The 72,089-nt window shown below is 45.6% G+C and overlaps 1 non-coding gene across 1 annotated transcript; it reads right to left on the bottom strand.

The window, feature by feature from the left end:
* Positions 1-51,665: 51,665 nt before the first annotated feature.
* Trnaa-cgc (transfer RNA alanine (anticodon CGC)) lies at positions 51,666-51,743 on the bottom strand. The gene has a single exon. It is a non-coding gene; the product is annotated as a tRNA-Ala (tRNA).
* Positions 51,744-72,089: the final 20,346 nt, after the last annotated feature.

Genomic DNA, 72,089 nt, shown 5'->3' with positions numbered 1-72,089 from the left:
ACTATAATGAAAAAAAAAACACTTGTTTCCTGTGCGCATTTCTTGTGCATTTGACACGTTCCACATCATAACGGTTTTTCCGAGCTATTGGTCAATGGAACATTAACTAACTAACCAACAGCCGGTGTTCCCTGTCCATAATGGACCAACAGAGTTTGAATGTAATATTCTCTGTCGTACCGCCCTGCCCGTCACGGAGTACTGGTTGCTCCACGCCACTCTATCGTACAACATATGGAAAGGGAAATTTCAAATCATCTGATGTGCCTCAGAAAATTGTTTTACGTATATGAAGCAATGTTGCATCCGTCTGTGCAGTTAGTTGCGCAGTAAAGCTTTTACTTTTCGCTCAAAAAAATTAAAAACCACTGTAGTGAAGTGACAAAAGTCGTGGGAGACCTCCTGATATCGTGTCGGACCTCCTTTTGCCCAGCACAGCGCAGCAACGCGACATGGAATGGACTCACGTCACTGGACGTCCACTGCAGAAATACCGGGTCATGCTGTTTCTACAGCCGTCCACAGTTGCTAAAGTGTTGTCAGTGTAGAGATTTCTGCACGAACTGCCTCTCTATTAGGCCCCATGAATGTTCTATGGCATTCATCTCGGGTAGCCAAATCAATAACCCGAACTGTTCAGAATGTTCTTCAAACCGATCGCGAACAATCGTGGCCCAGTAGCATAGCGCATTGTCATCTGTAAAAAATTCACCGTTGTTTGGGAACATGGAGTCCACGAATGGCTGCAAATGATCTACAAGTAGCCGAAAATAATCATTTCCCGTTAATAATCGGCTCACTTGGACCAGAGGACCTTTTCCATGCCAAGCAAACTGCCCATATCATTATGGAGCCACCACCAGTTTGCACGGTGTCTTCTTGATAACTTGGGTAGACTTCGTGGAGTCAACGTCACACTCAAAGCCTACCATCAGCTTTTACCAACTGAAATCGGGTCTCATCTGCCAAGGCCACAGTCTTCCAGTCGTCTAGAGTCCAACAGATGCGGTCACGAGCCCAGGAGAGTCGTTCGCGTCGGTCGTCTGGTACCATACCGCATTAACGCCAAATTTCGCCGCGCTGCCCTAGCGAATACGTTCGTCCGATGTACCACATTTATTTCTGCGTTTATTTTAAACAGTGATGCTTGTATGTTAGCACTCTACACAAACGTCGCCGTTCTCTGTCATTGAATGAAGGCTGTCGGCCTCTGCTTTGTCCGTGATTAGAGGTAATGCCTGAAATCTGGTATTTTCGGCACACTCTTGACACTGTGGCTCACGGAATATTGGTTTACCTAACGATTTTCGAAACGAAATGTCATATGCGTCTACTCCGTGTTCAAAGTCGTGCGTCCATAATCACTTCGGAAACGTTTTCGCATGAATCACCTGAGTACAAATGACAGCTCCGCCGCCGGCCGGGGTGGCCGAGCGGTTCTAGGCACTACAGTCTGCAACCGCGCGACCGCTACGGTCGCAGGTTCGAATCCTGCTCGGGCATGGATGTGTGTGATGTCCTTAGGTTAGTTAGGTTTGGCTCTGAGCACTATGGGACTTAACATCTATGGTCATCAGTCCCCTAGAACTTAGAACTACTTAAACCTAACTAACGTAAGGACAGCACACAACACCCAGTCATCACGAGGCAGAGAAAATCCCTGACCCCGCCGGGAATCGAACTCGGGAACTCGGGCGTTGGAAGCGAGAACGCTACCGCACGTTGGTTAGGTTTAATTAGTTCTAAGTTCTAGGGGACTGATGACCTTAGAAGTTAAGTCCCATAGTGCTCAGAGCCATTTGAACCATTTTGAACAGCTCCGCCAATTCACTGTCATTCTTTACGTCTTGTATGCGATACTACCGCCATCTGTATATGTCCATATCGCTATCCCATGTCTTCTATCACCTCTGTGGTGTCACCGCCAGACACCACACTTGCTAGGTGGTAGCCTTTAAATCGGCCGCGGTCCGTTAGTATACGTCGGACCCGCGTGTCGCCACTGTCAGTGATTGCAGACCGAGCGCCACCACACGGCAGGTCTAGAGAGACTTCCTAGCACTCGCCCCAGTTGTACAGCCGACTTTGCTAGCGATGGTTCACTGACAAATTACGCTCTCAATTGCCGAGACGATAGTTGGCATAGCCTTCAGCTACGTCATTTGCTACGACCTAGCAAGGCGCCATTACCAGTCAATATTGATGCTGTAAACATGTACCGTCAAGAGCGATGTTCACCAATTATGGATTAAAGTTAAGTATTCCAGAAGCTAGTCTCCATTACTTGTCCTGTTCCAGACCTCACGCCAGCCTGCGTGAGCTTAAACGCGCGCCTTTCGGCTTCCTGTCATAGTGGATTGGCTGTCTTGCCAGTCCACAACAACCTCAGTTGGGGTTGGGTTGTTTGGGGAAGGAGACAAGACAGAGAGGTCATCGGTCTCAACGGATTAGGAAAGGACGGGAAAGGAAGTCGGCCGTGCCCTTTGAAACGAATCATCCCGGCATTTGGCTGGAGCGATTTAGGGAAATCACGGAGAACCTAAATCAGGATGGCCGGACGCGGGATTGAACCGTCGTCCTCCCGAATGTGACTCCAGTGTATAACCACTGCGCCACCTCGCTCGGTGTCACCGCAGTGTATCTTGGGCTTGGTGTATGTTGTCCACGATATATTACTTATTAGATTTCGAGGAAACTATTCGTTAAAAAAATGTTTTTGCACCTTATAGTCTGACGTCACAGCTTGACAATGAACTGATTTCCTTTCAATGTTGCTCATAGTTATTGTCATACTTCGAAATCGAGTAAAACAGCGTGTATTTCGAGAAGTTTGCAGTAAAAAATGCAAGCACTGGCTAGTTTACATTTGGTGCGTTTTAGGTCATATATTTATGCATCTAAAATGAAGCTAATAAAATCGAAATTGTTTTTAACGCTGGAATAAGAGCCATAACTCTTTCCACTACTAAGCAAATACGTGACATGTTTGGAAGTTGTCCATTATGAGGCTGTCAGGGACGTGCCATATATGAGGCTATTACCAACAGCTGTGTTGGATAACTTCTCATATTTCTCCTGTGGGAACACCAGTATCGCATGACAACCATCGTGTCCCTCTCCCCCCCCCCCCCCCTTTCCAATTCCTCCCGAAATTGAATATGCCCTGCTATTGATTTGCAGATGGTATCTTTCAAGGTGTGCCATGTAATATGCTTTGAGATCCTCGTCTCTGAGAAACAGTTTTTTGTGTTTTGTTGTGCGCCAAGTTTTAATTTCTATACATCATAACAGAAAAAATGGTTCAAATGGCTCTGAGCACTATGGGACTCAACTGCTGTGGTCATAAGTCCCCTAGAACTTAGAACTACCCAGCCATCACGAGGCAGAGAAAATCCCTGACCCCGCCGGGAATCGAACCCGGGAACCCGGGCGTGGGAAGTGAGAACGCTACCGCACGACCACGAGATGCGGGCCTATGCAGCTTTTCTTCTTAAGGTTGTGGCAAGTAGTCCTGCAATCGTCAGATGACCCACTGTGTTCCGAATCTCTGTAGCGTCGTAGCAAATTGGGGATCCCAACTAACACACGACGTTCTATCGGAGGTTGCCGCAGAAAAAAAAAAGTTCAATTTTCCACGAATGATAAAAGAAACCAGTAGTGGCAGTGATGAGCAAATTTAGCTCACATGATTTACGGCTACCAAGGACGTGCAACAGCAGAAGGACTGGATGATGTTTTCGATGATCCTACTCACTCACCGAATAAGCGTTTTAATCACAGCGCAAACTGGCTCACTCTGATTTTTTTTTATTTTTTTTATTTTTGTTTGCCTTTGCGATCTGAAGTTCAGTGGACTGTTCAGATCAGTCCACCGTAGTCAGATTTTTTTTTGTGCTCAATTTTTAAGCGTCGCTTCATTGATCTGAATCGGGATCGAGACACCTGCAGACGGCTATAATTAGAGGAGCGAAGGTCTTTTTTATGTCGTAGGAGTTCTCGGAAGACGGCGTCCCTAATCGTGACAAGCAACTGAGGCATGCTATCGCAGCAAAAACTATACTCCCGGTGGTCATTCGAATGTGACGGTTGTCCGGCTAGACGAAAGGACTATGGGAGGGGGCGACAGGTTTAACCCTGCAGAAAAGCGAGACAGTGGTGGACAACTGTGAATGCTAATCGAGTACGGTTAGTCATTCTCCCCCGAAAAGTCATAGCAGAAAGCAACGATTCCGCGAAACTGATATAATGAGCATCTTGAAATATAGGGTACAAATGACGGCTTTGTTTTGTTGGACAGTACATAGAAATATTCAGTGTATAAAGGAAGGAATATATTGTGATGTCATTCTCATCATCATCATTAGAAGTACTTAGTAACTTTTTAAGGATTAGAGAATCTAATCATTGTGATGAAGTTAGGGAGTAATTGGATGGTGCATTGTCTCACTGACGCTACACATCGCATGGTGGGGGGGGGGGGGGGTTGTAGGTGAACAATCGGATGCTCCTGATGGAACTGCTGGAGGTGCTGAAAACAGCTGTTAAAGCATATACCTCCTTTTACATGTGTTTGCTACATTCCATTAGTGTTAATCTCTAACCTTCCAGTCTGGTAGGCCTGGGAACTCTGAGTACAGGCATTCACGCAGAGTGTATCCACTCCGACAAAAGATAATTACCATAGCCAGACAAGAAATGTACTCACAGTTGCGAATTTAGACAACCATCAGGTGTGTAATGGAATGACGACAATGAAAATTTGAGCCGGACCGGGCAGTGCCTGTATCGTGATGAAATACGGGGTGTTCAAAAAGTCTGTTCGCAGTGCCGTATGATTGTTAGCCGAGCGTGCCGAATGATTGTGCGCCTGCCTGGGTTACTTCTCTTCAAGTGGACTCTCCGAACATTCCACTGTTTCGTTTATCTCAGCCAGCGTCAGTAGTATCGTTGGTGTGTGTCGTTTCTGGTTGACGTGAACGTTTAAGTTTAGTTCCTTTATTCGTTTGCTTCGTTTTTGTCACTATTAAAATGCTAACCATTGAAGAACGTGTGTTTTAGTTGAACAAGTGTTCAAAGCTGGCGGTAAATACACAGTCTGAGTTCGTCAAACATTTAATTCAGTTTTCCCGGAGACAAAACTCCCACATCGCGATACTGTGCGAGACTTTATTAACAAATTTCGAAGTACGGGTTCAGTGACAGATGCACCGAGAAGTGGTCGTCCTAGCGTTTTGTCTGAAAACTACTCGACATTTCCGATAAAATGTCCATGAGTCTGAACAAGTCAGTAAGAAAACTCGCCCAGGTAATCGATGTTAGCGTCGGAACAGCCCACACAACTGTAAGGAAAAAAATTAGAACTTTTCCCATACAAAGTGACAGTCGGTCGTACAATAACTGAAAAATACTAATCATTGCAAGAGACAGCATTATTGTCAATGGTTCAAAAAATGTCGTTCAACAAAATGGAAGGGATATTCTTAATGAAACATTTTTCACTGATGAGGCGTGGTTTTATTTTTCTGGGTATATGAACTCGCAAAATTCTCGTATGTGGAGTACTGCAAATCCATTGTGAATTCACGAGGAACCACTTCATTCTGGCCGGCCGAAGTGGCCGAGCGGTTCTAGGCGCTACAGTCTGGAACCGCGCGACCGCTACGGTCGCATGTTCGAATCCTGCCTCGGGAATGGATGTGTGTGATGTCCTTAGGTTAGTTAGGTTTAAGTAGTTCTAAGTTCTAGAGTGTCCATCTGTGTCCAGGTGGCGCAGTGGTCACCGTATCTGGATATAAAGCAAGAGACCCGGTTTCGAATCCCAGTCCAGCACAAATTTCCAACTTTCCCCATTCATTTAAATCAATGACCTCTAGCAACTTTTGACACATTCGCTGTCGTCGTTGTCGCACCTCCCCCCCCCCCCCCTCCCGCCACAACAATTTGTCACGTTGTGTTACTCAAAACTTCTCCCATCTCCATCACCGAGCGCCGGCGTCACTTCACGTCACTGTGATTAACCAGCTCAGTCGTGTAGTGGACGGCACTGCTGCGGACGGCTTATTAAATTTTGGGAGCGGTTATAAATAGTGTGCGCGGGCGGACGTACGCTCGCCTGTGAATAGTTGAGGCGACCGTGATAGCGCGCGGTCAGCGCCGGCGAGTGCTGTTTACACACAAAGCCGCCGCTTAAATAACGCGGGGTCCCCCTAATGGCCGTCATTAGCCGGCAGCAGCGGCCGATACCGCGAATTAGGACCGGCCACAAGCAGCCGGTGAGCTACCGCCAGGGGCGCTGGCGTCGCCGGCGGAGCGGCGAAGCTCTCGCTGCGTATCACACAAGTTGTTAACCTTATCTTTACATTGTCACTGTCGCTGAAGAAAGAATGCTTCCTATCTAAACCGCAAAACTGGAAACGGACTGACAGTAATTAGTGGCTTGGTGACACAGGTAGCACCGAGCTGAAAAATGTGGCGTACGCGCAAGCGGCCGAGCTAGCCCGTGAGCTACCGCTAGGGGCGCTGGCGTCGGCGATGAAGCTGTCCCTAATACATAGACCATTTATCTCATCTTTACATTTTCATTGGCACAGAAGAAAGGATGCTACCCATCTAAACGGTGAAAGTGGGAATCGAGTGACGGTAATTAATGGTTTGACGGCACCGACAGTATCGATACTAGTATTAAATAAACTTCGTACTTTCGATTGATAGAGAACCGCACCCAGTCGTCCTTTTCATTCGGGTTCTATTAGGCAAATCTAGATTTGGGCTAGTGCACTGTTTCATGGTATCAATGCATGTCCTAGTACGTCAGTTCCCTGTTGTTCTGGCTTCTGTCATAGCTCGCCCAGGTAGTCTTGAACGAACTGTGACAGAAGTCCGAACAACAGGGGATTGACGTAATAGGATATGCATTGATGCTATGAAATAGTGCATTGATAACGGCCAGACTCTGGCAGAAATCTAGATTTGCCTAATAAAACCTGAAAGAAATGGACGACTGGTTGCTGTACTCTTATCATTTGAAAATCATCACACAGTCGTTGAGTTCACCCACGTTCCTAATGGAAGGACCGAGCGAGGTGGCGCAGTGGTTAGCACACTGGACTCGCATTCGGGAGGACGACGGATGAAATCCGCGTCCGGCCATCGTGATTTAGGTTTCCCGTGATTCCCTAAATCGCTTCAGACAAATGCTGGGATGTTTCCTTAGAAAGGGCACGGCCGACTTACTTCCCCGTCCTTTCCTAATCCGATGGGACCGATGATCTCGTTGTTTCGTTCCCTCCCCCATATCAACCAACCAAACAAACTTATGGTATATAAATTGATGAAGATTTATGCTGCTTGTGTATAGATATCGTTGTGTGGCAGTTTCAACGAACACTTGGTGTCAAGTTTAGGTGAACTTCATGTGTAATAATTGGGGCCATCGGAAAAGCTAACCTGATGAATAGACAACAATACTCGCTTAAATACTTTTTTAACAAATGACTTCGAATGTTTGTAACTATCTTTTTTTTTTGTAAATATGAAGGGGGAAAAATCACTAAATAAAAAAAAATCAAGGCAACGTACCTCACATAAGCGACGCCTGTCGGTTAGAACTCACATCTTTTTATAATTTTTTGAGCCAAGCAGTAAGTTAATGCCCCGAGTTTTAATACTGAGACTAAATCTTGTTTCGCAAGTTGGAGGTACGAACTAACCTTTCTAGTCAGTGCACTTTAAATATTTTAAACTTTTTGCTTTTTCGTCTCTTGTTGCTTGAATTATAAAAAACACCTGTCGCTCCTTGCGTACCTTTTCTTAATTGCTGATGTCTGATGATGGTAGCAGCCGAAACGCTGTAATAAATAAGGACATTTTATTAAGCGATCTAGATGATTTTATTCACAAAATTATTACAATGATCGCGGATTCATAAGGGATATGTATTTCCTACATTAATAAGACGCAAGATTAGTAGCAAGACGTGTGCCTGAAGGATACATCCCCAATTAGAACACTGGACTCGCATTCGGGAGGACGACGGTTCAATCCCGTCTCCGGCCATCCTGATTTAGGTTTTCCGTGATTTCCCTAAAATTGCTTCAGGCAAATGCCGGGATGGTTCCTTTGAAAGGGCACGGCCGATTTCCTTCCCCATCCTTCCCTCACCCGAGCTTGCGCTCCGTCTCTAATGACCTCGTTGTCGACGGGACGTTAAACACTAATCTCCTCCTCCTCCCAATTAGAACGCTCGCGTGAAATGTCTGGCTGTTACAAACAGCCCACATCATCACGTTTTCAGCAGCAATGATACGTGGAGATATTGCACAAAGATACTAAAAGAAATGAATGAGCGGGCCTGGAGAGAGAGAGAGAGGGGGGGGTAGGGGGAGGACTTGGGGAGTGGTGTGCGTCCTAATCCTGGACAGCTCGTATGGTGAGAGAACTGAGCGCGGAGAACAAGGTTCTGGTTTCGAGACCCGATCCGACATACTCTTTGCAGAGTGAAATATTCACACACGTTCAATATTTATTGTGCAATGAAATTGTGTCAATATACTACACGAAAGTGCGAGGCCGAGAACGGCACAATATTATTGCGCAATATTTATGCCCGGGATGCGTCAGTTAAAACACTGCGTTTGTGGGGAACATGTCGGCGCTCCATGACGCGAAACTGGCATATACTGCGATTGCATTCGCTACATGTGGCAAAAATAAAAGAGGAAGCGGCGATGGGCGAAAGGGTGGTTCGGAAAGCATTTTACACACAACCACGCCAACACACTAAAAGGTGCAGCAGAGTTAAGATGAACAAGAATACTTTCAACGAACTGGTTAATTTCGTTACACTTACGTGCACAGAAAAATGTATTGTTCATGTACTCGTCGGATTTCAGTTTCACAATGATGGATGCGACGTAAGAAAACATGAAAAGTGTACGATACGTTATGGCAAACGATCGGTAGCTAGTGCTGTTACATATGTCTGCGGTACATGATTCAAGCTTCTGAAACAAACAAATAAGCAATTGCAGTGTTATTTCCCTGAACTTAAAACACTTTCATGGAATGTCTCTACAATTAATTCCTGAGTAGGTATTAAATATGAAATCAAAGCATTCCCTTGAATGCTCTTCAACAGATAATGCCTTTCATGTGGCTTTCATGTTGTATTCATATTCGTATGGCGTCGCTGTAACAGGTGTTTGCTTATCCGAATATCACCAAGTCTCGGCAGTAACAGTTATGTACTCGTATTTTAGATAGCACCCTTAGACGATAAAATATGTTGCACAATGTACTGTGCGAGGGTTCACGTTTTAAAATTCAGCAGCTTCCTTCAACATATTGCGCAAACCGTCAATACGGGTCTGAGACGGTCAACGTTATTGCGCATTAATTATGGAGCGTGTTGGACAGTAACTGACTGCGCAATAAATATGGAGCGTGTGGGAGAGCTAACTGCGAGTGCCGCGTTGTAACAATGAAGCGGCCGGCTTTTGTTCCCCGCGCCGAGTACGCCATTGCCGTCCGCTTGCGGAGGAGCTTAGCAGGAACTCATCCCGCGGACTGGCGGAATCCGACGTGCATCTACATGCGAGCTAATCCACTCCGGCTGCGGACCGTATGGTAGAGGACAGTGGAGGGCAGAGCGTCTAATTTGAGAGAGAGCTGTCTGCCGGCTGCGGAACTCCGTCTAGAGAACGCGTGGTCGGGTGGCGGAGACCGCAAGAGCGACTCCATAAGCCGCCAGACACTGGCTGGACCGTCTCTGTCCGACCTCGGCGAGTAACGTTTGGCCGAGGACCGAAAACCAGCGTCCATCCTCGCCGCCCAACCGCCTTGCTTTCCCGTACGACCACTCCTTGCTACATCTCCGTGGCAGTGGCCATAAACCTTGCCGAATCTACACGTAACTTCTTGTCGGGCACAATCACACTAGTCCATTAGCCAGCAGACCTTTTTGCTCACGAGACAATACTGACATTCTGAGACACCTTAGGTACCGAACTTGTCACTAACTGGAAACCTGCATAGATAAGTAAGTTATGAACCTTCAGTAGACTAGCGTCAGTAAAGTCCCGATATGTTGCCGCCAACCGCAAGTACTAATCGTTAAACCTCGACACCATTCGGAACACTTCTTGTTGACCTCTGTGTCAGGTCACTGCCACCCTCAGCGACCTCAAAGTTGTGACACTGTAATTACCCGACCATATATTGTACACTACTGACCATTAAAATTGCTACACCAAGAAGAAATGCAGATGATAAACGGGTATTCATTGGACAAATATATTATACTAGAACTGACATGTGATTACATTTTCACGCAGTTTGGGTGCATAGATCCTGAGAAATCAGTACCCAGAACAACGACCTCTGGCCCTAATAACGGCCTTGGTACGCCTGGGCATGAGTCAAACAGAGCTTGGATGGCTTGTACAGGTATAGCTGCCCATGCAGCTTCAGCACGATACCACAGTTCATCAAGAGTAGTGACTGGCGTATTGTGACGAGCCAGTTGCTCGGCCACTATTGACCAGACGTTTCCAATTGGTCAGAGATCTGGAGAATGTGCTGGCCAAGGCAGCAGTGGAACATTTTCTGTATCCAGAAAGGCCCGTACAGGACCTTCATCATGCGGTCGTGCATTATCCTGCTGAAATGTAGGGTTTCGGAGGGATCGAATGAAGGGTAGAGCCAGGGGTCGTAACATATCTGAAATGTAACGTCCACTGTTCAAAGTGCCGTCAATGCGAACAGGAGGTGACCGAAACGTGTAACTAATGGTACCCAACACCATCACGCCGGGTGATACGCCAGTATGGCGATGAGGAATGCACGCTTCCAATATGCTTTCACCGCGATGTCGCCAAACACGGATGCGACCATCATGATGCTGTAAACAGATCCTGGATTCATCCGAAAGTCCGCAGCTCGTGGTCGTGCGGTAGCGTTCTCGCTTCCCACGCTCGGGTTCCCGGGTCCGAGCCCCGGCGGGGTCAGGGATTTTCTCTGCCTCGTGATGACTGGGTGTTGTGTGATGTCCTTAGGTTAGTTAGGTTTAAGTAGTTCTAAGTTCTAGGAGACTGATGACCATAGATGTTACTTCCCATAGTGCTCAGAGCCATTCATCCGAAGAAATTACGTTTTGCCATTCGTGCACCCAGGTTCGTCGTTGAGTACACCATCGCAGGCGCTCCTGTCTGTGATGCAGCGTCAAGGGTAACAGCAGCAATGGTCTCCGAGCTTATAGTACATGCTGCTGCAATCTTCGTCGAACTGTTCGTGCAGATGGTTGTTGTCTTGCAAACGTCCCCATCTGTTGACTCAGGGATCGAGACGTAGCTGCACGATTCGTTGCAGCCATGCGGAAAAGATGCCTGTCATCTTGACTGCTAGTGATACGAGGCCGTAGAGATCCAACACGGCGTTTCGTATTACCCTCCTGAACCCACCGATTCCATATTCTGCTAACAGTCATTGGATCTCGACCAATGCGAGCAGCAATGTCGCGATACGATAAACTGCAATCGCGATAGGCTACAGTCGACCCTTATCAAAGGTGGAAACGTGATGGTACGCATTTCTCCTCCTTACACGAGGCATCACAAGAACGTTTCACCAGGCAACGCCGGTCAACTGCTGTTTGTGTATGAGAAGTCGGTTGGAAACTTTCCTAATGTCAGCACGTTGTAGGTGTCACCACCGGTGCCAACCTCGTGTGAATGCTCTGAAAAGCTAATCATTTGCATATCACAGCATCTTCTTCCTGTCGGTTAAATTTCGCGTCTGTAGTACGTCATCTTCGTGGTGTAGCAACTTTAATGGCCAGTAGTTTATGAACCTTTAGTAGACTAGCTACAGTAAGGTCCCGATATGGTTCCGCCAATCGCAAATACTAATCGTTAAAAGTCGGCACCATTCGGAACACTTCCTGTTGACTTCTGTGTCAGGTCGCTGTCACCCTGAGCGATGCCGAAGTTGTGACACTGTAATCAACCGATGACATGTAGTATTTGTGTGAGCGGATGGTTAACTCATTATTAAGAGCAACTGTACTGATATTTAAATAGTTAAAGCTCCACCTTCTGACCCTGATGGGTCACACCACGTGTTATCCACTGCCAAGAGCGCTGTTGGATGCAGTATGCAGGGACCCGGGGCCAGCACTCCGCCTTCGCGGCGGTTGTTGGCTTTCTGGACTTTCGAGTCGCTACTTCTCAATCTAGTAACTCCATAACTGGCATCACGAGACTGAGTGCACCCCGTTCGAGTCCTCCGACCAATGGAAAATCCCTGGCAAAGCCGGGAATCGAAGCCGAGTCCCCCGCACAGCTGCCAGGCACCCTGACCACTTTCTTCCCGTCTTCTTTCTTTCGATCTGTTCCTTCGTCGCTACGACGTCAGTGGTTCTGTGCGAATGTCGTACAACATCTTTCAAATTCTCTCGAAGAGAATTTCACTTAGGTCCTTTATTACAGAGAGTGGCCAGTCGCCTGACCGAAGAGGCTAAGCTACCCTGACGGCGTTCTGACTTAGACTTTTGTCATAGCGTTGTACCAACTTTTCAATAGCCTCATCATAGAAGGCAGCCGCCAGTGCTTTCCGCCAATTCTCCAGGCTGGCCTACACCTCGTTGTCTGTGTCAAAATGTTGTCTTCAAAGACAGCGGTTCATGTGACCAGAGATGAAACTCAGGGGGAGACAATTGCGGACTGTATTGTGGGTAATCTCACATTTCGATTTGAAAACGATGCAGGAGCATCTTCATTGCCCCTGCAGAATGCGGCTGAGAATTGTCTTGAAGAAGAAACAGCACGACAGTTATGTAATGTTAGCTGCATAGCTTCAGGCGAAATTTCTCACCAGGCCCTCGTACTTGGCGGCAGACACTATTTTCTAGACATCTTTACGCACTCACTGCGAGCTCAGAAATGAGAAGAGCGACGTGATGCTAACTGGGGTTATACTAGAGACACTACACAACACATCTGTGCAAAGCTTTATCGGATTTTCATAGTCGTTTCCATTTCGCGACCGATCGGAGCTTACTTTCTGAACGCCCCTCGTATTACAACAGTCTTAATTAAAGTTCCTTGCTACAAAAAAATGTTCAAATGTGTGTGAAATCTTATGGGACTTAACTACTAAGGTCATCAGTCCCTAAGCTTACACAGTACCTAATCTAAATTATCCTAAGGACAAACACACACACCCATGCCAGAGGGAGGACTCGAACCTCCGCCGGGACCAGCCGCATATCCTTGCTACAAATGAAATACCGCACTTGAAGATGACCGTCTTTGTAATGCACATTCACGAATACATGTTACTTCCGTGTCGAAACGTATAATATTGCAGCTGATCGGTACAAGTCGCATACGCCCGCGACTTGTCGGAGCTGGAAGACAAACAGTAAACCATTCACGCTCTCACATCCTCTAACCCCGCAATGGCCCCGTTACTATTTAATTGACACTGGGGTAAGTGCCCAACTTTACTTAGCTCACGGCTGAATTCACCAACATCAATTAAAATTAGGCACATCTCAGTACGTATTTTTGTTTGTTACCGAGCAGGAAAACTACTCTCTTAACAAAGCTCCTAATGATAGTTGCCGTTTTCGGGTTCTACTGTTAGTTGCTAGGTGCATATTATTATAAAATAAGGTTGAGAACCGACGGATGCAAGAGTACTTGATTTGCTCCGCATGCGGCCCGCGTGGCCAGTTTGACGCCAGCTGTACTAATCTCTAAGCGAATTTACCGCTTTAGGCTGTCATCGGCCATCATCACAGCTACAGCACAAATTAAAAGAAAAGTCACGATCTTAAAATTGCGAGGGCCATGTTTTTTTTTATAAAGGTCCGAGCGGGTGCCCGCACAGCTACAGGACAAACTAAAAGCCAAGTTACGCAAATCTCAATATAGGCTACAGTGGATCGAGAATGATGATTAGGATTTTCTGCTGGTTTTTGTAATTACTAACTGTGGCTGGTTTTTTTTCCCCTTGTTCCTGGTATGGTCCCCTTCTGCCCGAAACTGGTTCTTTAATAAAGTGACAATACAACTGTGTGAAAACCATAATTTTTCAAAAAACTATGTATTTCGATAGCTTCTCTATATGGCCGTGGTTAACAGTTTATCACAACATATACATAATAATTATTTTAACAAGAAAGATTATTGGACGCCGACGACACAATCTGGAAGATTCATCAGCAAGTAATAAAAGCACACAACTTTATTTCTTCAAGGTGATGGTTAAATCTTTATGACTGCAGCTCGTACGCACAATAAAGACAAAAGGAAAAGGTGGTGACGTAAATAATGAAGCTCGAAGTGTCTAACATTTTTCCTCGAACGAAAACAGTTCGCGTGGCTCTCTAGGCTCTTATAAAATACGATCTGACAAATTACAGTCATAGGCGCTGCCGTCGTACCATTAACGCCCCAAGCACGCGAATTCCCTCTCCATACAGACTCACACGGGCGGGGGGGTGGGGGGGGGGGGGGAATATACGCCCACGAACTGGGCGAGCTCTCGTGACAGACTGCGTTCCCCAGAGAGGAGGCAGAAAAGCCCGGCACGGATCAAGAAACCAGTGCACCCGAGGGTCTCGCATTGTTGCGCGAGTGGGAAGATTACAGAGGGCGGCGCGCCGGCTTCCGATAGGCGGCCGTGACGCGGGTAACGCCGCAAGACGGTGCAGTCCTAATTTCCTGGCCCCTAATTGGTTAACCCATGCGAGCTGGAGCGTAATGGCCGCTTTCCATGTCCGGCCCGGGTCGCGCTTATCGCAGGCGCCTACCTACCCCCGCGGGTCACCGCTCGCTTCGCACCGCGCGTTTCCTGCCCATCGGCGTCGCCGTTAATCTGAATATGACGTGCCGCGTTACGTATTCCTGTTTACCTTCTGACCCCCCCCCCCCCATCCCATCAGCCCCTGTCGACCTCTCGATAGCTATCGCGGAGGTACGACTGACTGGACGGCATCGCTACACAGTTCCCGACCGCCATTAACTGCAGCTGTAATTGCTCGGCGTTAATTACGCGTGCGTTTATAGCGCAAGTCGCGCGTGTTCGTCGCACCCTGCTTTCACAGGTCTGTACCCTCTAAGCTCTTACGGGAAGAAAAAGAAGAAAGAGACAAAACAAAGCGCTAGGAAAAGAGAAGAAGAAAATTAGATTACAGTAAAACAAGGGAAGGAGTACTCAAATAAGGAAAATAGAAAGAAAGTCACAAAAGGAAGCAAGAGAATTAAATGGATGGGAAAAAGGAATGAAAGTAAGTTACAGAAAACCAAGCACGGAAGATAAATAGAAAACTTAATAACAATATCCGTCTGCGTAGAACTGCACTCTACCAAAACTACGGTTTGGTACTTTTGTAACACTACATGAATCACCAAAATGCAGACGGCATGAAAATTAACTTTACAGTGACTGAATACTTGCGGTCGGGGGTATAGGAAGCGATCGTGTTATGGATGATGCATCTATAGCAAAGAGTAGCCATTCGTATAATTATTTAGGGACGACGATTTTGGATAAAGGTGGAAGCAGCAAGGAAATAAAGCACAGAATAGGAAAGGAAAAAGACGCAATTAAGCAGTTACACTCCATTATTTGGAATAAAACACCATCAAAAAATTTGAGAAGGAGGATGTAAGAAATAATAGTTGAGAGCTTAGCGCTGTATGATGCTGAACTGCGGGAAGTCTCGAGGATCAATGAGAAGAAATTAGTGGCATTGGAAATGGAGTTTTTGAGACGAAATTGTGAAGTAACAGGAAGAGACAAAATAAGAAATGCAGTAGTACGAGAACATATGGGAGTAACGAAAGATATTGTAGACACAACTGAAAAAAACGGTAACATGGTATAGACATCTTGGAAGAATGCAAGAGGAAAGATGGCCCTCTAAAATATGACACCGGAGACGACCAAGACATAAAAAAAAGATGAAGATCCTAGCTATACTGGAACGATGGAGTGATGCGTGCGATGCAGGAAAGGACAATGCAATGTGAGAGACGACGCATAGTGCAGAAAACTTGCAGAAAGAAGAAAAAGACGTAAAGGATGTCGTAAATCGTAGGAATTGAAGTATTGGTAGCATTCGTAGGAAAGGAACATAAATGAATGAGTAAGAGAGAAACTGGGAGTTGACGACTTCTCTTACGTTTTTTGTTTATTTGGTTGTTGTGATGCCTCGTGTAAGGAGGAGAAATGTGTACCATCACGTTTGCGACTTTGATAAAAGTCGGATTGTAGCCTATCGCGATTGTGGTTTATCGTATCGCGACATTGCTGCTCGCGTTGGTCGGGATCCAATGACTGTTAGCAGATTATGGAAACAGTGGGTTCAAGTGGGTAATACGGAACGTCGTGCTGGATCCCAACGGCCTCGTATCACTAGCAGTCAAGATGACAGGCATCTTATCCGCATGGCGGTAACGAATCGTGCAGCCACGTCTCGATCCCTGAGTCACAGATGGCGACGTTTGCAAGACAACAACAATCTGCACGAACAGTTGGACGACGCTTGCAGCAGCATGGACTATCAGCTCGGACACCATGGCTGCGGTTACCCTGGACGCTGCATCACAGACAGGAGCGCCTGCGATGGTGTACTCAACGAAGAACCTGGGTGCACGAATGGCAAAACGTCAATTTTTCGGATGAATCCAGGTTCAGTTTACAGCATCATGATGGTCGCATCCGTGTTTGGCGACATCGCGGTGAACGCACATTGAAAGCGTGTATTCGTCATCGCCATACTGGCGTATCACCCGGCGTGAAGGTATTGGCTGCCATTGGTTACACTTCTCGGTCACCTCTTGTTCACATTGACGGCACTTTGAACAGTGGAAGTTACATTTCAGATGTGTTACGACTCGTGGCTCTACCCTTCATTCGATCCCTGCAAATCCCTACAAAAAAATGGTTCAAATGGCTCTGAGCACTATGGGACTCAACATCTTAGGTCATAAGTCCCCTAGAACTTAGAACTACTTAAACCTAACTAACCTAAGGACATCACACACACCCATGCCCGAGGCAGGATTCGAACCTGCGACCGTAGCAGTCCCGCGGTTCCGGACTGCAGCGCCAGAACCGCTAGACCACCGCGGCCGGCAAATCCCTACATGTCAACAGGATAATGCACGACTGCATGTTGCAGGTCTTGTACGGGCCTTTCTGGACACAGAAAATGTTCGACTGCTGCCCTGGCCAGCACATTCTCCAGATCTCTCACCAACTGAAAATGTCTGGTCAATGGTGGCCGAGCAAATGGCTCTTCACAATACGCCAGTCACTACTCTTGATGAACTGTGGTATCGTGTTGAAGCTGCATGGGCAGCTGTACCTGTACACGCCATCCAAGCTCTGTTTGACTCAATGCCCAGGCGTATCAAGGCCGTTATTACGGCCTGAGGTGGTTGTTCTGGGTACTTATTTCTCAGGATCTAAGCACCCAAATTGCGTAAAAATGTAATCACATGTCAGTTCTAGTATAATATATTTATCCAATGAATATCCGTTTATAATCTGCATTTCTTCTTGATGTAGCAATTTTAATGGCCAGTGGTGTTAAGAACACACATTCACCCATGCTCGAGGGAGGACTCGAACCTCCGGAGGGAGGGTCAGCGCAGACCGTGAAGAAGAACCCGAATTTTTTTGACTTTATTTGTTTCCGCTTATTCGCCTATAAAAGTTTAAACCAAAACATTCAATGGTATATGTGGTACTGTCTGCAAAATGTGCTCCGAATAGTTAGTAACAAAGAAGCAGGTGAGAAACCAGTATTTTGATCTTGAGGTGGGGGCTGAAGCCATAAAAATATTGAACCGTAGATGTAATAATATTGGATCAGAGGTACCAAAACACGTTCGATACTTCAGCAAAACCACAGAGGAATAACCACATACTGTACGTCGAACCGTCGCATGGGGCAGTGAACGGAGGAATAAGCGCACAATTTACACGCTCGGACATGGCCGTCTCGTCGGGTAGTGGGGTTAATTTGTTCACTCATGCATTACTGACGGCTCAGTCATCACGTATCGAATAGCTGCTATGATAGGAATTAAGCCCAATATAAAGACTTTCACGTTCAAATACGGTGTTTATTTCCAGCAATGAAGTTACATTAAGCCTGTTGTGACACTGATAATAGCTCATCTGATTGTTGATATTGTCAGTAGCGGTAGCTGCTCCGAAGTGTGCTGACTGTCAAACGAAAATGTACAGCGATATTTGAAATTAAAAAAAATACGTGGTTAAAGCATTTAGCACTGTGGTGAGGGAAAACAGTAATTTGGTGCAATATATGGGATTAAATTAAGCCTATTGTAATACAATAAAAGTTAGATTGCTGCGGTTGTCAGTAGCCGTAATCGCTATCGACTTTTAACGGTATGTATCGATGTGAACTCTGGGGCATAGCGACAACTCGACAGGACAGGCCACGGACCCCTATGTTAGAGGCGGAATACAGATGATCAGTAAGCGTTAGACCTTGTGAAATCAGAAAGCTACGTCAGCACAATACGGTTTTTTTTTTTTTTTTTTTTTTTTTTTTTTTTTTTTTTTTTTTTTTTGAAAAGTACCCCTCGGGGGTGGGGGGTCCGAAGGCCTGCAGCCACCTTATTCCCCAGATACATCACTGCAAAGATTTAATAAATTAAAAGGTCATGCCTCACGCTGAAATTTTACTGCGTAAGCAGCAAAAATATAGTAAGCGATAAACGTTTTCCTTTCACTATTTTGTGGACGGTGTCGGTGAGAAAAAGTACCAGAAAGATTTGAATTAGTGTGTAAAGTTAGTTCGAAGTCGCTAGCTGCTCTCGTTATCAAATACTGCGTGAATAAAGTCTGGTTAATTTTTTGCTCCGTAAGTTACCCTAAGACGTACAGGTGTTTCCTAACTTTAATGTCTTACTTATTGCGTTAAACCTTCAATGTAAGATTATACCTCTAAATGAGTAGACTATGCCAGCAATTTAAATTTGACCAGTAATTTTATGAAGTGCTCAAAATAAAATATCTGTTTCTCCTGCAACCCTTTAGATAGGGAAACTGGAACCGGTTGACGATTTAGCCATTTATAAATACAGGCGTGTTATTTACACTTTTATACGAACAAATATAGTTTGGCACTTACAATATAAATCCGCAAAATTCGTAAATGCGCGTTTATAGCGAGTTGACATCGCAGTGAAGGTCGTTGGTTAACAATTGAAATCCTGATGAGAAAACTGTCCTTTGAAATGTTTGTATTGTATTGTATGTCAACCGGGGACCTAGAAACGACGGAGAGGCTCTGTCCCCGCCACAGCCGCAGTGGTCCACAAGCCCACGACGACTATCGCAGTTCACTTCACCCCTCCGCCGCCCCACACCGAACCCAGGTTATTGTGCGCTTCGGCCCCCGGTGGACCCCCCCCCCCCCCCCCCCCCCCAGGGAACGTCTCCCACCAGACGAGTGTAACCCCTATGTTTGCGTGGTAGATTAATGGTGGTGTAGGCGTACGTGGAGAACTTGTTTGCGCAGCAATCGCCGATATAGTGTAACTGAGGCGGAATAAGGGGAACCAGCATGCATTCGCCGAGGCAGATGGAAAACCTCCTAAAAACCATCCACAGACTGGCCGGTTCACCGGACCTCGACACAAATCCGCCGGGCGGATTCATGCCGGGGACCAGCCGCTCCTTCCCGCCTGGAAAGCCGTGCGTTAGACCTCACGGCCAACCGGGCGGGCTTGAAATGTTTACTGGCGAAGTGAAAGACACCGCTGGAAACACAGCGAACGAATTTTATTACATTACTTCATTGCCTAGATTTTGGTAAGAATAGCCACTATGACTACAAACGAGAATAGGAATGCAAAAATGAAAAACAGGGTAACGCTACTTAGGAGGTGGTGCCTCACAGTTGTTATACACTCCTGGAAATTGAAATAAGAACACCGTGAATTCATTGTCCCAGGAAGGGGAAACTTTATTGACACATTCCTGGGGTCAGATACATGATCACACTGACAGAACCACAGGCACATAGACACAGGCAACAGAGCATGCACAATGTCGGCACTAGTACAGTGTATATCCACCTTTCGCAGCAATGCAGGCTGCTATTCTCCCATGGAGACGATCGTAGAGATGCTGGATGTAGTCCTGTGGAACGGCTTGCCATGCCATTTCCACCTGGCGCCTCAGTTGGACCAGCGTTCGTGCTGGACGTGCAGACCGCGTGAGACGACGCTTCATCCAGTCCCAAACATGCTCAATGGGGGACAGATCCGGAGATCTTGCTGGCCAGGGTAGTTGACTTACACCTTCTAGAGCACGTTGGGTGGTACGGGATACATGCGAACGTGCATTGTCCTGTTGGAACAGCAAGTTCCCTTGCCGGTCTAGGAATGGTAGAACGATGGGTTCGATGACGGTTTGGATGTACCGTGCACTATTCAGTGTCCCCTCGACGATCACCAGTGGTGTACGGCCAGTGTAGGAGATCGCTCCCCACACCATGAAGCCGGGTGTTGGCCCTGTGTGCCTCGGTCGTATGCAGTCCTGATTGTGGCGCTCACCTGCACGGCGCCAAACACGCATACGACCATCATTGGCACCGAGGCAGAAGCGACTCTCATCGCTGAAGACGACACGTCTCCATTCGTCCCTCCATTCACGCCTGTCGCGACACCACTGGAGGCGGGCTGCACGATGTTGGGGCGTGAGCGGAAGACGGCCTAACGGTGTGCGGGACCGTAGCCCAGCTTCATGGAGACGGTTGCGAATGGTCCTCGCCGATACCCCAGGAGCAACAGTGTCCCTAATTTGCTGGGAAGTGGCGGTGCGGTCCCCTACGGCACTGCGTAGGATCCTACGGTCTTGGCGTGCATCCGTGCGTCGCTGCGGTCCGGTCCCAGGTCGACGGGCACGTGCACCTTCCGCCGACCACTGGCGACAACATCGATGTACTGTGGAGACCTCACGCCCCACGTGTTGAGCAATTCGGCGGTACGTCCACCCGGCCTCCCGCATGCCCACTATACGCCCTCGCTCAAAGTCCGTCAACTGCACATACGGTTCACGTCCACGCTGTCGCGGCATGCTACCAGTGTTAAAGACTGCGATGGAGCTCCGTAAGCCACGGCAAACTGGCTGACACTGACGGCGGCGGTGCACAAATGCTGCGCAGCTAGCGCCATTCGACGGCCAACACCGCGGTTCCTGGTGTGTCCGCTGTGCCGTGCGTGTGATCATTGCTTGTACAGCCCTCTCGCAGTGTCCGGAGCAAGTATGGTGGGTCTGACACACCGGTGTCAATGTGTTCTTTTTTCCATTTCCAGGAGTGTATATTTGAATAATGTCATATTGCCTCCTTGACCTGCTGGTAAAATACTTTATTTATACAATCACTTTCAGTCATTCGATCATCATCAGGTTCATAAAAGTATTCACAGCATCATGTTAGATGAAATGATATTTTTTGCCTCTACGTAAACCGCGATCAGCTGTTTAGGTCGTCTCTGTGTGTTATGAATCCGTTCACAGCGTTAACGCCGATTACAGTTTTAACGTGAATGAGTACCCTCCCTAACACAGTTTGTATAAAACAGGCGACCTAGTTAACAGCACGTTATGATAACGATGAATTAGTCATGATTTTATCACCTGACGATAACGATTTTATATTTCGCATATCATAATGCTGTGAGCACTTTTAAGAACCTGACGATCGTATAAATAAAGAATTTTATCATCAGCTCAAGGCGGCAATATCACTTTTCTCAAACGCTGTGTAAATAAAAGTAAAGGTAGTCAAAATTAAAGAAAGGAACGAAAAGAAAATTATGGAAAATTGAAGTATCGAAAATGAAAAATAAAAGGGAAAGACTAGCGAAGAAAACAAAGAAGGAGAAAAATTCTTGAGGGAGCTTGAACAAAGAAGAAATGAAAAAAAGTATGCATATAAAGCACATCTAATGATGGGACAGCTCACAAAACAAAGAAAAACGGAGTAAAAACACAAAATAAAGAAGGCCATTAATCGCTTGGAAGATGCCCATATTGAATGACTTGTGTGGAAACTGTAACTGGTCGGCATATACAGGGTGTTACAAAAAGGTACGGCCAAACTTTCAGCAAACATTCCTCACACACAATTAAAGAAAAGATGTTATGTGGACATGTGTCCCGAAACGCTTAGTTTCCATGTTAGAGCTCATTTTAGTTTCGTCAGTATGAACTGTACTTCCCCGATTCACCGCCATGATTTCATACGCGGTACTCTACCTGTGCTGCTAGAACATGTGCCTTTACAAGTACGACACAACATGTGGTTCATGCACGATGGAGCTCCTGCACATTTCAGTCGAAGTGTTCGTACGCTTCTCAACAACAGATTCGGTGACCGATGGATTGGTAGAGGTGGACCAATTCCATGGCCTCCACGCTCTCCTGACCTCAACCCTCTTGACTTTCATTTATGGGGGCATTTGAAAGCTCTTGTCAACACAACCCCGGTACCAAATGTAGAGACTCTTCGTGCTCGTATTGTGGACGGCTGTGATACAATACGCCATTCTCCAGGGCTGCATCAGCGCATCAGGGATTCCATGCGACAGAGGGTGGATGCATGTATCCTCGCTAACGGAGGACATTTTGAACATTTCCTGTAACAAAGTGTTTGAAGTCACACCGGTACGTTCTGTTGCTGTGTGTTTCCATTCCATGATTAATGTGATTTGAAGAGAAGTAATAAAATGAGCTCTAACATGGAAAGTAAGCGTTTCCGGACACATGTCCACATAACATATTTTCTTTCTTTGTGTGTGAGGAATGTTTCCTGAAAGTTTGGCCGTACCTTTTTGTAACACACTGTAGTGTTTCAGCCAGGTATCGAGCCACTGCGACCACGTGATTTGTCAGATTTGGTAGAATACTAGGTAAATGTAGTGCAGAAAGTGCTCGCGAAACAGTCGAACGACCCGTCCCAGAATGCTGCTCAAGGTGTGGGAGCTGCACCAAACAGGACTCACTGGGGATGTCAAACGTATAGAAAGGAGGGTCAGCACACACGGTCAGGGGTTTGTTCAAGCCGTGGGAGCATGTCTCGGAGGTGCTGGAAAACCTGAACTGGTACAGGTTTTAAGATAACCGCAAAAAATGCTTAAAGAACAAACATATACTAGGAGTAGTAAAAAAAAGTTAAAAAAATGGTTCAAATGGCTCCGAGTACTATCGGACTTAACATCTGAGGCCATCAGTCCCCTAGAACGCAGAACTACTTAAACCTAACTAACCTAAAGACATCACACACATCCATGCCCGGGGCAGGATTCGAACCTGCGACCGTAGCAGTCGCGCGGTTCCTGACTGAAGCGTCTAGAACCGCACGGCCACCGCGTCCGGCTGTTCAAATGTGTGTGAAATCTTAAGTGATAAGGTGTCATCAGTCCCTAAGCTTACACACTACTTAATCTAAATTATCCTAAGGACAAACACACACACCCATGCCCGAGGGAGGACTCGAACCTCCGCCGGGTTCAGCCGCATAGTCCATGACTGCAGTGCCTGAGACCGCTCGGCTAATCCCGCGCGGCTAAAAGCAGTACTACGATGCCCTACATATAGCTCTATTGTGAATAGCAAATACAATAGTGTTTCAGCTATCATCTGATAAGTGGCACAATGGGAAGTACCCTCTGCCATGCATTTCAAAGTGATTAGCAGAGTATAGATGCAGATGCAAACTGTAGAGACGTCTTGCGGGGCACAAGAACGCGTGAGCTGAGAATTTCGCAGCACTGTGGCACGAATGGTGCTGGAGAACGCAGAACTGGCTGGGGTGAGACGCGAGGCTGTTGTGGCTGCGTGACCACTGCGGGCACTCTTTATAACCCGAGAGCGAGGCGTGACTCAGGCGGCTGGATTTGGCGCTGCCGTCGTCCGCTGAGTTACACGACCCCAGGCACAGACACAACACAACGCACTAGACCTCAGCCAGCACCGCCCGGGGTTTCCAGCAACTAAAGGAGACCCCAGAACAGGCCTGGCAAAGCGTGGCTCCTTCCGGCGAGTGCTCACCCCTCCTCGCCACTCGTGCGTTGACTTCACGGTCCCGCCAGAGCAACGCCGGCCAATTTCAGGCGCGACACTGTGGATCGTAACCACTAGCTACTCATTATACACTCAGGTGACAAAGGACATGGGATACCTCTAAATATCGTCACTAATTTCCTTTTTCCCGCTGTAGTGCAGCAATTCGATGTGGCATGGACTCTTTTAAATCGCTGGAAGTCCCCTGACGAAATACTGACAAGGGAACCTCCCCATCGCACCCCCCTCAGATTTAGTTATAAGTTCGTACAGTGGATGTTGTTGTTGTGGTCTTCAGTCCTGAGACTGGTTTGATGCAGCTGTCCATGCTACCCTATCCTGTGCAAGCTGCTTGATCTCCCAGTACCTACTGCAGCCTACATCCTTCTGAATCTGCTTAGTGTATTCATCTCTTGGTCTCCCTCTACGATTTTTACCCTACACGCTGCCCTCCAATACTAAATTGGTGATCCCTTTATGCCTCAGAACATGTCCTACCAACCGATCCCTTCTTCTTGTCACGTTGTGCCACAAACTCCTCTTCTCCCCAATCCTATTCAATACTTCCTCATTAGTTACGTGATCTACCCATCTAATCTTCAGCATTCTTCAGTAGCACCACATTTCAAAAGCTTCTATTCTCTTCTTGTCTAAACTATTTATCGTCCACATTTCACTTCCATACATGGCTACACTCCATGCAAATACTTATGACTTCCTGACATTTAAATCTATACTCGATGTTAACAAATGTCTCTTCTTCAGAAACGCTTTCCTTGCCATTGCCAGTCTACATTTTATATCCTCTCTACTTCGACCATCATCAGTTAGTTTGCTCCCCAAATAGCAAAACTCCTTTACTACTGTAAGTGTCTCATTTCCTAATCTAATTCCCTCAGCATCACCCGACTTAATTCGACTACATTCCATTAACCTCGTTTTGCTTTTGTTGATGTTCATCTTATACCCTCCTTTCAAGACACTGTCCATTCCGTTCAACTGCTCTTCCAAGTCCTTTGCTGTCTCTGACAGAATTACAATCTCATCTGCGAACCTCAAAGTTTTTATTTCTTCTCCATGGATTTTAATACCTACTCCGAACTTTTCTTTTGTTTCCTTTATTGCTTGCTCAATATACAGACTCAATAACATCGGGGAAAGGCTACAACCCTGTCTCACTCCCTTCCCAACCACTGCTTCCCTTTCATACCCCTCGACCTTGAAAAACTGAACACAAATCAACCGAGAAAACAGGAAGAAGTTGTGTGGAACTATGAAAAAAATAAGCAAAATATACAAAATGAGTAGTCCATGCGCAAGATAGGCAACATCAAGGATAATGTGAGCTCAGGAGCGCCGTGGTCCCGGGGTTGGCGTGAGCAGCAGCGGAACGAGAGGTACTTGCTTCAAGTCTTCCCTCGAATGAAAAGTTTACTTACTTTATTTTCGCAAAGTTATGATCCCTCCGTTCGTTCATTGACGTCTCTGTTCTCTGCAATAAGAGTCTGTGTTTTGCGACAGCGCCGCAAAACCGTGCGATTAGTACACGAGAGGACGTGCCTCTCCAATGAGAACCGAAAACATTTGATCGCTAGGTCATAGGTCAACCGATTCCTCCACAGGAACACACGTCTGATATATTCGATATGACACTGGTGACGGCATGTGCGTCACATGACACGAATATGTTGTCGACCCACCTAACCTGTACACTTGGCGAATGGGTAAAAAGATTCTTCTACCTTGTCCGATTTAGGTTTTCTTGTGGATGTGATAATCACCCCCAAAAAAATTATGAAAACATAAGAGTTTGTCATATAAACTGCAACAAACGAATGCAACAGTTTCACAGTCGCACAGTTATCCCTGTGCTCTGTCAAAACGTGTTTTTAACGTTTCCAAATTTTTCCATGTGTAGACCGTCTAATCCTGCATACGTCCAAGCAAATCTGAACATGTCCTGGAATTTTGGAGAGCGAAGTTGATTATGTGTGGGTGCCTGAACTTTGATAATTGTCTGAAAATAAAAAATTAAACTTTTCACTCGACGGAGGACTTGAACCAAGGACCTCTCCTTCTGGAGCTGCTCACGCTAACCACGGGACCAAGGGGCGCCTGAGCTCACGCTATCCTTGATGTTGCTTATCTTGCACATGGGCTACTCAGTTTGTATATTTTGCTTATTTTTTCATAGTTCCACACAACTTCTTCCTGTTTTCTCGATTGATTTGTGTTCAGTTTTTCAAGGCCTATCCACTGTGCCAACTTATAACTAAATCTAAGGTGGGTGCGATGGGGAGGTTCCCTTGTGAGCCATGTGCGCAAGTGTCGTCATTGAAGGACTTCGTGCATGAACTGATCCCTCGACTATGTCCCATAAATATTCGATAGGATACATGTCTGGGTGGTCAAATCATTAACCTAATGGGCCAGAATGTTCTTCAAACTAGTTACGAACTATTTTGGCCAAGTGACATAGCGCACGTTGTTTGGAAACATGAAGTTCATCAATGGTTGTAAAAGTGCTCCATGTAGCCGAGCATAACCATTTCCAGTCAATGATCGGTTCAGTTGGACCAGAGGACTCAGCCCATTCCACCGAAACACAGCCGAAATCCCTTGTGAGCCATGTGCGCAAGTGTCGTCATTGAAGGACTTCGTGCATGAACTGATCCCTCGACTATGTCCCATAAATGTTCGATAGGATGCATGTCTGGGTGGTCAAATCATTAACCTAATGGGCCAGAATGTTCTTCAAACTAGTTACGAACTATTTTGGCCAAGTGACATAGCGCACGTTGTTTGGAAACATGAAGTTCATCAATGGTTGTAAAAGTGCTCCATGTAGCCGAGCATAACCATTTCCAGTCAATGATCGGTTCAGTTGGACCAGAGGACTCATCCCATTCCACCCAAACACAGCCGACATCATTATGGAAACACCACCATCCTGTACAGTGCCTTGTTGACATCTTGGTTCTATGGCTTCCTTTGGTCTACGCCACACTCAAACCGTACTATTAGCTCTCCAGGCCATGGTTTTCCAGTCGTCTATGAACCAACCGACATGGTCATGAGCCCAGGAGAGGCACTGCAGGCGATGGCGTGCTGTTAATAATAAAGGCACTCGTGTCTGTCGTCTGCTCCCAAAGTCCATTAACGCCAAATTTCGCCGCATTCTCCTAACCCATGCGTTTGCCGAACGTCTCACATTGATTTCTGGGGTTGTTTCACGCAGTGTTGCTTGTCTGTTAGCACTGACAACTGACAACTTTAGCACTGACAACTCGACGCAGACATCGCTGCTCTCGGTCGTTAAGTGAAAGTCGTTGGCCACTGCGTTTTCCGTGGTGAGAGGTAATACATGAAATGTGGTATTCTCAGAACATTCTTGATGACACTGTGGATCTCAGAATATTTAATTCCGTAACGATTTTCGAAATGGAATGTCTCGTTCGTCCAGCTCCATCTACCACTCTGCGTTCAAAGTCTGTTAATTTACCATGGTAGGTCATAATCACGTTGGAAACATTTTTACACGAATCACCTGTGTTATATGACAACTCAGGCAATGCACTGCCCTTTTATACCTTGTGAATGCGTTACTACTGCCATCTATATGTGTGCACTTCACTGTCCCATAGCTTTTGGTATCTCAATGTAAGTAAACGTCATAAAACTCAAACTACATAAACTTACATTCTTATTTATCTCAATCTCAGACTACTTTAGTGAGGTATTTAAACATTTAGGTTAGTTTTATTTAACTTATCTTTGACAAGTTCTGCAATATCCGTTTGAGTTAGCCTTGCAGGCAAACGAAGCTGATTTTCCAACAACTCCTTATAGACTGCATTACGCAGTGCAGATTTAAGCACTTCATTGAATGAACTGTGCTGCTGATCCGGAAAAAAGACTTCCTTTTTAAGAGCGAAGTATGCGAGTTTTGGGTACCGATCTTGTATCTTGACTAAAAAAAAAAACCACTGAAATCTCATTCTGTTCTGGCCAACATGAACGGATCGCTTTGTAAACTGCATACTCCTTCTTGAAGATAATTTTTAATACTTCTACTACGAATGCTCATTGGATTATTAAGAAATACTACATCTCGCTCTACAGATTTAAATCCTTTGAAACAACAGTGAAACTTATTGGAGACTTGATCAATAATGGATTTAAATCTTGAAAATTTTGCTTCCTTCTATTCTTGTTTCAATTCACAACTGCTCATTAAATGACATTCGTTCATACACAAAGAATAATAGCTACTTTTTTATGTTGTACCCCGTATCAGTTCGACTTTATAGTGTTACGTGACAAAGCAGCTGTTTTAAAGTGTTCAGTGACATCATTAGTACCAAATGCTCTTGTTATTTCTGTTTAACGTTCTTCCACGAGTACGTCTTCGCTGAAACATTTCCGACCTTTCGCTAATTTTAAGCACGCCACATACCATTCACTTAAATGCTTCTTTAAGACCTGATGTGTCACATAACTCTTGCAGCTCCTTTTTTTTAACTTGCCACTAAATCGCATGATTCAACATGAGAATAATCCTCAGGGGTTGTTTCATGGATTGAAGAGAAATGTTGAGCAAGATTACTATCTTTGTTTTGCTTTATACCTATTTTACATATTAAACATGGGGTTTTTGATCGGAACTGTGTACAAATATGTATTTAATCTCCAGTATTCTTTATTTCTGACATTCTGAAGAATCATACAAGAAAAATAGCCATAGTAATAACCAGAATCAAAATCAGAGTAAGAGCCACAGTAATAACCAAAATGAGAACCTGACCGATAGTGGAATACTAAAGAGAGTGAATCTGAAGAAAACACGGAGATCAAATGGACTAGCGAAACAATGATGCCTCAACGAAATCGGAGACCGATTGAAAGAGCTGGAACCTATGCTTTGATGAAACAATCGATGAGATGCAGCCGTACGCGATTGCTGATAAACAAACAAACCGAGGCAGCGCGAGGCATGACATTGCGCAAGTAGCGTTAAAGGAGAAACCGCTCACTGGAGAGAATCGCTCGCGAGCCACGCTTTGCCAAAGCTGCTCTACAATATCGATGTGGGGAAAGGTTAGTCGTCGGTTTTACTAATCGTTTTCGATGGATCGTGACCAATCACTGTGAGAGTACGTGCTCTACTGTACGATTTGCAATTGAGAAAATTAACGATAAAGAAGAGAGACGACAAATCTACTAAAATTAAATGAGGGAAATAGAAGCGAAAGATCAAAGCTAGCAAGTTCGTGGTGAAGTGTGTAATGCTTTTTTTCCCCCTACATTCCCTTCTACCCAAGACGGCAGTGCAGGCTGTTGCTGAACTGCTCTTTTCAGCCAAATACTAGCAAGCTGGGAGTGGGGGGAAGGGGTTTCCCAAATGAGAATTATTGGGAAGGTTTTGGTGAAAGTGCGCCTTCAGTGACCGCTGCTCTTCCATTACGTGTTGCTGTTCAACGTGATGAATGACAGAAAGTGACACGGCAAATCGGATGCGACTAACCCACCACATAACTCTTTCGTAATTTTCTATGCTTCGTAGATGAAGCTAGCTGGTATTTTGTGCCATTAGTTCTGAAGTTAACCTCATTCTCGGAAACTGCGGCAAATTCTTCCGCAAGGCACACAAATAGGTTATTGCGACTACGAACATAGAAATTGTCTACGATACACATCAGTCCGTTACAACAATCACAAGTTGGTATTCACATTCATTGGCTACGCCATCTCACAACCACCGTATCACATTCCAGCCCAAGATAGATCTGGGACTATGCTACAGATGAAACTATTATGACAACCGTTCGCCGTTCGTCATCGAAGCCAAGTGACATTTATCATATTCGAACCTAGCGTAGACCGAGGTCTACGCTAGAGATCACTTAGCACAATTATCGTTTGGTGGCTTCACCCACTTAAAACCAATTTATCCCTTTTCAGCCTGACCTAGATATCGGGCTATGCTACAGATCAGTGTGACACTACAATGGAAAAAAAAAGGTTCAAATGGCTCTGAGCACTTCGGGACTTAACATCTGAGGTCATCAGTCCCCTAGACTTAGAACTACTTAAACCTAACAACCTAAGGACATCAGACACATCACACACATCCATGCCCGAGGCAGGGTTAGAACCTGCGACCGTAGCAGCAGCGCGGTTCCGGACTGAAGCGCCTAGAACCGCTCGGCCACAACGACCGGCTCACTACAACGAACATTTCGGCGGTAGGGGAGGGTGCGTGTGAAGGAGATTGGAGAGTAACCAACCTTAAAATAATAGCCAGATCTCCACATCGAAAACGTAGCTAATTCACTCGTATCTTCTGAAAAAAATCGTTAGATTCATCGATTCTCGTTGGTTACTGGCTACCACTAATTAGCCATAATGAAATACCAAAAGTAGCACGGAATGGAAGAGCCGCGAACACTGTACGTTCGCTTTAGGCGGGGATCGTTTTCATCGTTCGCCTCGTACCCAAGGAAAAGCACCACGCCTTTTACGTCGGAGGTAAACTAGGAAGTAGCTTCAACGGCAATCTATGTGTTACATTGCATCACCCACGAAGTTTCAATATAGAAATTAACTGTAGCGATTCTCCTCCTGATCCTGGTCTTGAAGGGTTAAGATACGGGCTCTACTCTAATCTACCACGACCACTGTTCCCTGTCAAATTTTATCCTGCCTGCTCGATATTTTGGCTCCGAATGGCGCAACGCAATACCGAAAAACTTGCCAGTTCAGTGAGGAATGATAACGATTCGTTTTTTTTGTACCATTTCTCCCCCTCCCCTCCCTCTCCGCCCTTTCCCATTGTTTTTCAGCCGTTCCACGACCGACGTCCATTTGCAGCGAGAGTCGCTACTGTAGCGGAATCGAGATAGCGCCCTGGATTCGGCAGTCGGCTTTATACCCGATTTGAGCGAGCTCGTTCTGAGCTGCTAATAAAGCGTTTCGGGGCGAAAATTACGGCACTGCTGGCACTTATATCGCTAATTGGAAGCCGTCGGCGCGGCCTCGCATGTCAGTGCCGTCCATCGCCGATTTCAGTTATGCTCACCACAACAAGCGCGTAGGCCGGCAGAGCCGGGCATCCTGTCCTGTCAGCGTCTGTGCGAGTCCATTCATTGGCGACAGCGGACCTGAGCCGGCTATAGCAAGATTCTGCATGTGCGCAATACAGGGTGAGCCACAAGTTACACGACCGTAAGATCAAAACAATGTATTGAGTTGACAAAATTCGCGGGATATCTCCTAATACCGTGCCGTATCACCATTTTCCCGGCGAAGTGCAACAACTCGATGTCGCATGGACTGAGCAAGCTGTTGGAAGTCTCCTGCAGAAATATTGAGCCTTCCTGCTGTTCATAATTGCGGAAGTGTTGTCGGTGCACGGACTGACCTCTCGATTAGGTCCCATAAGTGCTCTATAGGATTCATGTCGGGCGATCTGCATGGCCAAATTATTCGCTCGAATTGTCCAGAAAATTCTTCAAACCAGTCGCGAACAATTATTGCCCGGTGAAGGGGCGCATAGTCATCCATAAAAATTCCATTCATAAATGGCTGCACACGGTGTCTAACTAACCGAACATAACCATTTCTAGCCAATGGTCGGTTCAGTTGGACAGAGGACTCAGTCCACTCCGTGTAAGCACAGCCCACACCATAATGGTGCCACCACCAGCTTATAGTGCCCACTTGGTCCACGGCTTCGTGTGGTGTGCGTCACACACGAACCCTACCGTCAGCTCTTAGCAACTGAATTCGGGAGTTATCTGGCTAGGCCACGGTTTTGCAGTCGCCTAGGTTTCAACCGATATGGTCAAGAGCTCAGGAGACGCGCTTATGTCGTGGTGTTAGCAAATGCACTCGCGTCGGTCGTCTGCTGTTGTAACTCATTTATGGCAGATGTCGCCGCACTTCCCATATTGATTTCTGCGGGGTTGCAGTGTTGCTTGTCCGCCAGCACTGACAACTCTACGCAAACGCCGATGTGGTCGGTCGTTAAGTGAAAGCCGTCGGCCACAGCGTTGTCTGTGGTGAGAGGTAATTCCTGAAATACGGTATTCTCAGCACACTCTTCACACTGTGAATCTCGGAATATTTATTTCCCTCACCATTTCCGAAATGGAATATCTCGTGCTTCTAGCTCCAACTACCATTCCACGTTGAAAGTCGGTCAACCGTCGCGTAGCCATAATCATGTCGGAAACCTTTTCACTTTGAATAATCTGAGTACAAATGACACCTCCACCATCGCACTGCCCTTTTATACCTTATGCACACGATACTATCTCTATCTGTATATTTCCATACCGCTGTTGCATAACATTTGTCATCTCAGTGGAGTGTGTTGAGAAATTCAGTTTCTTACCGGTGAGAATGTTATTGTTAACAACGGATGACCTTGTGGAGGACACATAGCACATTACGTACAAGTAGTTTCCCACCCTTTTGACATAAGTGTTGACTTAGCTGTGTGCGAACAGACATACGTTCCTCCCACGCTGAACATGTATTCATTCACACATGAGTGGGTCTTCAGCTCCGAAACCCCATTTCGACGAATGGTTCGCACGCTGACACTTGTTGATGGTCCAGCATTGAAATCTGCAGCAATTTGCGGAAGGGTTGCACGTCTGTCGCGTTGAACCATTCTGTTCAGTTATCGTTGGTCCCGTTCTTGTAGGATCTTTTTCCGGCCGCAGCGATGTCAGAGATCCGATATTTTACCGGACTGCTTATATTTACTGTACACTCGTAAAATGGTCGTACAGAAAAATCTCCACTTCATCGCTATCTCGGAGATGCTGCGTCCCATCTCTCGTGCGCTAACTATAACACCACGTTCAAACTCACTTCAGTTTCATAACCTGCCATTGTAGCAGCAGTAATCGATCTAACAAATGCCCAAGATATTAGTTGTCCTATATGGGCGTTGTCGACCGCAGCGCCGTATTCTACTTGTTTACATATACCAGTTTCTTTGGCGCGTCAGTGTAAAATCTGTTGCAGATTGCAAATAAAGTGGAGATTCTTGAGTTCTTTACCGTCCTGCCTATCATCGACGAATAAATTATTAAATGATGTAAGCCATCTTTCTTCCTCAATTACTTTTTTTTCCGGCAAGCACTACAGTTGCACAGAATTCCTGTGATGATGTTTGGTTATCAGCGCCAGTACATATTCCCAATCTTTACACGCAGCACATTCTTTGGCTCTTCAGCATATTTCTATAGTCAATGCTGAGCAACGGTTGAGGTCTTGTAAAGAGCAGCTGCAGTGAATGACTGGAAGCGACTGATTTGGACAAATGAAGCTCCGTGTACCCTCTGGCAGTCCGATGGGGTTTGGGTTTGGCGAATACCTGGAGAACGTTACCTGCTATTACGTGTAGTGCTAAAAGTGAAGTAAGGAGGTGGTGGTGTTGCGGTATGGGGTGTTTTTCGTGGTTGATGTGTGGTTCTTTCATTAGGCTTAAGAAAACGCTGAATGCGGAAGGATATGCAGCATTGTGTACTGTGTGAAATAGAGGAACAGCTTGCAGACGATGGTTGTATGCACCCTGTCATAAAGCAGCATCTGGCGGTGGTTTGTGGACAATAAAATTGCTGAAATGGACCGGCCTGCCCACAGTCCCAACCAGAACCGAATGGAACGCCTCTGGGTTGTGTCAGAACGTCAGTGATTGGCTGTACCACTACTAGTCATTTCGCTTCGTATGAGCTGGGGGAGCCCTAATTTCTCGTATCTTATCTTCGTGCTCTTTATGCGAAATGTATGTTGGCGGCAGTAGTATCTTTCTGCAGTCAGGTTCAAATGTCTGTTCTCCAAATTTTCTCAATCGTGTTCCTCGAAAAGAACATCGCCTTCGGCCCAGGGATTCCCATTTGGGTTCCCGAAGCGTGTTGTTCGAACATACCGGTACCAAATCTAGCAGAGCGCCTTTGAATTGCTTCGACGTCTTCCTTTAATCAGGCCTGGTACGAGTCCCAAACACTCGAGCAGTACTCAAGAATAGGACGCACTAGTGTCTTATACGCGGTCTCCTTTACAGATGAACCACACTTTCCTAGAATCTCGCAATGAACCGAAGGCGACTATTCGCATTCGCTATCACAAACCTCAAATGCTACTTCCATTTCATATCGCTTTTGCAACGTTTCGCCCAATTTTAAACGACGTGACTGTGTCAAGGAAGACACAATTAATGCTGTATCCGAACATAATGAGTTTGTTTTTCCTAATCATCCACATTAACGTATTTTTTTTTTATTTAGAGCTAGCTGCCATTCATCAAACCAACTAGAAATTTTGTCTAAGTCATTTGTAAACTCCTGCGGTCACTCAAAACTTCGACACCTTCCCGTACACCACAGCATCATCAGCAATCAATCACAGATTGCTCTTGAGAAAGGATGGGCTGCTATGCGTCTACAGACACACAGACGCCTCAGTGAAATTCTTACCGGCATTCAGGTCGTCAGAATAGCGAAGGGTGTACATCCAGCATTAACGTTTTGATCATGTAGTTAAGGCGAGTAAATGTAAAACTTGTACAATAATTGTACTCGACGTCGTTTCAGAAGTGTTGTTTTCGCTTCGTCCGCGAATGGTTCAAAATGGCTCCAAGCACTATAGGATTTAACATCTGAGGTTGTCAGTGCCCTAGTATTAGAACTACTTAAACCTAACTAACGTAAGGACATCACGAAGACAGAAGAGATATTAGGCACTCGGGTTGAGGATATGGGTGAGATACGGCAAAGGGGCGAGCAATTGTGGCAAGAACTATGGGAGGCGGATGAAACAGGGCGTAGAACTTTTGAATTCCTTCCGAGCGTCAGGGAACGGCTGCAAATGAGATACTTTGAACCCACTCGATGGCTGATCCATTTTCTCACTGGACATGAGCCATACCCGACATATTTATGTCGGTTCGGGAAAAGGGCCACACCCGCGTGTGAATGTGGTGAATCAGAGGGTACCCCCGACCATGTGATCTACGAGTGCCCCCTGACCGCGACACATACCAGTTACTAAGACAAGAAGACACTTTTCAAACTCTGAACAAACTAGCAGACGAGGTATCACGAAAAGTGTTAAAGGAATACCTGAGGGACATAAATTAACGTAAAGATTGAGACATACCAAATACTGAATGCGCGCCCTACTCCTATACCGCCTGTGCGTGGATAGGCCGACTTTCCTCGTAGTCTGGAATCTGCCACGTACAGGTTCAAATGGTTCAAATGGCTCTGAGCACTATGGGACTTAACTTCTGAGGTCATCAGTCCCCTAGAACTTAGAATTACTTAAACCTAATTAACCTAAGGACATCACACACATCCATGCCCGAGGCAGGATTCGAACCTGCGACCGTAGCGGTCGCGCGGTTCCAGACTGTAGCGCCCAGAACCGCTCGGCCGCCACGTACAGGACTAGCGGGAGTGGGGAACAACATCACCAATACTAGACAAAACACCGGACTTGACTTAGGTCAGAACTAGCTAGGAGGACTTAGATTAGGAAATTAGTTATTAGGAACCTGCAGGAAATATCATCTTGGTCTGCCCAGTATCAGGGGCACGCCCATCGGGATTAGCTCGATGGACAAGGCACTAAAGTAGGTTTAAATATCTCTGACACAACTGTGACGCTGCAGGCAGTAGAATTTTAGTTAAGATAATATACATTAAATATTAATAACAATAATAGTAGAAATTTAGCTGCCCATTGTCATTAGTTATGGCTGTAGCTCACAAATTAATTATACTTATAATTAGCTGCAATTGATGTTTGAACAAATTAGGACCCAGTAATCATATAAGGAAGTGGGTTATGATGTATAATTGTTATTATTATTGAAATAACGTAAGGACATCACACACATCCATGCCCGAGGCAGGATTCGAAACTGCGACCGTAGCAGCAGCGCGGTTCCGGACTGAAGCGCCTAGAACCGCTCGGCCACAACGTCCGGCTTCCGCGAATGAAACAGGACGGAGTCATATAGCTTGATACAATGAAGAGCACCCTCTGCTACGCATTTTAGAGGGATTCGCATACATATGGATGTCGAAACTGACAGTCTTTATGATCTGCGTCACGCACGCCATAATGATACTGCAGGACGGACACATCACACGAACAGGAGCGACAGCGTGATTAGGAAATGCTATTGGCAGCTACTGACGGGTACGAAATACTGGAAAGGGGATTAGCAGTTTATTAACGGCAGAGAGAGATAGGGCTGGCTGTGTCACGGGGAAATGTCAGATGGGATTGTGAGGCGCGGTGCAGCAAACCCGTTACCGCCACGGGGCTTCCGCGACCTCGCCACACCTTTGCTCTGCGCCAGCTCTGCCGTGTACAGCTGTTATAAAGCGTTCTGCAACGCGCAGCCTCAGTTCATGGCCTCTGGGAGAGCATTTTCAAGTTACTGTAAATATTAACGCGCGTTTACACGGGCTATACACTGAGGAGCCAAGAAATTGGTACACCTGCCTAATATCGCGTAAGGCCCCCACGAACGCGAAGTGCCGCAACACGAAGTGGCGTGGACTCGACTAATGTCTGAAATGGGGATGGAGGGAACTGAGACCATGAATCCTGCAGCGCTGTCCATAAATCCGTAAGGGTACGAGAGCATGGAGATCTCTTCTGAACACAGCTGTGAAGGAAACCCAGCTATGCTCAGCAGTGTTCATATATGGGGAGTTTGGTGGCCAGCGGAAGTGTTTAAACTCAGACGAGTGTTCTTGGAGCCACTCTGTAACAATTCTGAACGTGTGGGGTGTCGCACTGTCCTGCTGGTATTGCCCAAGTACGTCGGAATGCACAATGGACATGAATGGATACAGGTGATCAGACAGGATACTTACGTACGTGTCACCAAATGTTCAAATGTGTGTTCATTCTTGTGGGACTTAACTGCTAAGGTCATCAGTCCCTAAGCTTACACACTAAATAACCTAAATTATCCTAAGGACAAACACACACACACACACCCATGCCCGAGGGAGGACTCGAACCTCCGCCGGGACCAGCCGCACAGTCCATGACTGCAGCGCCTCAGACCGCTCGGCGAACCCGCGCAGCCACGTGTTACCTGTCAGAGTCGTATCTGGACGCATCAGGTGTCCCATATCACTCCAACTGCACACTCCCCACACCATTACAGAGCCTCCATCAGCTTGAACAAACCCCTGTTGACATGCAGGGTCCGCTTACTTTAAAAAGTCCGGATAAGTTCGAGTAGGGTTCCGTAAAAACTTAATTCACCCATCCCACGAATTGAGAATATCGACCATTTTTGCCTGTTATGTATATCGATACTGGCAAGGTGTCAAAATATGTGACGTAAATGGCCATGTATGTTGACTGTGTGGACTTGGAAGCTTAAAGTTTTGGCACCGCAAAGGGACCGTAGATCTTAGAATGTAACATAAATTGCAACATCATACATGATAAAAAAAAAATTTCGTGTGATACAGGATATATTCTATCGATATCGATCACTAAGTTTGCATCAAAATATGTGACAATCTTTTGACTGCCAGCGGATTATTGACCTTAGTATGTGACATAATTTTCAACTTAATATGTCTACCCGTTTCTGAGAAGAAGGGTTCGTAATAGTCGAACAGACAGACAGACGGACAGCAAACTTATAAGGGTTCCGTTTTCACCTACTGGGGTTCTGACCCTCCTTTTCCTTTTGTCCTTGTGGAATGAAAAGGCACAAGAGTTGTATTCATTCCCGCCAGATCACTTTAGTCCACTTCACGACCATAGTGTGCTCCGTGTAAACGCTTCTGGCCCGGAGACGTACTGCCGCAGATATTGCTGGGCAACGGAGGCGGGCAATGTTGCCAAACATGTGACTGCAATTCATGTGGTCGGCAATGTTGTCAGTCAACACTACAGAGCTGTATTTTCAGCAATACGCAATTTCCATGCCGCGTTTAAATGTACCTTTACATTTGTTAATTGTATTTCTCATCATCAGGTCACACAGATGATACCACAAACAGTTTCGATTTCTTAGCAAGTTATCGTCAGATGACAGATTTCAAAATAAAGTAAAAAGGGATGGTAAAAAACAGGAAAATAAATTATAAAATCAAGCTAACTTCGATACAAATGTAAATGTATTGTAATACGCTACATAATAAATCGTCAAAGTTCAGTTCAACAGACCAGTAGATACTTCCTCCTTCCTCCTGTCGTATATTACTGGTAATGTACATCACGGAACATAAATTAGAAGCTACGCGCTGTGAAGACCATGTCGCAGTGATGTGACGCGACAATCTAGATACAACATAGTTATTGTTTCTGAAAGAATACCGCGAGACAGTACAGCTGAAAGCAGTTATAGTAATGCCCTCCTAAGGCTGCCACAGCCGATGTTGTGTTCCCACGACCGCCCGTGGTATCGTGCCGAGAACAACGAATCCGGCCGGCGAGCTTACGCGGAATTAGCGAACTTGGCGAAAGCCAAGACACGCCTCTGCAACGCCGGCGATATTTCGAAAGTCCGCCTAATTAGATACTCGTTTCTGAAACGCTGCGCGCGAATTAGCGCCGGGAATATTTCTCCGGCTAAAGAGGAGTAACGGCGGGTTAACACTGTGCAGGCACGAAAGTTTCTCACGCGCGGAATAAGGTGCTCCTCAAATTAATGACCACTTGGCTCGCTGAAGGCGCAGCTGCACAGTCTTCTCCTCCTGCTTGGCGACATTGGATGTTACGGAAACCAAATAGCGATTCGTGGGCTCCAGGCAAACAACAAAGAATAAGCAGACGGGATATTTGACAGTGATTTCAAGGACATAATGAAATTTGCACTGTCCAATAGGAGCAGCGAACCTGGCAATGCTTGCAATATGCTGAATATATATGGGAATTGCATACGCATCCTAAGTTCCTTGCGCTTCCCCCCCCCCCTCACTTCTCTCTCCCTCTCCCCCCCCCCCTCTCTCTCTTTCTCTCTCTATCCCCATCTTACCATCCCTCATCTCTCTCCGTACATTTCCTGTTCCTGCTTTCCCCATATCTCTGCGCATAATCTTCTCCCCCCTCTCTCTGTCCACTTCCGCTCCCCCATCTCTATGACCATATGCCTTTGAAAGTTCAGCATAGTTAAAATTTTGAAGTAAATCGGTCAAGAATTTTTTGAGATTTGTGATAACTACGCTTCCCCTTTATTTATCACATATATAGGTATACATCGTATATATTACAAAAATATTAGACCTATGTCCGTCCGAACGTTCAGTAGAGTATCGCGTAAAAGTCTGTAATAAATTGGTCAAGAACATTTCGACATGTCCAGTAACAATATTTCCCCTTTATATATTACATATTATTTTTGAAAACATTTGACAACAGAACTGTCAAATTGAGTGCAATTCTTTTTCTGTTTTCTTTTTCATTCCAAAAATTCCATTACTATCCACAATTACGAACACAACAAAAAACTCAACCGAATCGATCGGGGTGTTCTCAAGTGATGATCGCTCATAACTGATTTAAATTTACGACTTTTCCAGTGGCTTTTGCAAAAAATTTCCTTCACACAAACCTTGTCCTGACAATAACGAACGCACACACACACACACATACACACAAAAAATGAACCAAATCGGCCAAGTTGCTGTCAGATGATAACCTTTCATACATGCGGCAATTGATTTGTACTTATCTAGGTTGTCTTGATCGACTGGAGCGACTGAGAACACTTAGCTGCTTACGACTCCTATGGCTCATAGCGCAAAAGACAAAATTATTACAACTAATATAAAAATTAATAAGCGTAAGATAGGGAGAAAATTAAGAACAAAAATGCTACGTAACAAGTTCTAGTTATAGTTTTATTGATATTTTCCTTTTTATCTCGCACTTAAGAATTTTTTATATTAATAGCTATTTTGCATTTTGTCTTTTCTGAATTTTTAGCTTTGATGACCCCTCATAATAACCGAAATGTTAATTATTGTAAACCGATCCATTTCGATCACAAGAACTGTAATTTTTAAAAAAATCAGTTAAACTTCGCTATGGTTATAAACATTTGCATGAATACTCTGCAAATCACACTTAAGTGCCTGGAAGAGCCGCCCGGCCAGTCACAATAAAAGGTAATTTATTTGTCAAACGTCCGGTTTCGGACTTGCGCCCATCCTCAGGTGTTTATACATTCATGTACATGTTTATATTGGTGGAGATCACTGTGTAAATACAAAAAAAAAAATTATTTGCTGGTGACTAAACAGAAACAAGTGAGACAGTTGTAAGTAGCAAGACGGAAATATATCTGTACTTACATAAAAATGAAGCATCATTATTATAGTTACTCTGTGGTGACAGTTTTTCCACTTAGTTACACACTTATTATCATTTTCACTTCCATATTTCAGTTTTATAAACTTTAGCTGCATATTTCATTATTACGATGTGCACTTGTGAAATACGAATATCACGAAGGCACGTCGTAATAGTGAAATATGCAGCCAAAGTTTATAAAACTGAAATACGGACGTGAAAATGATACAGTTGTCCCACTTGTTTCTGTTTAGTCACCAGCAAATAATTTTTGTTGTATTTATACAGTGATCTCCAGCAATATAAACGTGTACATGAATGTACAAACACCTGAGGATGGGCGCAAGCCCGAAACCGGTCGTGTGACAAATAAATAACCTTTTATTGTGACTGGTAGCGGAAATTTTTCTATACCCTGTAAAGGAATAGTCACGGAGTTCAACAGCATCCACTATGGATAAAATTCATAAAATGAATTCCTACTGGAATGTCTGTTGCATTTTTTACGGTCGCTGAATACTATAGCTTATCACTTGATACAATACAGAATGTTAGTCTCCTCTCATGTTCTAGTGTTCGTTAGTTAAAAGGCCACTACAGTGCCAAGGAGACATGATGCACGTCGTTTCCATTAGTTCCTTGTTTACGGGAGACTGAAGGGTGTTAAGCTGAGGTTGCTGGCGCACCTAACTGCAGAACATGGGAGAAGCCGCTTTTAGAGGATTTCATTTTGATTTTTCTGTACTAGTAGTTGCTGTATATATGGAGCGAGTACAGGATGACTGTTACTATTGAGGCAGCGAATCAAGCAGGCCGTGGACGTCTTGAAGGATTTGAGGATAGGAATATAACAGCATGGAAAACATTTGCTACATCTGCTACAAGATTACTGCAGAGAAAAACCACGTTGAGTAATCTCTTCAGATAAGCAACTTACTGCGTGGGGTCTACGTTCAGGATCTCATCACAAACCCCTGGATCGATTTGGCAGAAAAACAGCAGGCCCCTTTGAGTACCAGCACTGTGAGATTTATGACTTCCAAGCTGCAATGGGAAAGGAGATCTGGGCAAAACCTTTTTTATTTTCAGCCCCTGGCGTATAGGCATACAGGCTGCCCTGCACGACAGGCATGCTTTGTGGGCCTTCTCTGCAGGGGCTACATGTACAGACTGGCACAGATGAGCAGAGAGATGGGTGTAGCAGATGACCCGCCAGGGTAGCCGAGAGCGCTAACGCGCTGCTTCCTGGACTCGGGTAGGCGCGCCGGCCCCGGATCGAATCCGCCCAGCGGATTAACGACGATGGCAAATGTGCCGGCCAGCCTGGATGTGGTTTTAGACGGTTTTCCACATACCGCTAGGTGAATACCAGGCTGGTCCCCATGTTCCGCCTCAGTTACACGGCTCGCAGACATCTGACCACATTCGCACTATTCCACGGATTTCACTCGATGCAGACAGTTGGGGTACACTATTTCCGTCCCGGGGGGTACGGGGTAGCAGCAGGATGGGCCTCCGGCCACTGCTTACACATTAACATGCCAAATTCGATTAACGATGGCTGAACCTGCATAACTGCAGGACAAGGCTCAAGCTATAGATAGAATGGATGTAGCAGATGGATAATGAGAGAGGGGAGGATGAAATTTAAAAAGAGGAGTGGAAGAGATGGACAGAGACGGGGTGGAGGAAATGGACATAGAGAGAGAGAAGAAGAATGAGGTGGACAGAAAGTGTGGTGAGGTATGTTGTGTGCACACCTGTGGCTATGCAGAAACGGGGGGGGGGGGGGGGGTGGATAGTGAAATATTAGGAGAATGAGCTGGACAGAGGAGAGGGGGCAGAGAAGATAAACAAAGAGAGGGGAGGAGGAGATGGAGAGACGAAGTGGGAAGGAGGAGCTGGGATGAGTTAGAACGAGGTGGGAAGAGATATGGGAGAGACGAAGAAACACAGAGTGTGAGGAGGAGGAGGCGTCTGCAGCATATGTGTTGAACGCAAATGAAGTTGAAGCTATGGGGAAAAAAACTAGTTGTAAAATAAAATGATGTCTTAATTACATTTTACGACGGGCAAGTCTTCAGGTCCAGATTATATACAGATTAGGTTCGTTTCAGATTACGCTGATACAATAGCTCCCTACTTAGCAATCATATACAACCGCTCGCTCACCGATAGATCTGTACCTACAGATTTGAAAATTGCGCAGGTCGCACCAGTGTTTAAGAAGGGGAGTAGGAGTAATCCATCGAACTACAGACCTATATCATTGACGTCGGTTTGCAGTAGGGTTTTGGAGCATATACTGTATTCAAACATTATGAATCACCTCGAAGGGAACGATCTACTGATACGTAATCAGCATGGTTTCATAAAACATCGTTCTTGTGCTACGCAGCTAGCTCTTTATTCGCACGAAGTAATGGCCGCTATCGACAGGGGATCACAAGTTGATTCCGTATTTCTAGATTTCCGAAAAGCTTTTGACACCGTTCCTCACAAGCGACTTCTAATCAAGCTGCGGGCCTACGGGGTATCGTCTCAGTTGTGCGACTGGATTCGTGATTTCCTGTCAGGAAGGTCGCAGTTCGTAGTAATAGACGGCAAATCATCGAGTAAAACTGAAGTGATATCAGGTGTTCCCCAGGGAAGCGTCCTGGGACCTTTGCTGTTTTTTTAAATGGCCCTGAGCACTATGGGACTTAACATCTATGGTCATCAGTCCCCTAGAACTTAGAACTACTTAAACCTAACTAACCTAAGGACATCACACAACACCCAGTCATCACGAGGCAGAGAAAATCCCTGACCCCGCCGGGAATCGAACCCGGGAACCCGGGCGTGGGAAGCGAGAGCACTACCGCACGACCACGAGCTGCGGACAAAACCTCTGCTGTTCCTGATCTATATAAATGACCTGGGTGACAATCTGAGCAGTTCTCTTAGGTTGTTCGCAGATGATGCTGTAATTTACCGTCTAGTAAGGTCATCCGAAGACCAGTATCAGTTGCAAAGCGATTTAGAAAAGATTGCTGTATGGTGTGGCAGGTGGCAGTTGACGCTAAATAACGAAAAGTGTGAGGTGCTCCACATGAGTTCCAAAAGAAATCCGTTGGAATTCGATTACTCGATAAATAGTACAATTCTCAAGGCTGTCAATTCAACTAAGTACCTGGGTGTAAAAATTACGAACAACTTCAGTTGGAAAGACCACATAGATAATATTGTGGGGAAGGTGAGCCAAAGGTTGCGTTTCATTGGATGGACACTTAGAAGATGCAGCAAGTCCACTAAAGAGACAGCTTACACTACACTCGTTCGTCCTCTGTTAGAATATTGCTGCGCGGTGTGGGATCCTTACCAGGTGGGATTGACGGAGGACATCGAAAGGGTGCAAAAAAAGGGCAGCTCGTTTTGTATTATCACGTAATAGGGGAGAGAGTGTGGCAGATATGATACGCGAGTTGGGATGGAAGTCATTAAAGTAAAGATGTTTTTCGTCGCGGCGAGATCTATTTACGAAATTTCAGTCACCAACTTTCTATTCCGAATGCGAAAATATTTTGTTGAGCCCAACCTACATAGGTAGGAATGATCAGCAAAATAAAATAAGAGAAATCAGAGCTCGAACAGAAAGGTGTAGGTGTTTGTTTTTCCCGCGCGCTGTTCGGGAGTGGAATTGTAGAGAGATAGTATGACTGTGGTTCGATGAACCCTCTGCCAAGCACTTAAATGTGAACTGCAGAGTAACCATGTAGATGTAGATGTAGAGAAGAATCAGCTGTAGGAGTGATGTAGAGCCTAAGATCTGAAGTAAAAACGTATCTTGTGAGTCAGAAGACAGCGTTAATACACTCGCCAGAGCTCAGTGGGGAGTGATGTCTGACTGCATAGCCCAACAGTGGCAGAGTCTCGGCCGGGTGCGACAAACTGCTGGAAGCGGCATACGCTTGCTTCCCTGTCGGCAGCGGCCGTCAGCGCTAACGCTGACGCGGTCCAAACTTTGTGCTGCCACTCAGCTGTCACGCGATCGCCTGCGGGGCAGCGAGTGTTGCTGCTACAAATGATGTCAAAGCTGGAAACAGCCCGCTCCGCGCTCCTTTTATACCTTCCGCCTGAAATTCATTAAGTATTTAATCGCGTTCTGGCCGCCGATCAAAAGGGCTCTGTGAGTCAAAAAGAGCTCCGCAAATTATAATGGTAAACCTGTTTCCTGTTGTCATAGTTTGTTTACCTCGCTGGTACTAATAGACGGCGAAGCAACGTGACTACCGGCGTTACGGCTCTATGAATCATTCACGTCGCATTTAAGGCAAACGACCACTTTCAGGTAATAGGATTTTAATTTCGCCCTAGTTTTCCTCTGACATAAACGGGCAGCGGCGTTTCCCTCTTCTGAACACCTTCACAAACGCTCATAACTTCACAAGCAGCTTGTAAACAGCGAATGTCAAATTGACTCCATATTTTTAGAGTTACAGAAGGTGTTTGACACCATTCCTCACAACCGACTTCTAATGATATTGCGTGCCTATGGAGTATCGTGTCGGTTGTGCGACAGGGTACATGATTTCCTGCCAGAAAGACAACAGCTTCCCCAGCGAAGTGTTACGGGCCCTCAGCTGTTCCTGATCTACATTAACGATTTAGGAGACAATCTGAGTAGCCCTCTTAGCACTGTTTGCAAATGATACTGACATTGGTAAAGTTACCAGAGGATCAAAACCAATTACTTAATGATCTATACAAGATATTCGTATTCAGTGGCAACTGACTCCAAACAGTGAAAAATGTGAAGCCATCCACATGAGTACTAAAATAAATACGCTAAATTTCGGTTAAACTGTAAATCACGCAAATCTCGAGGTAGTCAATTCAACTAAATCCTTGGAGATTGCCGAGCGGTTCTAGGCACTTCAGTCTGGATCAGAGCGACCGCTACGGTCGCATGTTCGAATCCTGCCTCGGGCATGCTTGTGTGTGATGTAGGTTTAAGTAGTTCTAAATTCTAGGGGACTCATGACCTCTGATGTTAAGTCCCATAGTGCTCAGAGCCATTTGAACCATTTCGGCCTTGGAGATTGCAATTGCGAATGACTTAAATTGGAACTATCACATAGATAATGTTGTGGGGAAGGTGAACCAAAGACTGTGTTTTATTGGCAGGGCACTTAGAAGGTGCAACAATTCTATTAAAGAGACTGCCTACACAGTGCTTGTCTGTCCTCTGCTAGACTACTTCATTGGAGTATGGGATGCGTACGAGGTAGGGTTGAAGGAGGTCATCCAAAAAGTTCAAATACGGATAGCTCGGTTTCTGTTATTGCGAAATAGGGAACAGAGTGCCACGGTTGCGATACAGGGAGGTGTTCATTTCAACAAAGGCGTTTTTTGCTGCGGCAGGATCTTCTCATGAAATTGAAATTTCAGTCACCAACTTCCGCCCCTGAGTTATTGTTGGCGCCCACCTACATAAAGAGAAAATCAGTGCTCGCACGGAAAGATTTAAGTGTTCGTTTTTCCACGCGCGCTATTCGAGAATTGAACGCTACAGAAATAGCTTGAAGATGGTTCGATGAATCCTCTGCCAAGCACTTAATTGTGAAATTAAGAGTAATCATGTAGATGTAGACTGTGTTACCTTTAACAGGAACCGTCCGTGGAATAATAAATTATTTCGGTATTTTGTAGTCCCTAAGAGTTTTAAGTGATCTATAATTCAGTTTCGCCTAATTTTCTTGATTTTGGTATGACTGCAAGTCTCTACAAACTTTAGCTTCCTCCTTTTTCCGAACTCCGAAAGTTTCTACTGAATGTTTTAAGTTAAGCAGAGCAGCAGGAAATGCTAGATAAAATCATTCTGAATGTTAAGAACAGTTACCGTACAGAAACTCGGATGATTACCAGTTTCTTAATTCTTTAAGTTCTCGTTTGTTTTTTCGCCTCCACATACATAACACACCAGCATTCTCAACAATCTACAATGTACTTTTACACCCTTTTCCCTACAATACTTTTCCCACTATTCCCCTTACCACAACTGGGTTAGCCATTCATCCACTGTTCATTTCCTACATCATTTGCCCACTTAATTTATTTAACGTTTCACTTATTTATGGGCAATACGTTAAATCTGTTGTGTTGGGGCGCTAGTCCATGCGCCAAGCGGTTATCCTCTGCTGGCTCTCCTGCTGTTCGTTACAATTTTCTAGCACTGGGACTTCTCTGTCTATAATAGCATCATCCACGAAAAGCCTCATGCAACTTTCGAAGTTATACGCTAGGTCATTTATACAGGGTGAAAAGTATTTAAACCGACAGACTCTGGGAGGTTGTAGGGGACATCAAAACAAATATTTTTCCCTAATGTCATTCCTTCCTATGAGAATTATTTAAACCGGTGGAGGCCGTATTACGCTCTTCAGTTGTAGCCAACTGCTGTCCATCAGTGTAGTAGTCTATTGTCTCTGTTTAGTAATGGAGCGATACAACTGGAGTGAGTACACTGATATGGTTGGTGCGTACTACGTAGCGCACCACAACGGACGAGCTGCACAGCGGGTTTATCAACAACAATATCCTAATCGCCGTATCCCGCATCATACGACCTTTGCTGCTGTATACCTACGTCTGCGTGAGACAGGATCATTTAGCAGATTACCGGGACAGAGACGCCGTCGCACGGTAAGAACGCTGCAATTTGAGGAAGCTGTCTTGCAGCATGTGGAGCGGGATCCTTCAATCAGCACTCGTGCAATTGCACGTAACATGGGGACGAATCAGACGAATGTAACAACAGTCCTTCGAGAGCAATTGTTACGTCCATTTCACATACAGCGTGTCCATAACCTGGAACCAGTTGATTATCGACCCAGAGCACAGGTTTCGCAGTGGTACCTGAAACAGTGTGAAATGCATCCTACATTTCCATTCTCTGTGTTGTTTACCGATGAAGCAACGTTCGGGCGTGATGGAGTCTTCAACATGCAGAATTCCCATGTTTGGAGTGAGGATAACCCACATGCCACAATTACTAGCGCTCATCAAGTGCGGTTCTTCGTTAATGTGCGGGTCGGTGTTGTTGAGGACTGTTTAACTGGGCCGTATCTGCTACCTAGGCCATTAAATGGCAGGCACTATTACAATTTTCTCGCCAGAGCATTGCCAGAATTGCTGGAAGACCTCCCTCTCCCTATAAGATAACGAATGTGGTTCCATCACGACGGGGCGCTGGCACGTTTCAGTCATCGTGTGCGTCTATTCCTGGACTGACGGTTCCCAGAAACGTGGATTGGCAGAGGTGGTCCTGTACCATGGCCTACTCGATCCCCAGATATGACCCCTCAGAACATTTTTGTGTGGGGAGAGATGCGCAACTTTGTTTACGCAACCCCTGTAGCATCAGAAGAAGATCTGGTTGCCCGGATAGTAGCAGCAGCAGGAAAAATTCAGGATACTCCTGGGGTTTTTGCCCGTGTCAGACAGAACATGATCCGACGGTGTAGCCTTTGTTTACGTGTCAGTGGAGGCATTTTTAAAAATCTGCTGTAATTGAAATTGGGTTGTGTTAATGTGTTGTGTCTTGGTCATAAAAAATGGAAAAGTGTTTGTTGGTTTAATTAATTTGCCGCCAGAGAAATCTTCCTGTACCGGTTTAAATACTCCTTATGGGAAAAAATGGCACTAGGGAAAAATATTTGTTTTGATGTCCCCTACAACCTCCCAGAGTTTGTCGGTTTAAATACTTTTCACCCTGTAGAGTGTACCCCATCAGGAATGGTCAGTGTTCATGGATACAACAGGAACCATCATTCGAAGTAAAAAAGTCTAGTAAACATAGACTCTAAAACGCATGCCTTAAGAGCTATGAGCATTTCTTCATTTTCGATACTGTGAGACAAATCTCTTCTAATGCAAGCTTTTTGCTTTCCATACTTTCGACTCGGTATTATGGACCAAAGCAAGGAAAAATGTTCAATAAACGTGGTTTCTAAAGTGCATCCTCAAGAGCTATGAGCATCTTGTGTACTGAACACATACTCATAGATGTTAAGTTATGCATTTTAGAGTCCATGTGTACTATTTTGCTTCGAAAGATATCTCTTGGCATACATCTCAATATTGACCAGTCTTCCTGTGACCCCTGTATACATATATTATGAAAAGTTGTGATCCTGTAACACTCCCCTGTGGTACCCTTGCTTAAGAATGATATCAAGTTTATTAGGAACCCTTCAGTCCAATTAGAAAGCAGATCTGATATTCCATGCGCTCCTGTTTTGTTCCTTAAGCGAACCTGCGCAAGCATATCAAACGTTTTTAAAAAAATAAACCACCGTTTGACTGTTATTACATTTATCTATTGTACTATCCAGATTTCGGCTTTTATGCCATTACCAAGTACAATGATAAGTTGTTAGACCATTGTTAAGCCGGCCGCGGTGGTCTAGCGGTTCTAGGCGCTCAGTCCGGAACTGCGCGACTGCTACGGTCGCAGGTTCGAATCCTGCCTCGGGAATGGATGTGTGTGATGTCCTTAGGTTAGTTAGGTTTAAGGAGTTCTAAGTTCTAGGGGACTGATGACCACAGATGTTAAGTCCCATAGTGCTCAGAGCCATTTGAACCATTTTGAACCATTGTTAAGTCGAATTTATCAAGGCAGTCCACTAACTAGTTAGTGGAAGGGATAAGTAGGAAACTTATATCTGTGATACTTCTGTATTTATCGTGTCTTCTAAGAGTTCCCATTTTTTGACAGTTACATCTTAAAGACACGTGTTACCCTTATTTACCTTTTTTTGGACTGTCTTGACAAATATGACTTAATAATGGTCTAACAACCTTTAGCATTGTACTTGAGAACGGAATAAAAGCGGAAATGTGGTTAGTACAGTAGATAAATATAACAATACGCAGTCAAATGGCGCTTTATTCTTTTAAAAGGTGTTGCATAACTGTGGCTCAGCGCCATCAGAAACTTTGTATCGAACGTCTTCTAGACGTCAAGGAGCACGGCATCAACCTGGCCCACGATATTTTAGGTCTCGTGCATGAACACAGCAAACTGAGTTTCACACGATCGTTGTTTTCGGGATCCACGTTGATACACACAGAGGAGATTTTCCATGTCTTAGAATTGTCATAATACGGGTGCATAAAACGTGCTCCAGTATTCGACAGCATACTGATGTCAGCGACATAATTCTACAGTTTTGCGTGTCTGTTCGACGAGTATTCTAGGAAACAGGAAGGACTTACGCATTTATTCAATCCCTGGGAACGTTTCATTCCTTGAGCGACGTAGTGTTTTTGGATTGTTTAGTAAAATGTTTTAGTGTAGCACGGTGGCACTTACCACTTCATCTCCGGCAGTGTTTGTTATGTGGAAAACGCCGAGTTGCACCACAGATTGGAGTCTACGTCGAATTGTAGCTCCCCCTATGACTGGTTGGGTAAGTCAGTCTAAAAGCCAGAGGATGGCAACTCTCTCCACCTACATTAGAACCACGCATAGTAAAGTGTTGTGGTGTTCAAACTAACCTTCGGGTAGATCAAAGCTTAACATCAGTATAATACTAAATTTTTTTTTTACTCATAAGTCATCTGAGTAATTTGAAGCGACCCGCCACGAACTCCCTCTTGCTTCAGCCTCTTCATTTCGTAATAGCACTTGCATTCTTCGAAGTCAGTTATTCGCTGGATTAATTCCAATCTCTGTGTTCCTTCTTCTGTCTTCTTACCCTCTACTCTCCGTCTAGTAGCAAAAAAGGTTATTCCCTTATATCTTAACACATGTCCTTTCATCCTGTCCTTTGTTCTTGTCAGTGTTTTTCCAAATGTTCCTTTCTTCGCCGATTCTGATGCCCTCCTCGTCCCTTACTTGTCAGTCATCTAATTTTCAACTTTCGTCTTTATACCACATCTGAAATGCTTCAATTCTCTTCTGTTTCCAGTTACCTACAGTCCATGATCACCAGCGCATAATGCTGTCTTACAAATGTCCATTCTGAGAAATTTCTTCCTCTTATTAAGGCGAATGTTTGATATCTGTACACGTCTCATGGCTAGGAACGCCCTTTTTGCGAATGCTAGTCTGCTTTTTATTTGCGAATGCTAGTCTGCTTTTTACGTCCTCTTTGATTCCTCCGTCATGCGTTAAATTGCTTCTGAGGCAGCAGTATTCCTTAACTTCGTGTACTTCGGGGTCAGCAGTTTTGATGTGGATGTTTCTCGCTATTGTCATTTCTGCTGCTTCTGATTACTTTCGTCTTTCTTCAGTTTACTCTCAATCCGTATTTCATACTCATTAGACTGTTCATTCCGTTCAACATATCCCGTAATTTTTCACTTTCACTGAGGACAACAATGTGATCAGCGAATCTTTGATCTCCTTGATATCATTTTACTCTGAATTTTATTCCCCTCTTGAACCTCTCTTGTGTCTCCGTCATCCCTTCTTCTATGTAAATGTGGTATCGATAGCTACGATGCCACGGCGTAGGTACAAGTTCTTAGGTTGGCACTACGACACCGACACCGACGACAGCGCCCTCTAGCCGGCGCTGTGGAGATCTAAGAGCTCCGCTCCAGATTGAGTCCATTCGATCAAGAGCAGACGGCCAGGACACTTCGCTTCATATAGAGACTTTGCTCTACTTACGACGGGTTTAAGGCTTCGCACCTACGTACAAAGTTATGTATGCCTCTGTATATATTCATGCACCAGTAAACCACTTTTACTTACATGCAGTGCCGACGTGTTTTACCTCACCTGCTCCTAGTAGCTTCCTTCATTCGGCCAACCTTTCAGTTTTCAGGAGCAGACCCAGGCGCCGCCTTCCAGGCGGGATACAAAAGTAAATACTGCATCCCTGCCTTACATCCTTTTTAATCCGAACACATCGTTCTTCGCCTTACATTCTTATTTTTCTTCCTGGTTATTGTACACATTGCATACTGCCCGTATTTCACCACAGTTATTTTTCTCAGAATTTCGAGCATCTTGCACCATTTCATATTGTCGGACGCTTGGAGGAGATTAATGTTTAACATCCCGTCGACAACGAGGTCATTAGAGACGGAGCACAAGCTCGGATTAGGGAAGAATGGGGAAGGAAACCCGCCGTCCTCTTTCAAAGGAACCATCCCAGCATTTGCCTAGAACGATTTAGGGAAATCATGAAAAACCTAAATCAGGTTGGCTGGAGACGGGTTTGAACCATCGCCCTCCCGAATGCGAGTCCAGTGTGCTCACCACTGCACCACCTCGCGCGGCCGGGCGCTTGTTCCAGGTCGACAAACCCTGTGAACGTGTCTTGATTTTTCTTCCATTATCAAGGAAAGCGTTTCTGAAGAAGAGAAATCTGTTAACATCGGCTATAGATTTAAGTGTCAGGAAGACTTTTCTGAAAGTATTTGTATGGAGTGTAGCCATGTATGGAAGTGAAACGTGGACGATAAATAGTTTAAACAAGAATAAATACAAGCTTTCGAAATGTGGTGCTACAGAAGAATGCTGAAGGTTAGATGGGTAGATCACATATCTAATGAGGAGGTATTGAATAGGATTGGGGAGAAGAGAAATTTGTGGCACAACTTGACTAGAAGAAGGGATCGGTTGGTAGGACATATTATGAGGCATCAAGGGATCACCAATTTAGTATTCGAGGGCAGCGCGGAGGGTAAAAATCGTAGAGGGAGACAAAGAGATGAATACACTAAACAGATTCAGAAGGATGTAGGTTGCAGTAGGTACTGGGAGATGAAGGAGCTTGCACAGGATAGAGTAGCATGGAGAGCTGCATCAAACCACTCTCTGGACTGAAGACCACCACAACAACAACAACATCAAGGACGCCGTCAGGAATGCCTCCGATGCCTTTACCTTTCCTAGAGCCATACTGATCGTCATCTATTAGATCGCCAATATTAACATTACGAAAGCCTGAAGTTGTAAGATGATTTATGGGCATAATAGCCATCTCTGTCCCGTGAAAAAAGTCGCGAAGAAAGGTGAATTCTCACTCCAGAAGACCAGCGAGGAGTTTCGTCACAGCTCTGAATGTGTGGGCGACAGCTCGTGTGTTGTCGCAGCCGGCTGAGAGTTGCAGGTAAGGTGACCCTGGAGAGTGCACTTCACAGTCACTGCTCTGGGAAAGGCGCCAACTGCCTCGTGCGCAGCGTGGCGCCGGCTGCACGACCAGCACAAAGGAGCTCCCAACACTGCCTTCAGTCCTACAACAAAATACTAAAGACGTATATCTGCCATGCCTAACGAGTACATGTCGCTCACAACGGTCTTCGGACGTCAAAGTGACTTCGACCGTACCGGAATGTAATGTCACAGGACCTTTACTGTTAACAATTTATTTTGACGGGCCAAATTAGCACAGAAAAGCAGAGCGTTCTTGGCCAAGAGAAGTCTACTAGTATCACACATAGGCTTTAATTTGAGGAAGAAATTTCTGCGAATTACATTTGGAGCGCAGTCGAATGTGGTAGTGAAACGTGGAATGTGGGAAAGAGAAGAGATCCGAACCATTTGAGATGTGGTGCTACAGAAGAGTTGAAACGTCCGCTTAGAAAAATTATAAATGACTGTGCTTAAACTGACACACAATATTTTTAGCGCAACGCAGTCTGACTTTCAATAATCCCTAAAAAAGAATGGCCCTGACTAACATTAACCTATACCTTTCACAAATCACTTACCTCACAAAAATCTTCGTTACTCGAACTACTGCAATACAGCCAGCGCCACTACTGCCACCTAAATAAAATATTCTAACTATTGAAGGCACTAACTACTGATAGGCATAGTTAGCAAATGAAAGATTTTGATAGAGAACAAACAATGTATTTACCTTAATAGTGTTCAAATGGCTCTGAGCACTATGGGACTTAACATCTATGGTCATCAGTCCCCTAGAACTTAGAACTACTTAAACCTAACTAACCTAAGGACATCACACAACACCCAGTCATCACGAGGCAGAGAAAATCCCTGACCCCGCCGGGAATCGAACCCGGGCTCGTAGGACGACAATTCGTCACGCTGACCACTCAGATGTCGGTGTGGACAACAGACAGGATGATACGACATCTGTTAAGAGATCAGGGAATAGCTTCCATGGTAACAGAGGGAGCTGTAGAGGGTAGAAACTGCAGAGGAAGACAGAGAATGGAATACATTCAGGAAATAATTGTGGTTCAAAATGGTTCAAATGACTCTGAGCAATATGGAACTTAACGTCTGAGGTCATCAGTCCCCTAGAACATAGAACTACTTCAACCTAACTAACCTAAGGACATCACACACATCCATGCCCGAGGCAGGATTCGAACCTGCGACTGTAGCAGCAGCGCGTTCCGGACTGAAGCACCTAGAACCGCTCGGCCACCGCGGCCGGCAATAACTGAGGTGGAAAGTGTTTCTTGAGATGAAGAGCTCGGCACAGGAGGGGAATTCGTCGTGGCCCCAGTCAGAAGACTGATGATTCGATAGATGAATAAAGAAGGTCGTGGATGGAGCGAGGGGGAGGAGAAAATGGACAGAGAGTGGGAGAAGGGGGAAATGCATAAGGCAAATGTGATGTCGTCAGTCATACGACGACACCGCCGCCTAATAGATCGATCCGCCGGACACGATTCTCTCGATAAACGGAACAGAAGAACGGCGCAGTACTAGCGTTCGCCTCGAGGCCACTTCATGTGCAGCAGGAGAGTAGTGCAGTTATCCCAGTCTACAGTTCGTAGCCGCGCTCAGTGGTCAGCCAGCGTCGATGTTAGTCATCGTCTGCAGCTCAGTCATTGCTGCCATCAAGTCTTTGTTAGCTACGTTCCAAGTTAGTCTTCAAATTCCTCGGATTCGACATTCAAGATTACGAGAGATTAATTCGTCACTGCAAGATTTGTGACTTGTAAATTATGTCATTCTACAGACGCTTAGTCCAGTCGCGTCTTTTATAATTGTCAACCAACTGGTCATGGACTACAGCAAAGTTAAGAAATAAATACACTACTGGCCATTAAAATTGCTACATCAAGAAAAAGGCAGATGATAGACGAGTATTCATTGGAAAAATATCAAATATATTATACTACAACTGACATGTGATTAAATTTTCACGCGATTTGGGTGCATAGATCCTGAGAAATCAGTACCCAGAACAACCAACTCTGGCCGTAATAACGGCCTTGATCCGCCTGGGCATTGAGTCAAACAGAGCTTGGATGGCGTGTGCAGGTGCAGCTACCCATGCAGCTTCAACACGATACCACAGTTCATCAAGAGTAGTGTCTGACGTATTGTGACGAGCCAGTTGCTCGGCCACCATTGACCAGACGTTTTCAGTTAGTGAGAGATCTGGAGAATGTGCTGGCCAGGGCAGCAGTCGAACATTTACTGTATCCAGAGAGGCCCGTACAGAACCTGCAACATGCGGTCGTGCATTATCCTGCGGAAATGTAGGGTTTCTCAGGGATCGAATGAAGGGTAGAGCCACGGGTCGTAACACATCTGAAATGTAACGTCCACTGTTCAAAGTGCCGTCAATGCGAACAAGAGGTGACCGAAACGTGTAACCAATGGCCCCCCATACCATCACGCCGGATGCTACGCCAGTATGGCGATGAGGAATACACGCTTCCAATGTGCGTTCACCGCGATGTCGCCAAACACGGATGCGACCATCATGATGCTGTAAACAGAACCTGGATTCATCCCAAAAAATGACCTTTTGCCATTCGTCCAACCAGGTTCTTCGTTGAGTACACCATCGGGCGCTCCTGTCTGTGATGCTGCGTCAAGAGTAACCGCAGCCATGGTCTCCTAGCCGAGCTGCTGGAGACGCCGTCGAACTGTTCGTGCAGATGGTTGTTGTTTTTCAAACGTCCCCAACTGTTGATTCAGGGATCGAGACGTGGCTGCACGATCCGTTACAGCCATGCGGATAAGATGCCTGTCATCTCGACTGCTAGTGATACGAGGCCTTTGGGATCCAGCATGGTGTACCGTATTACCCTCCTGAACCCACCGATTCCATATCGGACAATTATCAAAGTCGGAACGTGATGGTACGCATTTCTCCTCCTTACACGAGATATCACAACAACGTTTCACCAGGCAACCCCGGTCAGCTGCTGTTTGTGTATGAGAAATCGGTTGGAAACTTTCCTCATGTCAGCACGTTGTAGGTGCCGCCACCGGCGCCAACCTTGTGCGAATGCTCTGAAAAGCTAATCATTTGCATATCACAGCATCTTCTTCCTGTCGGTTAAATTTCGCGTCAGTAGCACGCCATCTTCGTTGTGTAGCAATTTTAATGTCCAGTAGTGTACCTTCTTATATTGTACTCCTGCTAATTAATTGTGTTTTTCTGTTGTACCTACCAAGCAGTCTTGGCATAGTAGAACCCACGTTTCCACCCCCTTGGCTACCTCATATCTGCCACCTCATGTTGATGGACTCGATTATGGAGGAAGATCGAGAGCCATCAGTTCAAAATGGTTCAAATGGCTCTGAGCAGTATTGGACTCAACATCTGAAGTCACCAGTCCCCTAGGACTTAGAAATACTTAAACCGAACTAATCTAAGGACATCACACACATCCATGCCCGAGGCAGGATTCGAACCTGCGACCGTAGCAGTTGCGCGGTTGCGGACTGCGCGCCTAGAACCGCTAGACCACCGCGGCCGGCAGGGAGGAGGATACCGTCGGAGGTATCGGTAGGAAGATACAGTGGACAAAGATGGGCAGGAGGAGATGAAGAGGCAGAGTGGGGAGAAGGACAGATGGAGGTGGGAGGATGAGGTGGACAAACATAGAGAGGAGGGGGAGGAGGAGGTGTGTTCAATATACGTGTCGAACGCATAGGCGGGCCAAGCCAGGAGAGAAGGCTAGTCGTGTAATAACCATCTGAAACTTTAAGATAAAAAAGCAAGAAAACACTGGCAGTTGTTTGGTGACGCGGTAACAAGTGCTCCGGTCGCAGGCAACTGCTGCGCGGTGCTCGCACAGTGGATGACGGAGACAGCACCGTGCTACTTTCCTGGCGGAGTGGCGGGCAGACAGCCGCCCTGCTCGCAACTCGGCGGCGGGGGTTTTCATTAGCGTGGTCGACCACAAATTGGCGCGTCTCGCAACGCTACGCTGCGCTGCGCGGCGCGGATCGACCGCCGCCGCGACCCAAATCCTCTTAAGCTGTAGCGCGCACCACTTTTGCATCGTCTGCACACTAATGCGCCCGTACCGCCACCGCCAATAGCTGCTGATTTTTTTTCCTATTCACAACAATAATGGCGCGACCTAGTACGTCAAATACTGACTGTAGTGACACTTTTTGTAATACAGCAGCATTCATTTTACTTTCCCAAAAAAAGAGCACGGATACAATTCTGCCGATTGTCAGTCCACGTCCAATCACGGTAAAATCTCGAGCTTTCGCTAACTATTCACGTGTCCCATCATCAGGAGTGTCAGTAGACAATAGAGGGAGCGGTACTATTTACTGTGTGCAGCCTGTGCTTTTAATAATCTCAGCAAATACCGTGTCGTTCTTTTGAAAAATAATAAATATTGGAATAAGACGCATAAAAATTTTCTGACGCAGCGTAACAGTAGACGACATCTACAAATATGCTTGCACAAAGCAATGTCCAGTGTATCAAGGAGAAGTCACCATGTATCCTATTACATTCGCTCATTTAAAGATGACTGTCTCACTCTCCGGTATGGGTTAATCTCAGTTATCTACATCTACATCTACGTGATTACTCTGCTATTCACAATTAAGTGCCTGGCAGATGGTTCAATGAACCACCTTCAGGCTGTCTCTCTACCGTTCCACTCTCTAACGGCACGCGGGAAAAACGAGCACTTAAATTTTTCTGTGCGAGCCCTGATTTCTCTTATTTTATCGTGATGATCATTTCTCCCTATGCAGGTGGGTGCCAACAGAATGTTTTCGCAATCGGAAGAGAAAACTGGTGAATGAAATTTTATGAGAAGATCCCATCGCAACGAAAAACGCTTTTGTTTTAATGATTGCCATTCCAATTCACTATCTCTCCTATTTCGCAATAGTACAAAACGAGCTGCCCTTCTTTGTACTTTTACGATGTCATCCGTCAGTCCCACCTGACGCGGATCCCACACCGCACAGCAATACTCCAGAATAGGGCTGACAAGCGGGTGTAAGCAGGCTCTTTAGTAGACCTGTTGCATCATCTACGTGTTCTGCCAATGAATCGCATTCTTTGGTTTGCTCTACCAACAACATTATCTATGTGATCGTTCCCATCTTGCTCTGATGGCCGCTACGCGATGTATACGACGGATCTAGTAGTATAACTTTAGCAAATCTTGCTCCAGCACCTGTAGTCTGAATTCATTACACACTGTTTATTAACCGGTAATGATCACAATCTAATGACTAACTGCGATTGTTTATTACAGTCATCTATTGCTAGAATGAGCCCTGATATCGAGCTCTTCGTACTGAGGACATGTTTTGTAATTAAGGAAGACTCAGGAAAATTATTGATACGATAAAGTTGAACCGAAGAAATAGAGAAATTAGGAAAATCATAGAAGTGTTGAAATAATTCGGGAACTTCAGAACAACAATGGATTTCAACAACAGAAAGAGAAACTGATATAAAGACCGGCCTGGAACAGCATGGGAAACCTGTTCTCGATGTAGATGTGGATGTAGAAATGGGCAACAAATGTAGAAGAAGTGTGGGCAACTTTACGGTTTCAGCGACAGTACGGAAGCGGAACGAAAGGAGGAAATAAGGCCAGAGAAGAGTTTTGAAAATTTTGAAGTGTATTTTTAGAGATGGCTGTAAAAACTGAATGGACACGTACGGCACAAAATTAAACGTGTTAATCTTGACGGGACAAAAACAGTAGGGAAAAATCCTAGAATGAGCTATAGACTTGCGTGGCTAGTTCGTAAGAACGCATAGTGAATGGTGGATTGACAAAAACTAGCTGAGAAAGGGTGATAAAGGCTGGAACACGAGGAGATGAACAAATAGGCAGGGCGTACGAAGACCCATCGAACCAGTTAAAGGAATTACGGAAAAGAAGAAATCTTTTTCGTCATTTTCACAATTCAACTTTTTTGTCATTCATTTGGTATAAATCTGTCGCATTTAGACGATCGTGGGAAATGTGCTTGTTGAATTATTTTTTCTAACCTTCTCTCAATTACGCCCCTTTCCAGTTGCATTCTCAGTTTTGGTGTTAAGAAAGGCACATACAGCAAACTGATCAATTGCAAGTGTTACTTCCGCGTAGAATATCTCGAGGGAACGGCCGAGGTTTTTCTTCTTTTCGTGGAAGCCTAACAGAACGTAGCTTTTCAGCAACGCTATTTCGAATGCTCCCATTCAAGTGCACAATCGGCAGAACAGGCACCGGTGGTGTACGTATAGGCAGTAGCGCTTTGCACCTGGCCAGTCATTACAAGAACATTACACACCTGTTGAGCGGTCTGAAGCGGAGAATTCCCTTCGCGTTTACCGTAACAGGCGCCACCAGAGAGGTGATGCAGTTTACGAGGGCATGCAAAGAAGTAACATATCCGAATTTTTTATGCGAAAACTCTTGAATAAAACAAACGTTAACATTCTATATCTTTGTTATTCACTCTGCCACTAGAGGGCTCCGAACTGCAGCGTGTTCAAATCAAATGTTCAAATGTGTGTGAAATCTTATGGGACTTAAGTACTAAGGTCATTAGTCCCTAACCTTACACACTACTTAACCTAAATTATCCTAAGGACAAACACACACACACACACCCATGCCCGAGGAAGGACTCGAACCTCCGCCGGGACCAGCCGCACAGTCCATGACTGCGCCGCCCCCGACCGCTCGGCTAATCCCGCGCGGCGAATTGCAGCGTGTAAGACGATGCTATGTAATGCAACTATGTCGGTGCGTGAGAAATAGCGTGCTGTAATCGAGTTCCGAATTCGAAGAGTTCGCCCACACATGGAGCACCCTGTCTTTCAGCATGACAACGCGAGACCGCACACACACATAGCGACGTGTGCAACAGTCCGACGCCTTGGATTCACTGTATTCGATCACCCTCCATCCTATACCGAGTTGGTCTCATCCGATTTTCATCTGTTTCCAAAATGTAAAGAACACCTTCTATTACTTCACTTTGATAGTGACGAATCGGTGCAAGCAGAGGTGTTGCGGGTCCTTCAACAAAAGCAGACATTCTTCAGTGACGGTATCAACAAACTGGCCTATCGTTGGGAGAAACGTGTTCGTCGCCAGGACGAATAATAAAGCTTGTTTTATTTAAAAAGCTTTAAAGAGTTTCCATACTGAAAATTCGTAGGTATTACTTTTCAGCACACTCTCTTAAAACGGCATAATCATGACCGGAATCTAGCGGCTGCAGGTCGAGTTTCTGTCCATCGAATTACGTGTTACAGAAATCGCTCACGGAAACAGCGAAATTACACCTAAAGCAAAGACAGTTGTCTGGTCCAAGCCAAGTATTGTACAGTGTGGGCAAAACAAAACTGGCCCGGGAAATATTTAACTCGCCTTAATATAGGCAACCGAAAGTACATCACCTTCTCAGTAACTTCCCACGCCCCACTTCCACCCTTCGAATCTGGGAAGTCTAGCTCCTGTTTAACTCCCTTCCTGATTTGTTTGGAGCTGGTCTTTGCTTTGCAGGTGATCTGTCACTGTGTTATTACAACCGAACTAGCATTTTCGGTTTTTACACTCGCCATAGAACCCGCCCTGCTAACACTTGGTACTGTGGCACTCCACGCAATAGCAGCTGGTTCGAATCTTGCTGGTGGAAACAATTTTAATCACCTATATTAGGCCAGAAATGAGAGGAGAGATGATGAGGCACAGTTCGAGATGTTACGCCAATGTTGTAGCTCATTTCTAAATTTCGACGTGTGTCCCATAGAATGAGCGAGTGTGACACATTAACATCCGTCCATCTGATGGCGCCATAATATTCGGCAGCGCTTTTGGTGCTGTTCAAGATGAGTAGGCCATACGGCGGAACCGGGTTTATCCCTCTCTCTATCACTGTTATCGACTAAACAATATCATACACTCTTTCATTCATAAATATCTTGATCGCATTTGACAGATATATGTGGCTACTACAAATGATTCACTTGTTTGCGAAGCTCCTCTGATCAAACGACACACGTCCACGTGGTACTCCAGTTCGTTTCGTATCTCAAGCAGCAACATCCTACCAATTGTCATCACAACAGCACCACTGATCCATTATTCTTGGCAGTGGCGGATACGTAAACACGGTCCGCCAAAGGAAAAACTCGCAGAGCATTAGATCAGGCAACGTAGTGGGCCAAGGGAACAGAGCCATACCATTTGCACTGCTACGCCCAGTCAACCGATGCGGAAGTTCGTCGTTTAGGGAACGACGTGTATATCTATACATCAGTGAATGAGCGGGTGCCCCGTCTTGATGGAACATGGAATTCTCAGATTCGGCAGTCAGTTGTGGAAACAACCTCAACTGCAACATATAAGATAACGATAAGAGGTCTCCGTCACAGCTTTGTCGCAGAAGGAAAACGCCACTTACAAGTTCGTCAGTGACGCTACACAGAAAAAATTAACGTCCTGGCGAATCTCGTTAATGCGCGACAATTTCATGATCATGTTCAGCGCCCCACAGTGTCACATTGTGGCTATGAATCTTCCCAGGGAGATGTAAATTGCTTCGTTGTTGAATATGAAATTGGAAGTGAAATGTTCATTCTCAAGTGCTCTCTGCATTGTGGTGCAAAATTAGGGGCACCTGCCATAATCTTCCGGTTTTAATTGCTGCACGAGCTGCAGAGGGTACGGTTTGCAATGTAACCACCGTCGCAAAATTTCCCCACATTTTGCTGCGGTATTCCAAGTTCGTGGTTTTGTGGACCGTTTAGTTTTTAGGACTTCATACGAAACTTTCCCTCACACTCTCCACAGCTGCATCTGGCGCACTTTGTCGACCGGCAGCCAGTGCCCCTAAATTAACGATACCAACGCAAAGTGCTCTGTTTACATGATGGTTCTTTTCCACAATTCCTTCTGAATGCACGTTTAATTGGTGTAACGGATAAAAATCTCGCATATTCCAATACAAAAAACTAGTTTCTTGGTTTGAAACCATTTTGTCAAGGAACGGCACTCGTAACGCCAACTGGTGGGCACAATGGAAACTCGGTGAGTTCTAGCTATGCATAAGTCATATTTGTATGCGTAATACTTTGGAATATATAGAACTTTGAAAACGAATGAATCATTTGTGGCAGCCCCCGCACTACAGATGGGTTCAGTAATCTAGATAGTTCCTAAAGGCAAAATTACTGTTAAATATAAACAGTTATAAAATATTTAAAAGAGAAAAATTTACCCAGTATGTTGTTACTAGAGTAATAAGTATTACAGTTGTTTTAAACAGTCAGCAACAAATGTTCAAACTCCAAACTTACTCTCTGCTCCAGCGATGTCTTAAACGGTTGCTGTGCGATTGTCTGAGATACGGTGCAGTTGGTGACCTGGTTTCTGCAAGCGCTGCCGCGCGACCGGCCAGCGGTACAAATAATAACGCTACCCTTTCCCTTTTGCTCGGCGGTAGCGAGATATTTCCGCCGGAAAACTCCGACGATATCCGATATCCGCTGACTCCACAGAGAAACGGAAATCTACGGGCCTACTGTCCTCATCCCCAACGCAGTATACCCCTTCGACTCCACAGAATTCCCCTCCTCCTCTACTGCCGAATTTTTTTTTTATACTGTCAGAGCAATCTCGCCCTACGAGCTGGCAGTGGGAAGAAAAAAAAATTAGTAACAATAAAAAGACAGCGAGAGGGTCTTAACGGGTTCCTTTACGACGTTAATTTCCTCAGGGCCAGCCGAAATTGTCTTTTAAGGTGTTCTGGAAAGGTGGATTTATTTCACCATCCGCTAGGGAAGTACGAAAGGTTTTATTAGGATTCGTGTTCGGTATTACGGTTCCTTAAGGTTCTCGACACTATTCCCTCGTTTATTGTCTTACGTTACTGTTTAACTTCCAGACACAGCCGGAGTGTTGGCTGTGCATCGAAGTCCTGGCGATATGACTCTTAATGAAGGTATATGTTCTGTAATTACACACCTATACTTTACTGCTACAGTTTAGTGAATATGTGACATCTAAGTATATTCTACCACCTTGTCTTGCTATTCAGTAAATGAGATTTTCTTTTTCTCCCTCTCTCTGCCTGTTTCATTCTCGCAAGAGGTCGAACGTACAATAACAGTGCATTCGCACTGAACGTGGCGGTTTCATGGCCCACCCAGGCGAATCAGTTATACAGGGTGGCGCAGGGGAACGGGAATTTTGAACGTTACAGTTGGCAGCACTGTAGCGCCGGCAGATGTTCGAAACTTTGCACAATTGATGTGAACGCATTGCCATTTAGTAATCATGGAGAATTGGACTGGTGTGGACTGTGAGAGCGTTTTACAAAAATGGTGATAGTGCGACTGCCGCGCAGAGAACATTTCGGCCGGCCGGTGTGGCCGTGCGGTTAAAGGCGCTTCAGTCTGGAACCGCGTGACCGCTACGGTCGCAGGTTCGAATCCTGCCTCGGGCATGGATGTGTGTGATGTCCTTAGGTTAGTTAGGTTTAATTAGTTCTAAGTTCTAGGCGACTGATGACCTCAGAAGTTGAGTCGCATAGTGCTCAGAGCCATTTGAACCATTTGAAGAACATTTCGACAGCATTACCAGCTTGGACGTCATGGACGTGTCCTATCTGCGCATGCGATTACAACGTGGGTGCGTAATTTTGAAGAAACAGGATCTGCCTTGAAAAAGAAACCTCCAGGTGGCATTCCAGCGGTACGTACCCCAGAGAACATTGCAGCTGCAATCGAGAGAAGTCCTCGCCGCTCCGTTCGACAGCATGCATCTTCGCTAGGGATTAAGCGACGAAGCTTACAAAGAATACTGCACGAATTAGACTTCCATCCCTATAAGTTGCAGATTGTGCAACACTTACATGAACGAGACCCAGCGTCACGTATGGAGTCTAGTAGCCAGATATTAGCTAAAATCGAGGACGCGAATTTCCTTGGTAACTTAATGGATATCAGACGAAGCCCATTTCCAGCTGAACGGATTCGTGAACAAACAGAATTTTCGTTATTGGGCACAGGACAATCCTTATGAGTTTCACCAGCGACCACTACATAGCGCCTAGGTCACAATATGGTGTGCTGTATCATATCATGGTGTTATCGGCCCTTATTTTTTTGAACGTGAGGATGGTAGTGCAGTGACAGTAACATCCGCTCGATATGTTGAAATGCTTCAAACATTCTTTACACCGAGACTTTACGAGCTTAATCTTAACGTCGAAAACATGTGGTTTCAGCAGGACGGAGCCACGTCACACACTGCTCGACAATCGATGGCAGCAGATCTTCAATTGTTTGGAAGACGTAACGGTGACATTGCATGGCCTGCGAGATCCCCTGATCTTAGTGTGTGCGACTTCTTCCTGTGGGGATATCTTAAAGGCAAGGTGTACCCTACACGTCCTGCAACAATCCATGAACTGAAGGAAAACATTGAAAACGAAATCACTGCCATTCCCCAAGATTTGCTACACCGCGCATTCCAGAGTTTTCATAATAGGCTGGTAGAGTGTGAACGCCGAATGGGAGCACATCTTTCCGATGTCATCTTTAAAAAGTAAAGAGACACTTTTGGACATTTTGATTGTAAAGACATACTGAATAATGGCATACTGAATACATTCACTTTCGTTAATAAATTACTAGTTTTATGAATTTATTCATGGGAATGACGTTATTTCGAAATTTCCCGTTTCCCTGCGCCACCCTGTATAAATGCATCGTGTCTGTTCTTTCTGACATATCCGAAAGAACGGACACTATGCATTTATATTAAAGCAGTGACTATTGCCACTGTGTATGTTAGACCGGCACGATATGTTACACCATCTCTCTCATCCATCGGGTACCAATTTTTGCCTCTTTAACGCGAGCCTGAAATCAATCGCCACATATACGAGGTGTGGATAGAAAAAAACCGGACTAGTACTGGTGAAACAATAAAACGAATGCAATAAGGCTGAAAGTCGCGTGGCCTGTCACGTGACTCTCGCTCCGCCTACTGCTCGAGTTTCATCTGCCTCCTGCACTCAGTCTGCCCGTGGCGTCTGTTTTAAGTAGTTGACGTTTTGTCTATGCGTCGGAAAATGTTGAGTGTACAGAAAGAACAGCGTGTTAACATCAAATTTTGTTTCAAACTAGGAAAATCTGCTAGTGAAACGTTTGTAATGTTACAACAAGTGTACGGCGATGATTGTTTATCGCGAACACAAGTGTTTGAGTGGTTTAAACGATTTAAAGATGGCCGCGAAGACACCAGTGATGACACTCGCACTGGCAGACCATTGTCAGAAAAAACTGATGCAAACATTGAAAAAATCGGTAAACTTGTTCGACAAGATCGCCGTTTAACAATCAGAGCAGTGTCTGAGTTAACAGGAGTTGACAAGGAAAGTGTTAGGCAGATTCATCATGAAAGTTTCAACATGAACAAAGTGTGTTCAAAAATGGTTCCAAAGTGTCTCACAATTGAACAGAAGGAACGCCGAAGAATGATTTGTTGTGACATCCTGGAAAACATTGAAAGTGATCCCACCTTCTTACAAAATGTTATTACTTGCGATGAATCGTGGTTTTTTACTTACGATCCCGAAACTAAACGCCAATCGATGCATTGGAAAACTCCTGGTTCTCCACGACAAAAAAAGCACGAATGTCAAAATCGAAATTCAAGGCAATGATGATTGTTTTTTTTGACATCAAAGGGATTGTGCACATTGATTGGGTACCAGAGGGACAAACAGTGAATCAGCATTACTACATTAGCGTCCTGGCTACCCTACGTGAGCGAGTACGGAGAAAACGGAACGATTTGTGGAGAAAAAAGTCATGGATCCTTCACCAAGACAATGCCCCAGCTCACAGTGCGTTGTCAGTGAAGACGTTTTTGGCAAAACACAACATTCCCATCTTAGATCATCCACCCTACTCACCTGATTTGGCCCCCTGTGACTTTTTTCTTTTCCCTAAAGTCAAGTCAGCTTTGAAAGGAACTAGATTTGAGACTGTTGAAGCAGTAAAAGAAAAAGCGACGGAAGTAATGTATGGACTTACCGAAAATGATCTGCAGCATTGCTATGAACAGTGGAAAATTCGTATGGAGCGGTGTAGAGACCGAGGAGGAGAGTACATTGAAGGAGATAACATGAAATTGTAAATAATTGTAAATAAATGTTTTTTCCAGCATCAGTCCGGTTTTTTTCTAGCCGCACCTCGTATGCACTACCATAGCCGTTAGTGTAGTGTTCAGTGTAATAGACACTTTTGCGCGTTTATACCTAAATTAAATATCGAACCCGAACCGACTGAATCGACTAACACATTCTACTTAAATCAAATATCGAACGTGAACCGATTGAATCGACTACCGCTAGGAAACGCAGCGAAATGAATTCCGATGACCGCTGAGCGTATGAGTGCGAGTGGGCCGTTATAAGCTGCTTTCGGTTTCGCATGCGACTCCTCTGAATTAATAATAAGGGCTCGCCAACCGCAGTGTGGGTTCCGCGTGGTCGATTGACTTGGCGCGGTTGGCAATCGTCACTGTTGACTCTGCACTGTGGTCGCAATTACGCCGCACAGCGGCCAGCTGCCAGCAACGTGTTTACCTCTTGTTGCTACGATACCTCTGTAAATAACGTCCCTAGCGTAGATAACGTAACGTTCGTCCGAGAGCATGGCGCGCTCCTATTGTTGACGTAGGTGCATTTTTCAACGCTCACGCTACGGCGATTGTACGCATTTTGCACGAAAAGTGGAAGCGGCAATGTCTCTTCGTGTCGCGATGGTCGGTGGCATTCGGGCTTTCTTTCCCGCTAAAATGCATCGAAGCTAACACTGTTGTTTATCTTCGAAACTCATGTTTTCTCCTCTGGATAGGTGACACTGAGCGTGCGAATAGCTTATCCTTTCCCTAGTCTTCAATGTAAACAACTGCTTCAGTCACAAAGCATGTATAAGGGGCAGACAAATGAAAGCAAGACAGATGGAAGAAAGCATGTTTATTATTTCAAAAGTAATCGCCGTAACTGTGAGACAAGACAGTCGCTGCCTTCTTGGAAAAATACTTGCAGTTGTACCCAGGCGTGCATCTCTTCGCCGGAATCAAATCGACGGCCACCAATGTCTTCCTTCAGGGCTCCAAAAATATGAAAATCGCATGGGAAGAGGAGGAGGAGGAGATTAGTGTTTAACGTCCCGTCGACAACGAGGTCATTAGAGACGGAGCGCAAGCTCGGGTGAGGGAAGGATGGGGAAGGAAATGGCCGTGCCCTTTCAAAGGAACCATCCCGGCATTTGCCTGAAGCGATTTAGGGAAATCACGGAAAACCTAAATCAGGATGGCCGGAGACGGGATTGAACCGTCGTCCTCCCGAATGCGAGTCCAGTGTGCTAAGCACTGAGCCACCTCGCTCGGTTCGCATGGGAAGAGTTCGGAACTGTATGGAAGATGTATAAGGACCTCCCAGCGGAACTTCCACAACGTGGTCGAAATAATCTTGGCAACATACAGGGTGTTTCAAAAATGACCGGTATATTTGAAACGGCAATAAAAACTAAACGAGCAGCGATAGAAATACACCGTTTGTTGCAATATGCTTGGGACAACAGTACATTTTCAGGCAGACAAACTTTCGAAATTACAGTAGTTACAATTTTCAACAACAGATGGCGCTGCGGTCTGGGAAACTCTATAGTACGATATTTTCCACATATCCACCATGCGTAGCAATAATATGGCGTAGTCTCTGAATGAAATTACCCGAAACCTTTGACAACGTGTCTGGCGGAATGGCTTCACATGCAGATGAGATGTACTGCTTCAGCTGTTCAATTGTTTCTGGATTCTGGCGGTACACCTGGTCTTTCAAGTGTCCCCACAGAAAGAAGTCACAGGGGTTCATGTCTGGCGAATAGCGAGGCCAATCCACGCCGCCTCCTGTATGTTTCGGATAGCCCAAAGCAATCACACGATCATCGAAATATTCATTCAGGAAATTAAATACGTCGGCCGTGCGATGTGGCCGGGCACCATCTTGCATAAACCACGAGGTGTTCGCAGTGTCGTCTAAGGCAGTTTGTACCGCCACAAATTCACGAAGAATGTCCAGATAGCGTGATGCAGTAATCGTTTCGGATCTGAAAAATGGGCCAATGATTGCTTTGGAAGAAATGGCGGCCCAGACCAGTACTTTTTGAGGATGCAAGGACGATGGGACTCCAACATGGGGCTTTTCGGTTCCCCATATGCGCCAGTTCTGTTTATTGACGAAGCCGTCCAGGTAAAAATAAGCTTCGTCAGTAAACCAAATGCTGCCCACATGCATATCGCCGTCATCAATCCTGTGCACTATATCGTTAGCGAATGTCTCTCGTGCAGCAATGGTAGCGGCGCTGAGGGGTTGCCGCGTTTGAATTTTGTATGGATAGAGGTGTAAACTCTGGCGCATGAGACGATACGTGGACGTTGGCGTCATTTGGACCGCAGCTGCAACACGGCGAACGGAAACCCGAGGACGCGGTTGGATCACCTGCTGCACTAGCTGCGCGTTGCCCTCTGTGGTTGCCGTACGCGGTCGTCCTACCTTTCCAGCACGTTCATCCGTCACGTTCCCAGTCCGTTGAAATTTTTCAAACAGATCCTTTATTGCATCGCTTTTCGGTCCTTTGGTTACATTAAACCTCCGTTGAAAAGTTCGTCTTGATGCAACAACACTGTGTTCTAGGCGGTGGAATTCCAACACCAGAAAAATCCTCTGTTCTAAGGAATAAACCATGTTGTCTACAGCACACTTGCACGTTGTGAACAGCACACGCTTACAGCAGAAAGACGACGTACAGAATGGCGCACCCACAGACTGCGTTGTCTTCTATATCTTTCACATCACTTGCAGCGCCATCTGTTGTTGAAAATTGTAACTACTGTAATTTCGAAAGTTTGTCCGCCTGAAAATGTACTGTTGTCCCAAGCATATTGCAACAAACGGTGTATTTCTATCGCTGCTCGTTTAGTTTTTATTGCCGTTTCAAATATACCGGTCATTTTTGAAACACCCTGTATCCACGCAAAGGTACGACCACGGTTCCAAAGGCAACCGCAAACATTATTCCATGAAGACATTGGCCATTTCGTCTGACAATGGGATAAATGCATTAACAATTATCGGGATTACTTTTAAAACAATCAACAGTTTACTTGCGTATTAAACCGGGGACCTAGAAACGTCGGAGAGGCTTTGTCCCGCCGTAGCCCTCAGTGGTTCATAATCTCACAACCGGCCACAGCAGTCCACCTACCTCACCGCCGCCCCACACCGAACCCTGGGTTATTGCAGTGCTTATTCTGCGGTTCGGCCTCCAGCGGACCCCCCCCCCCCCTCCCCCCTCCCGGGGGAACGTCTCATACCAGACAAGTGTAATCCCAAATGTTTGCGTGGTAATGATGGTGTACGCGTACGTGGAGACAGTGTTTGCGCAGCAATCGCCGACATAGTGTAACTGAGGCGGAATAAGGGCAACCAGCCCGCATTCTCCGAGGTAGATGGAAAACAGTCGTATAAACCATCCACAGGCTGGCCGGCACACGGGACCTTAACACTAATCCGCCGGGCGGATTCGTGCCGGAGATCGGCACGCCTTCCCGCTCGGGAAGCAGCGCGTTAGACAGCGTGGCTAGTCGGGCGTGCACAGTTTACTTACTTTTTTACGTCTGTCTTTTTTTTATTTGGCTTTCTCTTAGGACAGTCAGCAGCTCGTGGTCTCGTGGTAGCGTTCTCGCTTCAGGAGCACGGGGTCCCGGGTTCGATTCCCTGCGGGGTCAGGGATTTTCCGCTGCCTCGAGATGGCTGGGTGTTGTTGTGTCGTCTTCATCATCATCATTCATGCTCACTACGGTCGGAGGAAGGCAATGGCAAATCACCTCCGCTAGGACCTTGCCTAGTACAGCATCGTCCCCTCCGCTCTGTCAAGGAGTATGGGACTTCATCATCATCATCATCTTATGACAGTGATGAGTACAATATCATGCAGGTACACTCCCCTTAACCAGCACAGACAGTTTCATCATTAGCAACAAGTAGAGGAGATGAGGCAACTAATGAAAACTTACTGAATTGAATCGAGAAGAAAATACCGTTATCGCACAACCTGAATAAAAATGAAGACTGCAATTCCTTACTCGGTTTGAACTAAATCCGGATAACTCTAAAAAATGGTTCAAATGGCTCTGAGCACTATGGGACTCAACTGCTGTGGTCGTAAGTCCCCTAGAACTTAGAACTACTTAAACCTAACTAACCTAAGGACAGCACACAACACCCAGCCATCACGAGCCAGAGAAAATTCCTGACCCCACCGGGAATCGAACCCGGGAACCCGGGCGTGGGAAGCGAGAACGCTACCGCACTACCACGAGATGCGGGCCTGATAACTCTACCAAAGAACATTGCACATCGTTCTTATTAACAACACAGGCACTACAGTATCGTGTTTATCCGCCGATAACCAGGCAGCGACTTCCAAATTAAAATGTCCTTCCCTGTATAGGAATTACATAACGTGTGTAGGAATAAGCTTGTGAAGCGAGATCGACGAAATACGGAAGCTCGGGTCTGGTCGGGTGAGTCGTACAAGCATAGCCAAAACGATTAAGGTGACCGCTCGGGTAAAGAGGAAAATCTGAGTTCGAATCCCGGCGCGGCACAAATTTTCATTGTCGTCATTCCGTTGCTGATGGTTGTGTTCGCAATTGCGAATGTATTTCATGTAGTAATATAGATGCTGCAGCAGTATGTTGAAGGAAATATAGAGGCAAAGAGAAGAGCGACAAAAAGAAGTTATATGGACTCCACAAAAGTTATATGGACGTTGGGGAACTGGCACTAAAAGAAAATCTGTGGTTAACAGAGGTTGATACACGCTGCCAAAGAACGACGATTGCGGAGATAGAGAAGACAGACGCAAGTCCCCACGAATGGAACGGGGAAGAAGGTCGATGGCAAGGTGGCAAATCTGCCCTAAAGCGAGAGGTGGTTTCCGTTAATACAAACGCAGACACGTAATGGCGTGCTTTCAGAGAGGGCCGTCCGGAATCAACTCCAGATCTCGGCATCCGGTCGATAGTGCGGTAGCGCTCTGCGAGGCTTCCCGGTGCAAACTAATTACCAAACAACAACTTCAGAACGGGCGTGTCGCAGCCCCGGCATTAATCTTTAATTAAATTAAAGATTAATCAGAGAGCGCTGCCGGAGCAGGTGGTACGGAGTCGGCGGTGGCTGCTGTCACGATTTCAATTCGCTGCGCGTCACAGAGGTGCGTCTGCAGCCCGCCACAGTGACGCTGCCGCCCGCGTTGTCCGAGCGCTTCTTTTCACACGCGTCAAAAGGGGCAGGGCAGCTGGACGCCTGCCGATACAAAATCCAAAGGAGGGCGGAGTCAGATGGGTATCTGGCAGCGCCCGCGTTCGCCGAGTATCTTCTTGCACAGTGTTTCTCTCCCGAGCGTTTCGCACACACGTTTTTATTCTGTTGGTATTAAAATTGTCAGCTAACAAATCATCATTATCAGTGTTTTGCCGAATGCGGATTTTCACGTGGTAGCTCTCCATGCCCTCCTGTCTTTAGCCATCCTTTTCACGTACGCGTTATTTCCACTTTTATGTTGTCTATCACGTAGCTCTTCCTTCCTCTCAACCTTCTCCCTCCTTCCAAAGCGTCCGTCAGCAAGTACTTCAGTCTCAATGAACGTCCCACCGGTTCTTCTTCCTTTCTCTTACAACCTGCAACAATATTCTCTCACCAACACTTTCCAAGACTCTTTCAGTACTCACTATTCCATTTAGCTTGTCCTCTCCATTCTCCTCCACATCCACATATCAAATGCTTCTATTCTTTTCTCATCCTCTCGTCTCAGTGTCCATGTTCTGCCCCATAGAGTGCCACAAGCCAAACAAAACACTTGCCAAAACTTTTCCTCATACCTGTACCTGGTCTACTAAACAATACTCTCCCGTTTCTACTGAGAGCCTTCTTCGCTTTAGCAATGACTGTTTCCACATCCCCATGGCATCTCAGGTCTTCAGTGATCGTACTTTCAAAATATTTAAATGCTCCTACTTGGCTAATAATAACTTCAAATGTTTTTTATTCCACTCTTTGATCACAATATCAATTCTTTAGACGGTGACCGGTTTCAGTCCGTATTGACTATCCTCAGATCTTTTTTACACCATGTCCTAAAGTGTTAAGGCCATAATGGCACCGTCAAAACTTATAAATATAAGCAGCACAGCATCGTCACATAGATCTAAAATAAAGTGTAGAATAGGCCACATCGTCCACCTTGGATCACTGTATACGCGACCATGTCGCAGGTGGTGTAATAATAACTTGTCCAATCTTAATTCTTGTCACTCTCCTTCCT

Source organism: Schistocerca nitens, chromosome 7, assembly GCF_023898315.1.
Source record: "Schistocerca nitens isolate TAMUIC-IGC-003100 chromosome 7, iqSchNite1.1, whole genome shotgun sequence".
Lineage (NCBI taxonomy): Eukaryota > Metazoa > Arthropoda > Insecta > Orthoptera > Acrididae > Schistocerca > Schistocerca nitens.
This window is presented reverse-complemented; position numbering and strand designations above follow the sequence as displayed.